The 71465-nt window shown below is 43.1% G+C and overlaps 6 protein-coding genes across 7 annotated transcripts; 1 reads left to right on the top strand and 5 right to left on the bottom strand.

Annotated features, from left to right (window-relative positions):
- Positions 1-5234: 5234 nt before the first annotated feature.
- On the top strand, positions 5235-10685 carry LOC310985639 (netrin-4; the record flags this gene model as incomplete). Its single annotated transcript, XM_083971258.1, has 11 exons — positions 5235-5313; positions 5952-6203; positions 6240-6499; positions 6944-7267; positions 7546-7672; positions 8359-8547; positions 8690-8906; positions 9669-9796; positions 9895-9963; positions 10087-10257; positions 10549-10685. 11 exons carry the CDS (start codon positions 5235-5237, stop codon positions 10683-10685), a joined length of 1953 nt encoding a protein of 650 aa, XP_083827384.1.
- Positions 10686-11593: 908 nt separating this feature from the next.
- On the bottom strand, positions 11594-14518 carry chchd4a (coiled-coil-helix-coiled-coil-helix domain containing 4a). 2 transcript variants are annotated; one of them, XM_083972556.1, is made up of 4 exons: positions 14348-14518; positions 13239-13337; positions 12663-12784; positions 11594-12617 (listed from the first exon to the last, which is right to left on the bottom strand). In XM_083972556.1, exons 1-4 carry the CDS (start codon positions 14367-14369, stop codon positions 12420-12422), a joined length of 441 nt encoding a protein of 146 aa, XP_083828682.1. In that variant the 5' UTR covers positions 14370-14518; the 3' UTR covers positions 11594-12419. The 2 variants fall into 2 exon arrangements, with proteins under 2 accessions (XP_083828682.1, XP_083828681.1); XM_083972555.1 differs by having other exon boundaries at positions 11594-12784.
- Positions 14519-16574: 2056 nt separating this feature from the next.
- On the bottom strand, positions 16575-20984 carry LOC310986590 (protein transport protein Sec61 subunit alpha-like 1). The gene is made up of 12 exons (XM_083972549.1): positions 20881-20984; positions 19899-19966; positions 19729-19794; positions 19541-19619; positions 19180-19311; positions 18882-18991; positions 18378-18531; positions 18117-18277; positions 17728-17925; positions 17414-17605; positions 17254-17330; positions 16575-17161 (listed from the first exon to the last, which is right to left on the bottom strand). The coding sequence occupies exons 1-12, from the start codon at positions 20885-20887 to the stop codon at positions 16975-16977; spliced, it is 1431 nt and encodes a 476-aa protein (XP_083828675.1). The 5' UTR covers positions 20888-20984; the 3' UTR covers positions 16575-16974.
- A 10262-nt stretch (positions 20985-31246) lies between these two features.
- On the bottom strand, positions 31247-36982 carry LOC310986586 (inositol hexakisphosphate kinase 2-like). The gene is made up of 5 exons (XM_083972545.1): positions 36258-36982; positions 34210-34444; positions 33555-33733; positions 33028-33203; positions 31247-32875 (listed from the first exon to the last, which is right to left on the bottom strand). The coding sequence occupies exons 1-5, from the start codon at positions 36529-36531 to the stop codon at positions 32108-32110; spliced, it is 1632 nt and encodes a 543-aa protein (XP_083828671.1). The 5' UTR covers positions 36532-36982; the 3' UTR covers positions 31247-32107.
- An 11535-nt stretch (positions 36983-48517) lies between these two features.
- Positions 48518-62004, bottom strand: LOC310985638 (uncharacterized protein; the record flags this gene model as incomplete). The annotated part of the gene is made up of 4 exons (XM_083971257.1): positions 48518-48684; positions 50539-50599; positions 59038-59106; positions 61894-62004. The coding sequence occupies 4 exons, from the start codon at positions 62002-62004 to the stop codon at positions 48518-48520; spliced, it is 408 nt and encodes a 135-aa protein (XP_083827383.1).
- Positions 62005-65417: 3413 nt separating this feature from the next.
- Positions 65418-66980, bottom strand: LOC310986587 (G-protein coupled receptor 22-like; the record flags this gene model as incomplete). Its single annotated transcript, XM_083972546.1, has 1 exon — positions 65418-66980. The coding sequence occupies one exon, from the start codon at positions 66978-66980 to the stop codon at positions 65418-65420; it is 1563 nt and encodes a 520-aa protein (XP_083828672.1).
- Positions 66981-71465: the final 4485 nt, after the last annotated feature.

The raw sequence follows: 71465 nt of genomic DNA, 5'->3' as shown, positions 1-71465 counted from the left end.
ACATGCGGGGACCAATTGCTGCACTGCTTTTGCTCTTTTAAACGCCATCTGATCCGAGTGCTACTGGTTTCAGTTCATAGATGAAACAGAGCCACCGTGAAGGCAGGATAAGTCATGTTGACATCACAGCGCCTTGTGGCCTTGTATTTTACAAGAGCAATGCAAAAAAAAAAAACAGCAATAAATGTACAAGGCAGCTGCCGCGTAGATTTGATTTTTGACTTTGCCCGGTCATGTGACGTAGGTAGTGCTGTTTAACTGTGACCCGAGTGTTTGGCCGTCATGGGTTGGGTGAATCACAGGTGGACTCTTGGCATGCCAGTAAAGGCGTGTTTAATGAGATGAGAAGGGCCTCAAAGCAACAAAGTAGCCAGACAGGAGAGACAGACTGAAAACCCCCCTCACCCCAACCTGTGGCCTGCGACTTCAAACAGCTGCATTTGATTTCTCCTCTCATTTGCTTCATTTCTCAATGTGACTTTTAGGAGACGAACCAAAGTAAGACAACACGGGTCATAAAAATATTCAACAAAGTCGGAGAACCACTGTGTCTCAGCATTATCTGTTTATCTGCTTGTATCTAACTTGTGCTTATCTTCCAGAAGTGTCCAGTATTCATCCGTCATCTTATGAGGCTGACCTCTGACCAACAGCATCCCTGGTGTTAGTTAGTGTTGTTACTGATGTTTAGCTTTTATGACATTTTAATAAAGTGCCAAATCATCGGCCCCTTTGAATTTGAATCTGTTGATGTTCTTGGAGACATTTAAAATAAATTGTTATGCAAAACATATCATTGCTTTGTCTATGTGGGTGTGCAAATATAAAGCTGGAAGAATAAGAAAGCATTGAGCTGAATCTGTAACACATGTCTGTGTGTATCTTTGTGGTACAAAGCCAGTGTGTGTGTGTGTGTGTGTGTGTGTGTGTGTGTGTGTGTGTGTGTGTGTGTGTGTGTGTGTGTGTGTGTGTGTGTGTGTGTGTGTGTGTGTGTTGGCATTCCACTTTGTTTATGTGGGTGGGCGATGGAAAACCAAAGAAAGAGTTATCAGGAAATTGTGTTTGTGTTTGTGTGTGTGCATTTACATGCATGTGAGTGAGCACAGACAACATGTCAAACATCATATAAACAAGTCAGACTGGGACACGGGATTGAGGGAGCCACAACCGGGAGAGAGTGCGTGTGTGTGTGTTTGTTTCTGGGTACTGAACAGGAGTTTCATCTATAAATAAGTCATCACCACTCAAATGAAGCCTCCTCAAGAGAGCTACTCTTAAACATTCCTGACATTCCTCCTCATTAAGAATTAATAAAAACATAAATTGAAACAGTTCCGCATAATTTCCCCCGTCACATACACACATGTGAGAGTTTATGACCATAACTCTTCGCTGGACAAACACCCACAAATCCACACATAAGCTCACAGATGCACACGTTATTGGTTTGGCAATGAGCCTGAGTGCTTATAACGGAGGCCTTGATTTGTCATCTTGCCTCATCTGGCCTTTATCAGGTCCGGGTCTGACAGCTTAATCAGTGTCATTCATTCTCTCACATCAAAGAGCAGCCGTGCAATCTAAACCGAACATGCTACAGCACAGACACACACACACACACACACACACACACACACACAGGATGGATCTGCATGAGCACATGTGAAAAGAACAACTTTAAAATGCCTCTTACTAAAAAGTCACAATAGGAAACATGAGCAGTGAACGTTGATGCTCAAAATAAATCCAAGAAACAAACTAATTCAAACAAACCTATAGACAAATACAATCATCTTGCTTTTTAGTTTGTTTATTTATTGGACTTGAACTCTGGACCTTTGCATTTGACCTGTAACCTTGACCTCTTAACCTCAAGCTATGTTAACTGTCAGCTTTAGTGAGGCTTACTTGTATGATCTTCAATCTAGATTTTCTTGGAAACACAACAGGACTGTGGGTTTTTTATATTGTAGCTACATGTATCAGCCTTTTTCCAAAAAAAAAAAAAAATCAACAGGATAATTACCTGTGACTTCACTGCTTAGCTCAACCACAACCCATTAACCACAGCATTTACTGTTTTGCTCTTGCGGCCGGTGGACAACGTCATATGAGGCCCTACTTGTGTGTCACTCTAGCCTGTGTAACAAAAAAGAGATGGAGACTTTTAATTTAGACTGACGTAGGCTTGATTGTTCCAAATCCTCATGCCATGCCCGAAGACGTAGTATTTAGAGAAACAAAATCAAGGTCTGGTCGCGATAGGCAATCAGGCCTTTGTGCAGTATAAGTCATGTAAGGAAGCAGCTTAATCCTCTTCATCCCTGAAGGAACATACGAGCTGACATGTGGAACTCAAAGAGACGAGAGGACACGAAGGGAAGGAGATGGAGAAGTGCAGAGTGACACCATGTGCTTGACACACGCATGTATGAGCAGCCTGGACAAACACAGAGGATTATAAGGGTTGGGAGGGGAGGGGAGGGGGGTCTCTGTTCGTCTGAGCCCGACTCTCTAACCCCCGGCCCCCATTAAGCCCTGAAAATGAGAGAAAGAGGAGCAATTAGAGAGGCAGTCATGGGGCAGGTAGGAGATCCCTGTGACCTTTCCTTGCTGGTATTTGACCTCTCACAGCTGGGGGCCATGATGAAGATATACCCAGAACATTGAGAGAATGGATTTGCTGAAAGGTACAACAGAGGATGGGGGTCGGAGGTTTTTTTTTTCTCCACTCAGTATTTTGAATGAAACATGTGTTACCCTGTGGATTCTGTTGTTTGTCCTCTTTGATAAACAAGCACGTTATTGGCTGCGGGCGGCTCTGCATTCCTCGTATCATGGAAAATTACCCTTCATTACAATTTAGCGAATTAAGAATCCAACGTGTGTTTGGCTTATTGGAGCTAAAATGAGAAACCAAAACGCAGTTAACTTGCACTTGAAGCGGCTGCTCGTAAAAATGTTTTATGGCCCTGCTCTGCAAACCTTGACCTCAAACCTCAGTGGCTTATACGTTTACTGAAACTTACAATTTTGCCGCCTTTATTTCTTTTGCAAAAATGTGTCACATACAGTATAAACTTCCTCCAGACCAAGCCTGCTTTTGTCAATGAAGCCAAAACCACAGTTGGGCCACACTGTCAGTGTGACTCTATGTTTTATCCATTACCCCTTCCTTCTCAAACACACAAATGCACACAGGAACTTGGATGTGGATCTCATTTCCATGTGTCGGAGTGAGCCAGAACTGAGTCTAAACCGGCCAGAAGCCGTCTGTACGCCACTAACATTAATAGATAACGGCAAGTCCCTCATAAGTGGCATTACCCTAATCTTCCATGAAGCTGTTGTTAGCATATACGGCACCGCTGGAGTGAAACGAAAGGAGAAACTGAGATGCGTGAAGATGAAGGAGAGCCTCTGGGGTTTTATTGTGTGGAGGCCTGCCAGGCTGTATAGCTGGTGTTAGAGTGGAAAGCAGGAGGACAGAGAGATGAAAGGAAAGATGAGGAGGGGTGAGCAAAGACAAAAGTACAACAGATAAAGATGGAGTGATATATGAGGTGGGAAGCCAATAAAAAATAAAATAAACCACAGCAAGATCTTTTTAAAAACCGTTACAGATGGACAGATTTCACATTAACGAGGACTGATATCTGGGACAAAATGATGCAAGTAATCCACTGTTGGCTGCTCCTAAAATGACATCATATTATATTTTCTGTCAGCGCAAACACAACACAGATTATAATCATCAATGGTCCATATGCCTTTCCTTTATAATTCTGTTTTTCCTCTCCACTCCGGGGAAAAGAAAGCAGAGCAGGCAGGTCTGTAAACAATTTGTAAGGCATTAAAGACATTTATGGAAACCAATCCAATTCTGTGCATCTATTCCAATTTTCTGAGCCCTCTGTAATTGAAGTTGAGCCATAAAACTGAAGCGACATGGTGTTTATTCATCAATGCAGTGTGTGTGTGCTGGAGAGGGAAAATACATCAACTTCAGCAAAGGATTGTACTTTTCTTGATGTGTGTGTGTGTGTGTGTGTGTGTGTGTGTGTGTGTGTGTGTGTGTGTGTGTGTGTGTGTGTGTGTAAAGATTTATAAAAGAAAGACTGTCATGTATCAGACCATGTGTTTATTATAATAAAGACTGGCAGAGTAATCTCTCCAGTCAGGCAGACAGATGGGAGAAAGGCTCTTTTCTTGTCCGGCTCATTTGCATGAAACTCCAAGCTGTCAGATTCTTTCGGTGGCACAATGCGCCATCAAGCTGCAAATAACTGCACCGAGGACTATTTCTGTCTCCCTGCTCGGGTTTCCTTCTGCCAGACTTCAAAGAGACCTGTAACTTGGAATTACTGCAGCTGAAAAACAGGAGTGCAGAGGCAGATAAACTAATTTCCTCGACCTGCTACGAGGCCCTGGTTAGTGGAGGGACCTGGTGGAGCTGGTATGCGCTGTGCGGCTGGTTCACATTAACTGCGTTGACGAGCCTGTGAAAGTCGCACGCCTGCTCTCCTCTGCGCAGGATCTTGGACTGAGCGCTCATGGATGGATGTTTGCCAGACTGAAGAAAATATACATCTCAGCCTGTCCTGGGTTGTTTGGGCTTTTGGTGTTGTTGCAGTACCTCGTCCTCACTGTGTGTGTGTGTGCGTGTGTGTGTATGTGTGGGCGGGGGTGGACGGATCGTGGATAAATAGGGCGCACACTGCTGTGCGTAAACGTGTACAGCACCAGACCTGGCCGGGGCACGGAGCTGGCGGGTTGGCTGTGATTTGAAGGAAGTTATTTACATGAATGAGTGATCACAGAAAATGGAAAATCAATTTATTCCCGTACACCACTAACGAGGAAAAAATATCAAATGGAAATTAGCAACATTTTGTTATTACGCCAAGGTGGAGTATTAATTCTTGGACTCACCAGTGATTTTTTTTTTCGCTGTACCTAAGACGCACGTGCCCTAGCTGTCCCGGAGGATGTTTTGAACTTCATTCAGATTTGTTTACAACACTCGCTCCTGAGGGAGGGGAGGAGGACGTCGAATAAATATTCCTGAATTCATCCGGACGCTTTGCGCATTGCGTAATTCGCAAAGAAATGCGCATGTTCTTTAGACAGGCTACGCATAATAATGTTGGGACTCATCTCTTCTGGAAGGCGTTTATCGCATCGTGTCCGTTGTAAACACAGAAGAAACGAGGATGATGAGAGTGTCTAGTAGTATGCTTTGGAAAGGTCAACGTCAGATGCTGGTGGCGATCTGTTGTTGGCTGTGTGCGGTTGTGGCGCGGAGCGGAGCAGGTGAGGAGCATCACTGACTCATCCCCTCTCGTTTCTACCGTTGTGCTTCGGCCGCATGCTACTGATTGAGCACAGTTGTGGTGATGACTATTAGTTAAATGTCCATGAAATTGGTGGATCAATGATCTCGTGCTGTTTTCTGCTGTGGTATAGGCTATTATCCTCAACTTAGGTTAGTTCAGGTCAATTCAAATCTGAAGGACAATAGGAACTTCATTTGTGATGATTGATAGTTTATATTCAAATAGAATAAATATAAATAAATGCAGATGTTATAAGAGAGAGGGACACACACATACATTTACAGCATAAAGATGTTAGATTAGGAAAAGTCATACCTGTTGCAGATAGACTTGATAGTGTGTCTGCCTGCAGTGCATGGCGTATTGGCTTTACATGTAACCTGAGAGTGTTAATGGTGCCCAGGGCAGGATTGTGTGTCACATCAGAGCAGCAGCACAATGATCAGGTTGATTAAATATTTATGGAAAACACAATGAAGCAGACTTTACTATTGTCCATGACATCTTTTGGATGGTGCTCGATCTTTTTTTTTTTACTTTTCTGTCACTGGATTTAAAAAAAAAAAAGTCTCTACTAACTACTTGTCACTTTTTCTCTCCATCACCCAGTGTCAGTTTCCAGATGTGTGGACCGTGCCTGCAGTCCCCCCATAGGGAACCTGGCCAGCGGCAGGAACCTCACCACCCTCTCGAGCTGCTGTGGGAACAGTTCCCTCCACCACTGCCCTTGCCACCGCCATCCTCCCGTGACCCCTGGCCTCCTCCACCCCGAGGACGTTCACCCACCTGCTCACATGACCGATGATCCTTTCCTGCATCCGGAGACCTGGTGGGCGTCAGGTGCTGGGACCATCCCCATGCAGGATGGTCAGCAGCAGCAGCAGCAGCAGCAGCAGCAGCAGCAGCAGCAGCAGCAGCAGGATGAGATCCGGTTGGACATGGAGACACAGTTCTGTCTGTCCCATGTGGTGCTGGTGTTCAGGTCACCCCGTCCGGCTGCCATGGCCATCGAACGCTCGTCTGACTTTGGGAAGAGCTGGGAGGTCCTGAAGCTCTTTGCAAACAACTGCAGCTCAGAGTTTGGTTTGTCCGATGACTTCAGTCAGCCTGGGTCGCTGTGCACGTCTCGGTACACCAGTGCTACACCCTGCAGTGGTGGTGAGGTGAGAGAATATGCATGGATTTATATATAACAGGTGCATCTCAATGAATTAGAATATCATGGAAAAGTCCATTTGAGTAGTTCAAGTCAAAGAGCCCCGACCAAGTTATGGTGTGCATATAAATGGACATACTTTTCATATTTCCATAACATTTCCATATTAAAAATGCTTTTTTTATGTGTCTTTGGTAATATTCAGATATTTTGAGACATTGAATAATATGTCTTCATTAAATGTAAGCCATAATCATTATAATTAAAAGAAATGTAATAAATAGAGACATGTAATGGGTCTATATCATGTATAAGTTTCACCTTTTGAACTGAATTACTGACATAAATAAACTTTTCCATGATACTCTAATTTATAGAGATGCACCTGTATCTTTGAGCAGATCCACAATGTGTGATTCTTTGCTGACTAGTAATGTTTTCTCTTCCCCAGGTAATATTACGCACACTAGATCCCAACAGTGCTAAAACCCTGGACCCTTACAGTCCAGAGGCCCTGGCCCGCCTCACGCTCACTAACCTCCGCATCAGACTGCTAAAATCTCAGACCTGCTCTGCACCTGTGAGCCCCCCAACAGGACGGATGAGCCCCACAGCCTCGGCTCCGACCTCTACATCCGCTACAGAAAACTCAGCCTCAGCAGCACCTTATGCTATTTATACTTTACTGGCCAGAGGGACCTGCCTGTGCCACGGACACGCTGAGCACTGCGCTCCATACAACAGCAGCCAAGACGCCAGACAGGAGAGCAACATGGTGAGTAGCTTTTTTCCATGTGTGAAGGTGATTTCCAAAGTAAAAGAACAGTCAGAGCCTGGAGGGAAATACTGTAAAAGCGTAGAGCACAGGTGTCCAGATGTCAGGTTTAAATGTAAAACGTGCTCAATGGTGGGAAAACTACCAGTTACAGGGCTTTGAATCGCTTAATTTACTCTTCACGCCACCTGCCTGGATCAATCTGTGAGCGGTCTCCAGAGAGCAGGTGTCTGTGAAGTGTGTAAGTGTAAGTGATCAGGCCCAGATGTGTCTTCCAGGTGCCGGGTAAGTGTCTGTGCGCTCACCACACGGCGGGGGATCACTGTGAGAAGTGCGGCCCGCTCTACAACGACCGTCCCTGGAGGCCTGCCAACGGGAGCAGCGGGGAGCCGAACCCATGCCAGAGTGAGTGACTGACCACCAACAGGATTGCATAACTATTAGGTCACTGTGTGTGTGCACAGTCAGTTTTGCTGGTGAAGAAAAGCTAGACAGGAAATAATTATGAAAGTGTGGAGGGAGAAAAAGTGAAATCCTGTGAATTAAATACTAATAGTAGGATTTAGTATGGCTTCATATAAGTGTTGGAAACAGTCAGGATGTTTTGGTTTTTCGCTGGACTAGACTATTTTAAGTTTTCTTAGGAATTAACGCCTTTATTTCAGTAGCAGAGTCAAGATCAATCACTTCACACTGCCCTTAAATCTGCACATTACTTATGCAATGTATTTTACTTTTTAAAACAGCTTTTTTTTTATCTTAACCTAAGTTGGTGGTTTTATATGGTTTTACAGTTTTTGTGTTTATCTCTCTATGTATTGTTGTTATTATCTTGCTACCTATGCAAAACAAATTTCCTTCTGTGGGATAATAAAGCTGAACTGAGCTGAACTGAACTAAAGAGAGAGAGGGGTCAGCGTGTAGCAAAGGTTCAAACCCATGGCTGCTGCATTTAGGACCAAGCCATGTTACACTCTCTTTCTACATGACAAACCACCTGAGACTAGAAAATCCAACACTTCTTCTATTTTGTCTCTGATCCTTGTCCACGTTGTGTCTCCTCCACCTCCTGATCTCCATCTCCTCCTCAGGGTGTGAGTGCCACGGTCACACAGACAGCTGTCACTTCTCTCAGCGGGCGTGGCTCTCGTCCGGTGGCACCAGTGGAGGGGTTTGCGACGACTGCCGACACAACACCGTCGGGCGTCGGTGCCAGCGCTGTCGCCATGGCTACCACCGCCACCCATCCATGCCCCTCAACTCCCCCAACGCCTGTGCACGTAAGAAACTGCCAAAATAAAGTGTTGAAGCGATGCTCGTGAAGGACATTAAAGAGAACCACCGGTGTCTTATAGCTCCATCTACTGGTGCAAAACTAAATGTTTCAGCAGCAGCAAACAGACTTGTGTCTCTGTCTCTCAGGCTGCCGTTGTGATCCACAGGGCTCTTTGCCTCTTCGACCCGGGGAGGGGGGACCCTGGTGCCACCCCCGGAGCGGGCAGTGCCACTGTAAACCCGGCGTAGGAGGCACAAGCTGCAGCCACTGCCTCCCCGGCTACTGGGGCTTTGGGGACGAGGGCTGTGAACCCTGTGCCTGCCCCCTCAGCTGCGATCCAGCCACTGGGCAGTGTCTAGACAGGTAGCTGGAGGCGTTACCCCAAAACACCTAAAGGGATAGTTAGTGGCAAATTGGCCCATTGCCATAATCCCTTTAGTGTTAGTAGTAGGTTTGTTACCTTGAATTGTGGGTGCAAACTATTTTTAGATCGGCGGGGCAGAGACGTGAGCTGCTCAGAGCTACGCTACGGAGGCTCATGGGATTTCTTGGTTTCCCTCATCAAACTCATCAAATACACAATCCAACAACTCCAAAACGCTCTCGTGGACAAGTTGTGACCTGCACATTCACCACGCTATGAGATAATAATGTAACGTTATGAGACAGAGTTGTTTTTGAGGTAAATGCAGAGACATCTTCCTGAAAAACTGCCCCTGACGGGAACGTGCATCAGCGGTTTTGCATGAATTTACCTAGAAAACAACTCTGTCTTGTGACGTTCCCTTATTATCTTATGGCTTGGTGAATGTGCAAGTCACAATTTGTCCACCAGAGCGTTTTGAAGTTGTTGGATTGTGTATTTGATGAGTTTGATGAGGGAAACCAAGAAATCCCATTAGCCTCTGTAGCGTAGCTGAGCAGCTCACGTCTCTGCCCCGCCGATCTAAAAAATAGTTTGCACCGACAATTAAAGGTAACGAACCTACTGCTATGACTATAGGGATTATGGCAATGGACCAATTTGCCAAAATGTTGAACTATCCCTTTAAGCAGCTGAATGTAACAGTAGCACAATAACGGCTAACAGAGAAGCTCTATTTGTGCTCTATTTTACTTCTGCAGCTACACAAACAATCAGGTGTTCAATGTGCCTGTTGGTGGAAAAATCCCTGATCTGGATCAGTTGTTCCCACTTGAAGAAGAGGTGCAGTGGTCAAAGGAGCTTGCAGTGTCTGCTCTGCATTACACAGGTGAGGTCATACGAGGTTAAAACTGTGGCACGGCTGCGTTTTTAAACTGTGTAATCAAATATAAAGAGATTACATCATACCCTGATGCCTGTACACAGGAAAGTGCAGCTGTAAGGAGAAGAAGCTGCGGAGTGTGTCTGACCTCTGCAAGACTAAACATGACTATGGTAAGAAATAAAACATACACTTCTCCCTGTTTTAAAAAACTAAACACTGGTCTATAAAGTTCTTATTGCTTTAAAATGGCATCTCAGTGTTTGCTAACTCCACCTGTGTGGGCCCCACGACAGTGATCAAGGCCAGTGTGCTGTCCGCTCATGACAAGGGTAGCCACGCAGAAGTTCAGGTCAAAATTCGCAAGGTCCTTCGATCAGGCCAGGTGACGCTGCACCCGGGGATCATCAGCATCTACCCGCTGTCCTGGACCAGCCGCGGCTGCACCTGCCCCATACTCAACCCAGGTAGCCCTCCTCAAAAACTGCCAAAGAAAAGAAATTAGTAGTACATGCACCGACGAAAGGAACACATGCCATCAGGGCGCTAAACATAACACACTGTAAGGATTACCAATAAAAAGTCATTTCTTTATACTTTTATTGACTGATCTGCTCGAATGTATCATGTGGTGTCTAAAGATCAGACTTTATAGGCCTGTATAGCTTTATAGGATGATTTTATTTAGGCTAAACAGTTACTAGAACAGAGAGGGAGAACTCTGAATTAATGTACTATATATTTCCTTTTTAAACCAGGGATGGAGTACCTGCTTGCAGGACCAGAAGAAGCTGGAACGGGCCGTTTGATGGTCACCATGCAAAGTGTAGTGGCGCCCTGGACGCCTCGTCTGGGTCTGCTCATATCAGAGGGCCTGATGAACGGATGTCCGTGAGCAATATGATCCAAAGCTGTGGGAAACACTTCAGACTATTTCACAAAGACATTCTCATCAGTCAGTGGAGAATTCAGAAAAGGGACTGAAAGCGGCTGGACAACATGTTGTCATCAAGGTCAAATCATCCAAGAGGTCGATGTAGAAGAGAGGCGCTCGCCATGTGTGGGTGTGTAACACAAAAAGACTCAAATGAAAGTCTGGGAGTCTGCAACAGTGAAAGTGTGATGTACCTAAAATTAAAGGCCTTGTCTAGATGCAACATTGGTTTCTCACTTTATATACAGCAAAGAGCCAGATCTACTGTATGTTGCAAGAAGTTGGTAAGATATTTGGATTTGTCAGGTTGACTCATTCATATATCTTTTTTTTTTTAACCAAACAAGAGCTATGTTCATAAATCATAGTCATTTTGCTTTACAGAAAATATGTAACAAGTAAAACTTGTTTGTTTTTTTGGCAAATTATGTTTCTTAAAAAGTATTATTTTGTTATAAATGGTAAATAGTGTATATTTAGAAAGCTACACCAAGAAGGATTTGATAAAATGCAACAGTATGTAATTATAACATTCAAGATAAGTGAAGGCTGTAAAATACAACAGTGTTGATGAAGGTCATTATGCACAATCACTCATTATAGGGACGCCTTGTTTTTTGCCAATACAACGTGATTGGCCGATTCACAACTGATACCGATCGTTTCTGGCATGCTTTGCAGATGTCACGTATGTTTAACAAAAAAAACAAAACAACGATAATGATCAGCGGTTGATGGAGGCGTCCCTAACTGATTAATATCTTCTAAACGATATTAGCTCACAAGACAAAGATCAAACATGTAACACAAAGAAAAGTAGAAGTTGAGATTGTTGGACTATCATTTTAATCTTTGATACATACCATCAAGTCCTTTAAGGCCTGAATGACACTGAACAGTGACCACAGCGTCCAAACTGGAGACTACAGACAGTGTTGAGACAACAAAAACATTAACGCAGCGACAATTAAACGTGACGTACCACTTTGGTCTAGGCCAGATACTGAGTCAATTATCGTTCATTAGACAACACACGTAGCTGGAGACCCTGGTGTTTCTGCAGGATGTCTACAAACTGTTAAAAAAAACAACATTTGTGTTAATATCACTGTGATGCCCACTGCACAGAAACTGTAGCAGATGCCTTGTTTTCTTACAGATTTCCTGTGTTTTGGTCTCTCAACTGATGGAAAGTGAATGGATTCAACTGTCGAACTGTAAACTGCTCAGATCTCTGAACAATTAGTGATGAATCAGTGCTATGTAACAATCCTGATTAATCTGCATTAACAGGACAACACACATAATGAACTCTTCTGATTGACATTACAACACACAGCAAATTAATTTACCTATTGCATATAAAGTGAGTCTTTGAGCTAATGTCCCTGCAGCAAATAGCTTCGCCCGCCATCAATAAATCATATCCTCCATTGATTTTTTTTTTTTGAGTGCTCAGCAAATGAAGCAGCCTATACTTTTGTACATATGCTACGTTGTTCTGCATTCACAAAGTCCACAAGTTCCTCCTCTGATGGCCTTTGAAAAGTACTGCCCGTGTGTGCCAGTCTAAGTCCGTTCTGTAGGCTGAAACAGGAGAAGAGACCAATCAGAGAGCTCCTCTTGGCGAGTCATTAACGCTGGGCCGTGTCTGCACACAGAGAACAAGAGCCTATTGACGATGAGTGATTGACCTTAGCTGGCAGCCTGACTGTCTGTAGATGACACAGTGTCAGATGAGAGACTCGAAGTGGACGGGGTGGGGTCAGTTTCGGGGGGTAAGGCAGCGCCCTCGGTCGAGGCGACGGGAGCAGAACCGGCGTCGGACTCCGCTTGGCTGGAGCTTTCTTTGTCTTCCTCCTGAGGGTAGAGCTCAGGGAACTTCTGCATGCACTCCTGCATGCCACGGAAGTAGTCGATGCACTCCGAGCCCTTCACCTCCTCCTTACTGTAGTGGAAGCAGGAAAAGGCGTCTTTGAACTGGGAGCCACAAGGTCCACTGGCCATGCCGCCCAGACACGGGCAGTTCCAGTTAATGTCTCCATTTGGCAAGATCAAGCCTGAGGAGGGTGAAAGAGATAATTTGTTTAAATTATATATTTTGATACTGTCAACAAATCCCACCCAAAGTCAAAGTTTTCACTCAGAGGATGTTAAATCTTCAAGGATCTGCCAGAAGTAAAAAGTTAATCTTTTAGAGGGTTCAACCATTTCTTCCAACAGCTGAGCACTAACTCAGTCAGGATTAAAATAGCATCTGTTGGGGACTTCTTTATTTGGTTCTCAAGCATTTCCAGGAACTGGCGAGTATGTGTATGATGATGTAAAAATAAACTACAATGTGTATTTTCATGACAAAGTGACGTGACATCGGTGTATCTCCCAAATGTTTGTGTGTCGAATTGCTCAGTTGTTGGGTTTGGTTTTTATGGTGACATTTACTGACATGTGTTTTATCTTTAAGGGACCTGTCTGGTCTGGTCTGGTCCAGCTTTGACACAATAAATGACAAACCTTGCTCCTCATATGGATCGTCGGGGTCATCTGCGATCAGCTCAGCATTACTGGGCGCCTCGTGGTCTTCCTTGGTCACAAAGATGATGCGATCTTTACCTTAAATAGGAGAAAACAGGGGTTACAACAAAATCTTGAGTGAAAATGAGGCCCTCCTCCTGGCATAATCCCATAATATAGGATTGATTAATCGTTGAAACAACACACACATAACACTTAGCCTACATGACAGTTGGAAAAAACCGAATTATTGCCTTAATCCGACTATAACTGGACAACTGAAGTGCATGTTAACACGTTAATAGTCTGACTAATACTGGACCCGAACCCGACAAAAAATGACTAAAACACCTGGGCTGATGCGTCAGCGCCGATTCAGTGCATTTCATACAGTGCAACCAGCGATACCATGGGTTTTATATTGAAATTAAAAATTAAAAAAAGGTAGCCCGAGGTGATGATGACCCGACATGACCCGAGTCATTTTTAGAGTATTTTCAGCCCGATCGGGAACTGTAGTTGAGAAGTCTAAGTTATTTATTTTCAATGATTTACTAGTTGACAGAAAAGTTAACATGAAAGGAAATGAGTCTGTATTAACCCGTTGAAGCGACGTAACGTTAGCCATATCGCCGCCTATGTTGAGGAAACAGACACCATGAATTATTCAATGTTCCCTGTTGCCTCTAAACTGGGACATGAGCCAAATGCAGACGAGACGCTCAGGCTTAGCTATGCATGTAAACGTACTGACTGCTGAGATGTCTGGTTGCTGCTGACCCCTATCTGTCGGTGGGTTTTTTCTTGAGTTAACCTGCCTCCGAGATCGCAGCTAACAGTCTCGATGCTCTCGCTAATTGTCACTTATCTTTTACACTAGGAGCTACAGCAGCAGCAGCGGCGAGTCTGTCTCACAGTTACAACACATAATAACAACAGGGTGGTCCCACAACATGTAAGATGAACTCGGAGCTGCAGGTTTAATAGCTTCCCCTCGCAGTTAACGGGTTATCTAACCACCGTTAGCTTAGCATGGTGGCTAACAACTCCGTGACATTGCTCCGCTGCGAGCTGAAGAAGAAAATGAATGAAAACAGCGCCGACTTTACCCTCTTGTCTGCAGTGCGACATGTTTGCGGATGTTGTTTTTGTCCGTCGAGCCTCGTCCTCCTCGCTAAAAGATCACCGGTGTGGAAGAAGAAATTGGTCAACAACTGCGAGGAGGATTTCATTTGACAAGCTCCCAACCGGCGTCCGGCAGCGTCTCCGTTACCCCTGTGACCTGTCCACATGTGGGCGCGCTGTGATGACGACACACGTCCTTTTTTTTCAAGGAAAAAAATAAATCGAAAAGTATGTATGTAGCTCTTTTTTTCCTTTCATTTCATTTATTTATTTAATTTTTTCATTGTTATTATTTTTCTATTATAATTTCTCCTGATTATGACCTTGTTTCGTATCTCTTTCTGTCTGAAAACATGATTGTTCCTTACTTGTCAATAAAGATGTAAAATAAAAAATAAAAAAATCGAGAAGTTTATATTTTTACAAAATTAAAGGTAATAACCACATGATTAATAAAATATTAAAAATAAGTACAACAATTATGTACACACAATTATAGACTATTCATATTTTTATAAAGATATTAAAGCAGAAGTAAGCGATCCGGTCGTTTTGGCTAACTTCCTGTCAGCCGATGGAGTTAGCAGTCCCCGCCCTCGTCCCTACGTCACCACATTCACGCGCATCCCTTGGCTGCACACACAGAGAGGACCGCCCCTTTATGCCGTTCTCTCTCCTCATTGGATAAAGGTTGTAGGATACAAGGAAAGTTTTCTCCTCGGCTTACAGCAGAGCAGAGTGACTGACAGATCCGTGTTTCGGACCAAACACTCTATATAAGTGATTGCTGTCGGAAGATATAACTATTTAAGACTTATATTAACACAAACATTCCGCTTACTTCTGCTTTAAGATAATTAACTTGTATAAAAAGTGCTTAATTTTGTTGCAAAGCTCCCCCTTTATTTTTTTTACTATTTAAATTAAGTTAATATGAGCTCTGGGGGCTTTTTACTAAATATAATTCACGTGTTCTTACAGGAAAAAATAATAGAGAAGTTTATCATTTTATGCTTTTCTGTTGCTTTTGTTTTTTATGAAGCAACAGATGAACCAGCCAATGAATCATTTTTTTTTCTTCATTATTATTAACTGAATAATAATTGAATATCCATCAATGCAGATCCTCATAATTCATATCTTAAACATTAATGAGTCAAATGAAACTGGACTTCTGATTGGTCTTGGAAGATATCATCTTAGTGTTTCCATTGTCAAATTAAGGCCATGTACAGTAAACATCATATCCCAAATTGAATCATTTTATTTAAAAACATACAGGACAAGAAGGTGATTATTCCTGTATGACTGGAGGATCTCTGCACTAGACTGATAATAACTCATCACCCACCAGCTGATGTTAGTGTCATCAGGAGTTTGGGCCTTTTAATCACAAGACATTCCTCTGCTGAAACAAACACACCACAGGCTAAAACAGGACCGGGCTTAAAAAGAAAATCATGATATGAATAAATAAGTTAACACACTATGTCAATGTTTGTTGCTCAAAATTGATTTTGTAACCGCCATCACCTTTACTAAACCGTTTTATTGCTATGCTACTATAATATTCATCTTCATCTTCATCTGTATCCTGTGGTGTTTTCAGAGGATAACATGACACAGAACAAGGACACAACATGAATCAAAACACAACTTCCACATGATTTGGAAAAAAAATCCTGTTTTTTTTAATAACACAATTATGTTTGTTACATAAAGTAAAAACCAAAATGAAACCCCTTTTTCATCCCTATCAAACCCACCCTCATCCCGACCACCTCGGCAGTATTGTGCAGCGATTCAGTCTGGGAATAAAAGAGCATGACAACACACACACACACACACACACAAACAAACACTTTCCTCCGAGGAACCAGAGACAGAGGACAAACACTGTGCCCTACATAAGACCAGAGTGAATATAAACATAGTCCATCATTTAAAATATCAAAATAAAGATAAATGAAAAACCACCAACAGTTTGTCTGATCTGAGTTCACCAGAAATCTTACTAGGAGTGTAAGCACACTTTATTTATACTTTTCACATCCTATAGTAGGGCCCTAGAAACCTCAAAGCACGGCTGTTACGTGATGTACATGATGACATGGCTTTCTTTCAACTCCCCCTGAAAAGTCCAGGCACAGTGCCTTCAGTGCCCAGCGTGAAATAAGCACTAACATGTTGTCGCTGTCTGAAGTGTCTAGTGTTCCTTTGTACATGCTGCAATGAACAATGCCTGAGGTAAGTCAGAGACAGCACCTCACACTTGTGTGTATTTTAGGCGATTCTTCTGCTGAGGAGACAGTCAGTGGGGGATTTAGGCAGCCTGCAGAGAGGTGGGTAGAAGCTCTGGAATAAAAAGGACTGAAGAGACACGTACTATGCTCAACCCTGGCAGTAACCCAAACGGTGTTCTCAGCATTGACATGCTAGAGACGTTATGGTGGGAACAAAGGTGGCAGAGTAAAGTTACCTATCCCAGCTGCAAAATGTACTGATTGTGCGATCTGCAAAAAGATGCATTATAAAAAAAAAAAACAATGAGAGGGGTGGATGAACAGTGTCTGGTTGCTGTCAGACTGTTGGTATTTTGTTTTTGTTTTTTTTAGAAGAGCAGTGCTCCCATGCTGCCCACTTCGCTCTGCTCCTTCACAAAGATCTCAAAGTACTGGTAGATGATGGTCACAGCCAATAGGATTCCCGTACCCGAACCAATGGCACCCAAGAAGTCGGCCATGACAGACAGCCCTCCTATGCACAGACCACCGAATGCAGCAGCTGTGGGGATGTACCTGCAGATAAAAACATATATATATATATTATTAACACAAACACTCTGGAAATGTGAGATCTTGGAGTGCTACTTTCTCAGGTTGTATTGTACCTGTTCAGCTCGTGCACCATAGATGTCTCTCTGTGTCCTCTCATCACCATCTGCTGCTCCTTCAGCTGCTTTGCAACCTAAGACACACCAAAAGATATTAGGGGACAGTTTGATATGACACCTTTTAACAACATCAAATGTTACTCACACACACACTCACATCTTTGGCGGAGGATCCCGAGACCTCAATCCAGGTCTTGGAGAAGAAGGCACAGGAGCCGAGCATGAAGACGATGTAGATGCAAGCATGAACTGGGTCATCTAAAACAGAACCAAACGACTCTGGAGGCGAAAGGTAATAGCAGAGACCGCCCACTGGGTAGGCACGCGCTGGTCCTCCACTTGTGGTGTCCTAAAGAAAAAGATACGGTTTATATCTGAGACTGAGACTTCCTCATACAATCTCTTGGTCTTTACACATGTTACAACGACAGAGTTTAAGTCCTGGAGACTGGGCACTCATTATATACTTACAGACCAGGTTCCTAGGAGGTTCACCAGGAAGTTCCCACTGAAACGTGTCGACAACATCTGGGATATGACGTAGAGATTGGAGACGAGGGCAGACTGCAGGATGATGGGGATGTTGGAGGTGTAGAACAGTTTGATGGGGTAGGTGTTGTACTGGCCACGATAACGTGCCGACTTGATGGGCAGGTCGACTCTGAAGCCCTGATGAGGAAGCAAAGCACATGTGTTTATATGACAACAGAGCATCAGCAGCAAAACATTCCTCAGTGTGTCTGCCTTTCTACATTTAATTAGTGTAGGAAATTCCCGGTACTCAAAATATGAGATTCCTTTAATGCAATAAAAGCAAATAAGACACTGCGCTGCATTTATTTGGTGTTTCCCCAACTCACCTGGAAGTATATGACCACTGCAAACACGAAGACGGTGGCGATGAGGTTCATGAGGTTGGGCAGGTTCTGTCTGTAGAAGGCTTCTCTCAGGGCACGCACCTTGTCTGTGCGAGTGGCCAGGAGATGGAAGAGAGCAATGATGGCTCCCTCAAACTCAGTACCTGGATAAAACCAAAAACAATCACAGGGTTGGTCAGTACAACACAAGTTAATATGTTTATCTTATTTTTGACTATTCAGCTATATAAAAGCTGCCATTACCTCTGCCGGTGTTGACGGTGGTGGGGCTGAAAGCCTTCCACACGATTGTCTCGCAGATGTTTGTTGCAATAAAGAGAGAGATTCCTGAGCCCAGACCGTAGCCCTTCTGGAGGAGCTCATCCAGCAGCAACACAATCAGACCGGCAACAAAGAGCTGTAGAAACAGGCGCAACGTTAGTACCAAGCAGCTGTAATGTACACCCAAACAATAATCCTAGAAATGGTGTTTTCCCCATTTAAACTTCACTTCATTACGTCTCGATTTGTCTGATTGGTGCAGAAAAGTAAGCATAAACAAACTACATAGCCTGGATTTTACTAAATATAATTGACACAAGTGTTTTTACAGGAAATACAAATGAATTGATCAATAGAAGTTAATCACTTTATGCTTTTCTGTTGCTTTTTCCTTTTCCTAAGCAACCGATGAACCAGCCAATGCTGCCATTTACAGGTACAGCAAATATCTCAAATCGGGAGTTAAAAATATATTATTATATTAACCTGGATGATGATGAGCAAGCATATCCCAGCACCCATCTCTGAAGGATCTCCATACATGCCAGTCATAACATATACAATGGCCTGTCCAATGGTGATGATCATTCCAAACACTGCAAAAGGACAGAGAAAAAACATATTTGCAAGTGGAAACATAACAAGCAGAGATGCTGCAAAACAGACGCTTCCTATGAACAGTACAGAGTGAACAAGCTTCAAAGCACAAAACACATTCAGGGCTTCAAAGGTACGTGACAAGATCTAATAAAATAGAGCAGCTGCAGCGAGTACTAAGACCTACATTTCTGAGCTCCATTGAAGAGGGCTCTGTCCTTGGGTGTGTCTCCAACCTCAATGATCTTGGCACCAGCCAGCAGCTGCATGATGAGACCTGAGGTGACGATGGGTGAGATACCCAGCTCCATCAGAGTACCTAGAAGACAAAGTGGGCAGCATTTAGAGACAATCAGGCTCAGCTACTGCAAGAACAGCAGCAGCACTAGAAAACAATGCAAGAAGAAGGCAAACAACTGTTGAACTTTGGCTTGTCACCTGTGATAAAGAGATTATCTCAGGTCTGATAACAATACTGGAATTCAGTTATTTCTCCTTTCTGGATAAGTTTAGAGTGACAGCCCATTTAACATATACGATTCAAGTACCTCTGTTGGAAGCCAGGATTACTCTCATCCAGTAGAAGGGATCTGCTGAGTCTGACGACATGATGCCAAAGAGTGGAATCTGAATTGACAAGAAAAATAAAATATTAAGCTTACAGCAAACCACTGTCACCAATAACAGAAGCAGTAGGATTGGTTGTCAGTAAGGTTTTTCATCAACAGATACCGACCTGGCAGCACACCAGAAAGATGAATAGCGTGATGGCAGTCCATAGTACTTTTTCTCTAAACTGAATCTGTAAGGATTAAAAAAAGGATGTAAATGTCAATCATATCCAGTCAGACTTGAAGTGCATGAATAATACAATTAAAATAAAAAAGACAACAACTGTGTACGTACCTTTCTTTCTGGTTTCTGAATTTCTGGCAGGACTGCACAGAAAGGCTTGATGACTTCCAAAAATTTAACTGCACAAAGGGAACAGCAGATTACAAAACATTAGTAACATTGCATATTATGCAGTTTACTTCAAGGTTGGTCAATTTCCTTGCAGTTGTATCAACATTTGTGAAGCTCTAGGTTTGTTGTGCACTTAAAACTTGGTTAGCTTTGACGCAACGTCATCACTAACCAGCAGCTAAAACAGCTGGCAGCAAACCTGAACATGTCAGAGTGGACACCTGGACAATTCACTGCTAGCTCTGTATTTCACAGCAACAACGAAATATGCACAAACACACTTTGGCATGGTTGAGATTAGCTGGTATCCAGTGCGTAATAATAATAATAATAATAATAATAATGTGTGTGTGCGATTTGCGGCTGCGCTGTTGAATGTTTAGTGTCGGCGTTGATCAGCTGTGTCAATCACTGCAAACTGACTATGACAGCAAATGATTTATCAACGCCCATAATGTTCGTTCGTTGTTACAGATTTGTCACAGCACTGATTTAAACAGGAAAAAACGAGATTAGACCATAATCTATTTTGCTCTTTCCGTGAAGTTATCCTACATGAACAAATCACACAGCTAACCAACGTTAGCATTGCGCTAACTAGCCTTCAATCACAAAAAACGACTGAGCGACCTCTCAAAATCAGGACACTTGTTTAAAAAAAACACACATAAGACGGTAGGAATCACCTCTGACTGTAAAACAAACCTATCTAACGTGATTTAAAGCCCGTAAAAATGAAGTGTGGCTGCGATAGAAACTACAAATTAGCTCCCGTTATAACCTAACGTTAGCTCAAGGTTAGCCAATTAGCTTCCTCACAAGCGCTTCATGTCTCCCGTTACTTTACGAGATAAAAAATTAAAAAAATAAAATACAAAAAAAGACAGCAGGTGTTTTATATCAACAGAAGAATGTCACGTACTCCCCATGGTTGTCCTGTAAGGCCGAGTCCCGGTGTGTTTGTGGCTCCAGTGAGAGTTGCTGCTCCGCGGGTCAGTGTGGCTCCATCCAGCCTCCGTCAGAAAGAGCGAGGCAGAGCAGCAGAGACACGTCACCAGACCGGGCGCTAACACACGTCACTGCTCCGCTACACAACTACACTCACACTCACCGCTTTAACACACTGCACTGCACCACAGACAAGTCTTCTCACACATTTTAACCAAAATTGTGAATATATCGCATCAGTTTAGCAAAATGCATGATTTAAATTTTGCATCCTTTGTAATTTAATCGATTTTTTTCCCCAAGTCCACAGTGCTCCCATCCACCAGAGCGCGCTCTAGCCTAGACTCATCCGGTAGAGTTGACCACACACTCCTCCGGTGTGTGTGACACCTCCCCTTGAACTGATGAGGTATCGATATAATGAATGAATGTTTTGATCAGCACAGTTTAACAGTATACATAACCTTCATCAAATTTACAAGCAACCAGAAAGCGATTAAGACTGTCAATATATGAAAACTTGAACATTTTTTTTGTAAACTTGTAAATTCCCCCTGGCGTATACCCTTGCACATTGTTTTGTAATGTGAAACAAAGTTTTGAATAAAAAAAAGAAAGAAAGAAAAGAAAACAAATCAGCACAGTTTTCAAACTAATCATGGAGGCGTAAGTAGTGATAGGCTACGTGATTGATAATAGATAGAAAAGTGTAGGATAGACTGATATGTATGCAGGATATCTATAATTTTCTCTTTTCTTATGCTCTTGTGTCTCTGGATTGGTTTTCACCACACCACCTCTATAGACCATAGATAGACACGTGTCTTTCCATACTACAGACTATCATACGTGGCCTTTAACAAACTGTCCATACTTTATCCTCGGTCCTTTTAAAAGCATCCTGCCTTCTGCCGAAACCCGGGATCGAACCAGGGACCTTTAGATCTTCAGTCTAACGCTCTCCCAACTGAGCTATTTCGGCGCCTGACACATTGTAACGTGCTATTTTTCCCAGTGTCCACCAGAGGGCCGTCTAGCCCTTATCTGATGTTATTGACATGTCTGTATTCTTTTCTCTTTTTTTTAATCTCCTGTCTTTAAGCTGTTTATTTTGTTGGAGGGAGCAAATACCTTTACATTTTTAAAATCTATATTCCTACACTAAACATGGCAACATGTTTATAATGCAGGCAAACAGAGCAATGGCTTTAAACTGCTCTTCACATGTAATATCAATTAAATTCACAATCATTTGGAAAAAGCATTTCCCTCTGTAATTATACAGATTAGGAATTAAGTTGTGATGGTGAAGGTATTCCCAACACGTGTCCTCAGATAGAGGTACAAGTGTACTGTACAGAGGAGAACAAAACATTAAACTGAGATGATGTAGATGTATTGAAGAGGCTCTAATTCAAAGTGTTTGTGGATAATGTCTGTATCGCTGTCAGATTCTGGGTCAGTGATCGCAGTGATGAATGGTGGCGAGCACCTTTGGCTGCGCAGTGCTGGTGGCACACTTAGCCACTGAATCATAATAATGAAACACAAGCAATGATGACAATGACTGGAGCATTCAGCCATCTGCTCATGCATGTGATCAGTCTAAACACTTTGGACCTACTGTCATCTCGTCCACCAGTTGATTTGTTGTGGGGCAGAAAACACGCACAGAAGTAACGGTTCTGGAGGACGGTTGAGAGATTGCTCATCTCCCCCCAGTTCCCAGATAAAGAGATATTTGTTCATGTGGTTATATAATGACCACAGAGCTGTGAGCTAACACAGAGGTGAGGACAAGCAAATACCACACAGCCCCCCCTCCAGTCTCTGCTTTTCACAGCACTTTGAATAGCCTCTTATATCCTAGATCTGATGTGGAGATTTCACTGTCAGTCATGAGGGAAACACAGTTGATGTCAGCTTTATGTTGACGTTAAACAGAAGTAATAATGGTGAGTTTATTTGACTTAGAATTAGATTCATGTTCCTGGACGACGACACACAATTGTTAAATCTGCAGCACTTTAATGATTTGAAAAAAGACAATAGTGTGATACACCACATGCAAAATGCACAATGCAAAATAACAGCGGCAATGCACAAACAAATATTCACTCCCTTTGTATGAAAAAGAAAATACTTGCAAATAAAACATTGAATTCTGATCACATTTTCTGATAACGTTTGCCCTGCAGCGACGGTTTACCTGCGTGTGTCCCTGTGGAGAACATTGTGTCTGTAACCTTCAATTATGTAAACGCTCCACCAGTGTCTCAGCATGTGTCTGAAACATGGAACCCCAGGACATAGAAACAAACCTGTGCTCCACCATTTACACCTTAAATTAGCATAGAGACTAACAGTAAGAGGACATGTGCTTCAGGCTCACACCCCCTTATCTGTACCCGGGAATCAGCATGAATCAGCTGGGTTAGATAACGCTTTATAAACCCTTTGGGTACACGAACACAATAACATAATGTGATCAATGACCTGGTGGTTGATCTCATGTGTGACAATTTGTAAGCGAATAATCATAATATGTGGGGTTATTGTAGCAATGTCAGTATACAGATAATGGATATTAAGACATCCCAGTGTTATTAAACTATAACGGTGACCTTCTATAAGTGAAACAAGCAGGATCCCCCCAGTCGACGCCCAAGTTGCTGATAATTATGTGTAATTAATCCAAGGAAATTTTTCATGGCATATTAATGGCAAGAGGGAAAAGTAAAGTTTGTTCTGTTTCACACATCAGTCTGAATAGAAGAGCAGTTTAAAATCATCCTCATTTTATAAATACCAAGCAATAAAATTAACTTCTCATAAAAGAAATAAATGCAAGTTTATTGTGTATTGGATTTTTGACTCATAATTAGACCCTGTATTAACAGCATAAGTGCCTGTTACATCGTTTTAGAGCTGCAAGAAGCTTGACACAATAATCGTTTTGATTAAAAAAAAAAAGAAAGAAACATCCTTCACCCAACCCAAACTGAAGTCTCTGCATGTTTTGTTTGACCAGCAAATCTATTATGCCGCTTGCTATCACTATGAATGAATCACAGAAACATTTTTCTGTTAACAAGGTGGAGTCAGCAGCACACCTTAGCTATTACTCAAACGGTGAAAGAGTTTCCAATTATTTTTCTGCTGAATGGAATAACTGACTAATCGTCCTTGTAGCAGAGCTCACTATTATTAGATTTTAGCTTCTTTCTTAATCGCGTCAGCAAAAGAAACAAAGCAAAGGTGTGGTAATTTCAACAACTAAATCCTCTCACTTTCTAAAGAAGAAGCTGAAGCAGACTCTCTCTCGCTCACTCTTGTGTTAATTGACCCGCTCTTAACACACAGACACATAATGCTGCTTGCTGTCGTCATAAAACACATCACATATCATTATATCCAACCAAATGTCCTCTGCTCTGACGACAGGCAACAAACGCCACACATATGCCTCCACAGAGGTGTCGTGTCGTGCTCAGTGACACGGACATGAAGCAGTCTGCCGCCCGAGGTGTGGGAAGCTGAATACTGAACACACACACACACACACTAATCATGTCTGTACACGGCTAGTTTGGTAATTTGCGCTCTTCCAGATGAGTCAGAGTTTGTGTTCCTTATTCACAGAAGATGAGTGTATGTAAACAATGAAGTGGAGGCGTGCAAGTCTGAGTTCTGGTTAGTCAGAGCCAGAGGACAGTTTTGTCTGCAGATAATGGACGACCATGACACCAGGCTATACTCATGTCACGGCACTCATAAATCTATAGGCTTCATCCACACACACACACACAAACACAATGTTTTCGTCTCCTCTCTTCACCCTGATCAGTTTTCAGTGCTGAAACTGTCAGATAATCGTGTGTGTGCCATCAGAGGGTCAGAGGGTTACATCAGTCCTGAGCTTATAGCATTAGCACACATCATACATATGTTAGAATAAACACGCAAATACTATTTATATACTGTATATGAGGGGCTTACATAAACCCACATATGAGCACAGAGACTTGTCCATAAGAAAAGACAGGGGACATGTAGGTAAAGACAAGCCCAGGATGGTTTAAAAGAATAGAAAGAGCTGAGTTGTCTTCTTTGGTTGCAGTGTTTGATTTTCATTTCGTAATAATTTTGCCTTCATAACATGACGGAGCAGAGAGGTGGTGTTTGGCAGAGTACAGCTACTTATGTGAAGTGTTTCACAATGGTTTTATATATTCCCATTATTTATATATTTTTCCAACCAAAAGCCCCAAACTGCTGTAATCCCTGACTAATCCAATCGAGGCCTGGCACTGTAACGCGAGCCACTGTAACACCCAGAGACTGATTTGAGGGGGCAGAAAGTCTCCCTTCGTTTGACCTTCATGGGTGAGCTTGAATAAAGAGTGTGTTTGGTGTTAATGTGAGCTTCAGATGGTTCATTATGGTAATTAAGAGGTCAGTGTAAACGAGTTTGACAGAGTGGACCGTCGAGGGTACGGCAGGAGCCTCGGGCCAGCTCGGGGCCCCGGACGGCTGGCAGACAGCGTCACGGCCACCGTTACGCAACACTCTAATTACATCTTGGCTCGATTTGGCCTTGACTCTTCTTCTCTTGCTGCTCTTTCTTTTTTTTTCTTTTTTTTTTTTTTTGCTTTCCTCTGGTTCTGTGACTGTGTGGCCATTTGTCGTCGGTTTGAAACTATTTTATGGTTAAAACCTGCTTGGCGTGGCTCATGGTGGTATTAGCAGGGTTTAACTGCAGGGGCTGCAGCCTGTAGCTACGTACGTGAGTGCAGGATCAAGTGAGAGTTGAATTGAATGATTTAGATGAGAAATGGGTTAGTGCACGGTTTATCTTCTTGTGATAAATAACCATTGGTTGCTGTTACATCATGTTGTGATATTTGTTCTGATTATTTCAAATCATTCCTGGTAGCATCATAATTTCATCATGATTGTTTTTTTTAAAATTGTTGATTTTTTGAATTTTTTATAATTCATGCCAGAGCTTGTTAAATTCAACCATTTTCAACTTTTTCTTCCAGTCTAGATGTTGACTGTTTCCTTCCAGAGCTCTCAACCCTGACCTCATGGTCTTCATAAATAAAACCGGCTGTCTCAGCTGTTATAGTAACAATTCAGATCAGGGGATGGTCCTGCATAAAAACATGCAGGACCATCCACACTAGTGACTCGAGGATGCCAGTGTCAGATGGTCAGACCATCACAGCAGCTCAGACTGAAAATATCCCAATCATTTCTGGATGGATTGCAGAGACATTCAGTACAGACACTACACACATCTCTCCCAAGATGAGTGCTTTCATTGTCCCCTGATCTTTCATCTGATGCAACTGTCTGGTCAAAATTCAAATGTGTCCAAACTTTTGCTTTGTTAGGAAATCGCCTCTTCAATTCAAAAGCCTTTGCATCATCACCACCCCTGTTTTTCCCTCACAGAAAACTGATGACGCACTCCCAACAAGCTGTACTTTGTGTTCACGACTTATTTGCCAATATTAACATATTAACACACTAAAATAAGGCGATCTGTATGGTAAACATTAGCTGCAAAACGTCAGGAAGTTAACAAAGTCACTGTAAGCATATTGAGCATGCTGACGTTAGCACTGAGCTGAGTTAACCTCACGGAGACGCTGTGACTGCAAACACATCGTTTCATCACACAAACTGGTAAAATTAGAGAAATTTCAGTGTGTTGATCATTTAATCAGGAGAGTAAAGTGAAAACAAGAAAAGATCCTTTTTGAAAAAAAAGAGAGGATATATACATTGTCCTTATTTAACGTTTTTGAACACACGAACAGGGAAGAAAACCTAATTTCCTACAATTGAGCTGAGGAAGTATCTGCTGGCAGAGGATGAAGTAACAAAACTGAGTTGCACAATTGAATTCAAATCCCTTTATTTTCTATGAGGAAATTCATTTGTGCAAGAGACAAACAAGCAAGTTGAATAAATTACAGGGGAACCACAGTCCTACAGCGCCTGTACAGTAAATAAGTACAGCACAGTAGGTATTTACAGCCTTTGAAGGTTTTTTTTTTTCTATAAGACACATCTAGTGCAGCCAGTTGGTTTTAGAAGTTACATCATGAGATGAGTTAAATGGAGATCATCTGTGAATGATGTCCACTTTGACAGTTACAGCTGAGTGTCAAAAGGTCACATTTACTCTAAATCTGATTGGACATTGTGAAGCAATAAAACCTGAAAACCTCAAAGAAGCATGAGTATGTATGTGGATCAAGCTGTGACAGGGACGGATCAAACTGGTATTCACACGTCAGCTGTCACTGACTGCATGAAGGGAGTGCATTGGATTTATTTGCAGCATACGTTGCTTCTGTCCCGCTGTCTCCTCGTTTGCATCATCCTGCGTGTCTTTAAAGCACGACTGCCTAATCTCTCCAAAATGACCTGAAAACTAACTTCACAGAATCTGGACGAGCAGGTGTAGTCATCCACACACACATTTCAGCAGTGCCTCAGTTCTTATCACATCATATACAGATTTAAGCAGGTCAGCAGATTAATCCCACACAGCCATCATCATCATCTTAATCACAACAGTTTTCTTTTTTCATGCATAATCTTCAGGAATGTAGCAGAGGGTAGAAACTACACTCGATCTGTCTTTCTGCTTTTCATCTCCCCCTCATTACGTTATTGACCCATTTATGTAACGGCCTGTGTGTAGCTTGTCACCATCATGTAAGCTCAATTTAGCACCTGTCAAAACAGCCTTGGCCACGTTCCTGATTCATGCAGCTCTTGCTTTCAGTCTTTATGTCGGCGCAAATCTGCCACGTTTTCATAGTTTTCTACCTCATAATTCGATACAAATATCTTTTACAACATTGTCTCTGTAACTGCTCATCCTTGGATTCATGCATCACCCAATAAGCACTTAGTATTTATCTAAAAACCTGGAGGTAGCCTATACGTGGTGGGTTGTGGTGTAATGAAGCCAGACTAAAACCTTACAAACATTATTTAAAGGTAGAATTTATCACAAGTGTGGCACACAGCTGGATTTTCACTATTTAAGGTTGTAATGATGTTTGTGTTTACATGGAAATACTGCATGCATGCAGAGATGTTGCTGCTATGACTGATTGGTTTTTCCTATAAATAGAGAAAACTGGATAGCACCAGTGTACCTTGCCGGCTGCTTTCAACCCCCTACTCTGCTTTCACAGCCCGAGGCAGCAGCAGCAGCAGCAGCATCCACTACATGCTTGTACGTTAAACTGTGTGACGGACAATGGAGCATTTCTCATATGTGGTGGGGGCACATTGGAAGATTCTGCCGGGATCACATGAAGGATTCATTGGACAGTTCCTCTTCAAGTCATGCAGATTAGCTGACCAATTTCACCTTTGAATCACCCCAACACCACCACCACCACCAAAAAATAGATGCCCTGATATCCGTGTGTTGCTGTGCAAGACAGGATATGCACAAGTTTATGCCAGAGGGAATTAGGCTTAAATTATGTGTCATCCATCAGGATTTCATGCAAATATTCACTGGTTGAGAACATTTTTAAAAGGGTTTACACGGGGTATGGAATACACAATTACACACAAACACACACACACACATAAACAAAAATGCAAACCACCTAATATAAAAATAGAGAGGTCTGCGGTGTTATTTTTTCCCCCATGATGTTTGCGTGTCCTGTCAGATGTCTCTGTTTGAGAGACAGTCAAGGACGAGTCTCATAAACATCAAACGGCCAAGAGGGAAACTAGAGCTGTAATGAAATACAAACTTGGCCCGGCCTGTTCTGTCCTCCGCATGACAGAAACACTTTGAAATAGTTAAATGCATTGTGATGTGATGTGTGTGAGCCAGGGCTTCACACTTATTAGATAATGACTTGATGGTAGAGAACCACAGTGAGCGTGGGAGGGGATGATTGTTGTGTTTGAGGTGACACTCATTCAGCGACTGTTGGTCCTTAATTATCATCATCATCATCATCATCATGTCAGTGCGTGTAGTTCACCTTGACTGACATAACGTTGGATGTTGGAGCAGCTTTGTGATGAATGAACTCAGTAGTGATAGAGTATTAACGTCTCGATGATGGGCGGAGGGTTGTGGTGTGGTGTGTGGTGTGTGGATCAAGTGGCCCAAAAAACTATGACACTATTTCATTCCCGGGAAAAAAAGGCTGCAGTTGCCATAGCGATTTTAACTGCTGTTATGCAACTGCTCTACTTGCAGTGGCAACCTTCAACAAAAGCAACGGGCCACGGACACACGTGTTTAAGAGCAGTAGAGCCTGGGTTTAAGATAGAGCTTAACAGTGAATCTATAGCATGAATGCATCGTAATGTACATATATATGCACATAGAACGGTATGATGACAGAATGGGATCACTATGATGGTTAAAAGCAGCCCACTGACCCTGAAAATGTTACGCAATATTGACTACCATCCCCACCCGCCCCCCACTGCCACCTCTTCCCAGTAGAGTGGAGATGGAGGAGCTTATTTTCTCCATCTTTCCATCCTCTCATCTATCAATCTCTCTATCCTTGTGCACAGAAACATCACATGAATGTCCTGCGTGCTCGAGGACTGACTGCTGATCTCTGACAGTCTATTAAACATGGTAAATACTGGGGGTCTAAAGACAGTACTATGTGCTCATAAACCCCCCCTCCTCTTACCCGACCCTGACCTAGACTCTTAAAGATTAGTGTCTGTCTGCTTGGTCAAGCCTTTTACTGGGTTACAGTAAATAGTTTGACCTTTCATTGTACTGTCTTAAACCACCATGGGATTACACAGAATGAGCCAGGACCTAAATAACATGCAGTAGCTATATAAACAATAAGGACACGTACCACCACACAGTAAACTAATGACACACTTGAGATAATCGCTACTGTGTTATTGTATTTTACTCAATTGTTCTCAACACATAAGCCACAGAAAACGCCCAGTTTCCAATACATTGTCTGATTTCTCATACTAGCTCATTATAGGGGAGTGTGTCTGTGTCTGTGTGTGTGTATACTGTATGTGAGACCTCATCATCAGACAACCTATTCATGTCCAAAACCCTGCGAGCATGTGACAGATGGTGAAACGCAGGAGGTCACTATTTTCAGCATTAACTGAAACAAGCACACGGTCTTCACAGTGTGATGTACTCTCTAACCAATATCTGCTGCGACAAGGACCCAGAATAAAACAGCCTCCGTGTGCGTTCAGATATACACTGTAAGTGATATTTAGATCTCACTGTAACAGAGTAATGTGAGTGTGTGGTTGTGTGTGAGAGTGTACACAGCACACATTAAAAACAAAATGTCAAAACCAGGTCTGAACATATATAAATTGTTCGTGTGTTTTACATCAGAGCATCACTTGTGTGTCACAGTGATGTCCGTGCCCGTGGTGGTACAGTCAGTACATTCCTCAGACGGGACACACTCCAGTGGTAATGGCCCGTGTGCTCTGTTGACATAAGCCTGTGTCGGCCTAATAGCTTCTCTTCTCCAAGAAACCCATTGCTGCTGCTGCTCTCAGACTCTCAGAGCACATGCCTCTGCCTGCTCCGTCTGCCTCAGACTGGTTGGAGATGACCAGGACTGGCTGAGGCCGCCAAAAAGGGTGCCGTCATCCCTCTCTCACAGCCGGACAACAACCTCCCCCCCCCCAACACACACACTTTCCTCTCCCTCTCCTCCGATGTCTCTCTATTTTAACATCACTGCGTCCTGATACATTTTTTTTTGCACATGTAGGGAAAGAAATCTAAAGATACAGTGTTGGTTTGGGGACTCGTGTGTCTTTGGCTGCACTCCACAACATTACGGGATGGATGCATCTACATCTACGACCTCAGGCCTCGGGCTCGGCATGCGCTCCGGTTATTTTTCTGCACAGCAGGTGGTGGGAGTGGGAAACGTATTGAATTGCAATCCTATCATACTTTCCAGCATTATTTATTAATCTTTCATCATGTGCTTATACCGACTGGGTCGTAGAAAGAGGACATTTGCCTCATCATCACACACATGTACACACCCAGGAGCTGAGCTCTCGTCCTGGGTATTTACATGACATTTTATTACTATTAAATTATCATTTACATTTTATGTAAACAGGAAATCTGTGGTTCCTTTCTTTGAAGCTCCTGAGCTTTATTCTGCACACTTGGTTCATCATTTATTTACACACTTTCTCGTTTGATGATGTCTCCGTGTGTATTTGTTTCGTTGTTTTATACAATGACAATAAAGAGTCTATTCTTTTCTACAAGCAAATATAAAACCAGACACAGACGTTAGCACAAACCAAAGTCTTTAATTTTCTCCTCCGACAAACTGTGGACAACACAGATATACAAGATAGAGGTATCCAAACATGTCAAATAACAATATTTATTAATATCATTATTGTAACATTAATAACATGGAATGTAGTACTCTCCATTCACATTCTTTTTTTTAACTTTTAGTTTATTTTATGAAACATGTCAAATAAATAAATAACTATATCATCTGTCTCTGATACCTATATGAATATATTCTCTGAGTGAAGATGAGCAAAAAGGATGGCAGAATGAACAGGCTAAAGAGAAGAATGGAGGGTGTGAGCTTTCTACCTTCCTTCCCATCGACTCTGTCCTCGTACGCATTCAGCTCCCGCTCTCTCTAGCCCTGTCTCAGTCGAAAAACACACACTCGTTCAGCAGAATGTGTTCAAGTGCATGTTTGTGCGTGCAAAATGCTGACACTTTCTTTGGAATCGGACACAAGCAAAAAAAAAAAACAAAAAAAAACATTTCTACCGTCTCTGACTTGAAACTGCTTTAATTTGCTGCCTACCCTTTCTCCTACGAGTGAAGTGGGTTAAAACAGAATGATGACAACAGGTAAATCACTGCATCAGTCACACAGATGGCTCTTTTTGTTATTTGCAGGTCGGTTTCATGTCTCGATGACAAGACACACACACAAAACAGGAACATCAAGAAGCACCAACGGCAGGAAAAGGAGAAGGGGGTCCGCTGAAGGCCAGCTACTCCGAGGAGAGGAGAAACCTCCCTCCTCTTCTGTAGTCCTCCTCTTTTCCTCCACAGTTCATTGAAAGTGTTATTTTGTGCCACTGTGTCTGGATGTGTGTGTGTGCGTCGCGTTGTTTAGTCTTTAGGCTGTGCTGTGGTTCTCCAGCTCGGAGATGATGGTGATCAGGTTCTGGAGACCGAAGATGTAGCCGCTGTCCTGGCCCTCGTGCACCACGCTGTCCTCGCGGTAATGTCTGCAGGTGGTGTGGGCAAAGTCTATCATCCTCACATCCACCACGGGGCTGCGGGGGTCCGAGCGCGACATACGAGTCTGACCGACACCTGAGCCCCCGCCGCTGCTGCTGCTGCTGCTGCTGCTGCTGCTGCTGCTGCTGGAGCTGCTGGAGCAACTGCTGCTGACGTCACTCGACGTGGAGGAGCTGTGATGGAAACTGAACGCACCTGCTACTTCACCCTCTCCCTCCTCCTCCTCCTCCTCCTCCTCCTCTTCTTCTTCTTCCTCCTCTTCTTCCTCCTCCATTTCTGGTTCAACCTCTACCGCCTCCTCCTCCTCCTCCCCCTCCTCTTCCTCGTCTTCTTCCTCCTCCTCCTCCTCCTCCTCTTCTTCTTCAGACAGTCCGTCCTCAGTGCGTCGGCGTGTGTGTTTGCGGTGCGGCGCGCCGTCGTAGATGATGAGCAGCGAACTGGAGTAGAAGCGGTACGACTCGCAGGCTTCCAGGGCGGCCTGCATGTCTCTGAGCCTGCGCAGCACCGGGGAGAGGAGTTCGCGTCGCAGGCGCTGTCCGCTGTGGAAGAACTGGTACAAAGCGTCCTTTAAGTCTTGCAGGGTCAGCTTACGCCCGTGGTACTTGTTCATGAACATCAGCTGGCCCGTGTCGGATTGATACACCTGGGGAGACGGAGAAACACAAAGAAGTTAGAACAATTGATTTTTGTGTCTTACTTTAGTTTTGAGTTCAACAACATGGCAGTGAAGGAAAAAGAAAAAAAAAAAGTACAGACCCCCGCCACCAAATAATCAAACTGCTACTAGCGACCCACCTGCATGCCACAGAGACGGACTCCTATCGAAGCTGACGTGCTCTGCTGGCACTTGCGGATCTGCACAGCCTTCTTCTCCTCCGTGGCGTCATCTCCGTGCTGCCGTGTGCCCATCTTCAGGTCCAACACACATGGCACCGTGTGCCGCCATGTCAGGTTCTCAAGCAGGATGAATTCTGGGAAGTTCAGTCAAGGAAGAGAGTCGAAAAACCACGGCCTCCTCACACACTCATTACAGAATCTAAGCTTTTCTGTGCACTCACTTCTATCCTATGTCTATGCCGATGTACAGGCATGTCAATGTCATAACAAGTAAGTGCTGTAGAAAAGCGACAGGACAAAGACGCTCCTTTCTCATTAATGTCTTAGTGTTGAGGTGTCCTGGTGGCAACTGGAACTGTGTCTAGCCTAAAACTTCTCAACAATAAATCCTCTCTCTGTTTACTGTGACTCTGAACGTAGGCAAATCAAATAATCTTCAAAAAGAAAAACAGCAACGGGGCATTTGTCCGTCAGTGAAAGGATACTGTACTGGTTGCGGTGTTTAGCGTTCTCCTTCATCCTCTGCAGTTGTTGCTGGTGACATTTGAGACTCCAGGGGTTGTGTTTGAGCTGCGGGACGGCGTTACTGTGACTGCGCTCCAGTCTGCAGTAGAGCACCTCAGCCTGCTGCAGCCACTCCAGCTCCACGTCCTCCTTGTGAACGCTGCAGACAGCAGAGAGGGAGAGATCCAGTTAGTTATGTTTGTGAGTTAAAGTTGAGTATCTGTGTAGTCGCTATTAAACTGTTACATAGGATGTGAAGTGGAGCCTGCACACGGACTTGCATCCTTTTGTTATGTAAACCTGAGACTGTGACCCTCCCTCTGACTGCCTAGGACAGGGTTCACTCGCTCGCTGTATTTAGAGACTGTTTTTCCCTCAGGCTGTATGTGTAAGACAACGTGTGCGTCATCAGTCGATTAATGTCTTCAGACAGCAGCTTTTACAATTCATGGAAAACTTGACATTGCTTTAAATATACCGTGGTTGTGTAATACTTCTGCATTGATCCACACATCATCTTCAGTTCAATAACGGTATGGAAGTGACTCACTTTGCCCCCCCACCATCTACTTTATAATGGTAACAAGTCCCTGAGTGTTGCTGTTGTCTGCGCTGGGACATGTCCCTGCATCTCACCTCTTGTCCTTGTCTTTGCGGGAGTGGCGGCTTCGGCCGTCTTTGCTGTAATTTTCGGTTTCCACGAGCAGCGACGAGGTCACCACTTTGCCCCATTTGAGCATCTTGCTCTTGGGCTCGCAGTCGACCGAGGGGTCTTTGTTCTCCAGATCTGCTGCCGGGTCCCTGTGGAGCGGGTAGGCGATGAGGCACAGGTTCCCTTCTTCATCTTCCTCGAAGCTAACGGACACCACACCTGAGACAGGACACAGAGGAGGGCAGAGAGACATCTGTTAGACATCGGTGTCATGGAGCAGTGAGGAGAATGTGTTAATCAAAACAAGCACATCAGGCCTTATTCCTATTCCTCCTTAACAGTTATATTTAGAGAACGGCTTTTGTGTACGTCCCACATCTCTTCTGAGACATTCGCCCCCCCAAAAAAAATACTTGAACAAAGTGACGAGAGAGAATGGGACTGAGCTCTCGAAGGCAACACAGAAATAGATAGAATGAAAGACCAAAAAAAGGAGAACAGAGGAGGAGCTTGTCTGATGGAAATACACAGAAACAAATCAATCTCTCTTGAGCAGGTCTAATTCTAACAAGCACACAATAAGGTTGGATGAATAATAGGCCAAACACAAATAGTGTGAGGATTCAAAACTTCAGCCAGAATTCTGTTTATTTATCACAGTTTTACCACACAAAAAAAAAATATGTTTTACATTGCAGAGTAGAGTACATATCATACAGACAAAATGAAGCATCACCCACATGTGCAGTGAAAAACGAATGTATGATGTAGGCAAGGTGCTCACTTCAGCTCCAGACAAAGAACATGACAAACAAGAGCCAGAATAACAGCAAAAATTCAGCCAGCTTACATTACAAAATTGTATTAACTCAAGCTAATTTTCAGTTTCCTCCTTCAGTATCATTAAGCCACACCCTTCCCTCCTCAGTTTGTCATAATTTGGCTGAAGGAGAAGCCACGATTAAGTGGAGGAGAAAAGGACAGAGAAAGCACAAGACAATCAAGATGAAGAGGTCGAAAAGCGGCCATGAAATAAATATCCTGGCACAGTGTAGAAAAGAGAGGATGATAATCTATTTTAATATCACCCCATGATCACATGATTTTTTTTTTTTTTTTTTTGTATCTCGGTGTTTCTGAGGTGAACTGAAGCAGGGCTTTTAGAACAATCAGAGGAAAGTGGCGGCCGTCTGTATCACCTTTCACTCCTCTGCTGGGGACACAAAGGAAACAGCTGAACCGGCCCGTGATAACATTAAAAGGGGACGTGCTGTGGTCGGAGGAGATGGAGAGCGATAAAGACACATTGCTAAGCTTCCTGGGACCCTGCAGATTCTTGTCTGTCCTCTATACGTCGGCCTTAACGATGCTACTCACCTCACTGCGGCCTTGAACCCTCACAAAACCTGCAGAGCTTGTTGAAATATGTTTGACATGTATATGTGACATGAAAAACTAGTCTGTGTTTGCTAAAGTCACTGTGTGCGTTTCATTTTTGAAGAGGGTGTGGTGGCTTCAGTCAGGTTCGAGGACCAATCCACAGAGATCTGAGGACATTGCAGAGCAGACCTGTGCCGATGATGACGTTTACAGCTGCGGCTCTGAATTTCTGGATGGCAGCGACGGAGAATCTGACAATGTATAATTTTCAACCAGAAAACCAAAACGTCCTTACACCTGCTCGCCTCGACTTACCTGTGTTGGTGCAGCCCCTGCAAACAGGACACACAGTTACCGTGGCCTGTTTGCAGAGGCCCACCTGCAGTCTCAGCAGCAGCACCCTCCTGTGGAGCAGTTTGGTACAGGCTGCTGGAGGGAACCAGTAAACAACACTGGAGCAGGTGTGGGGACCTCTGTTCCCTAACAATCCTATATTTACACTTTACGTAGAACCCGCAAAAATGCTAAGCGCGTTTGCAACACCTGTTTTCACTGACTTGTACCAATGGTAATAAACAAGTAGAGAGATGCATAACAACACAACACGACACAACAGCCACGACACTGGTTAGAAAATGCAGGTTTTCTTTACCTCTGTACTGGGGGGTGAACTTCCTCATCGCAGCCGGCAGACTCTTGTAGAACTGATGCTCGCGGGGAATCAGGGGCTTGCAGATTGTCTGCTCCCCGAAGCGCAGGACGCAGGAATGTCCCCCCACCTGGTGCACAAAGGGCTCAAGCATCACCCCTTTCTCCATGTAGCACTGCTGGTGCTGCAGCTGATGCTGTAGCTGGTTCTGCTGCTGCTTTTGCTTTTGCTCTGCATTCATGGCCTCCTGGGCCTGAGCCTCCACGGCCGGACTCATCCTCCTCTGGCCCTGACCACACTACCGCGGGCATTAGCCTCCTAACGCACGCACACACAATGCGGTGGGGGCCCTATCTGGCAGGGACACGCTCACTCACGCACAACAGATCCGCAGAGGACTAGTCCTGGCGCCTTGCATGAATGCCGCAGGATTTTTGCAAGTTGTTCCCACAATGCCTTCACGGGTCTTTGTTGTTACGAAGATCTGCTTCGTCTGTGCTGTCAGGGATTCTGCTGATCGAAAACAAAGAACAGGAAGGAGGAAGCAGGGGAAAAACAGAACAAAAAACTGAGAGTTAGTGGGTGTTTATTCCTTTTCAACTCCTTGTCTGGCAGTTCTTGTAGCTGAGTAAAAAACAGAAAGTCCTTTTATGTCCTTAAAACGTTGAGGTTTGCACTAGTGCTGCAGCGGTGGATAAAGCAAACAGAGACAGATCCTGCTCGTGCCTCCGCTGCAGCCTGAATGCTCTCTAACAGCTGAGAGCTGGCTCATGACTGGTAAAGCTCTCACAAGCCTGACACTGGGCCCGCCCCGTCACAAGCAACCCACCAATCAGGAGCTTCCAAAGCAGGTTGTTGGGTGGTAACCCCTCGAGGGAGAGAAGCAAGCAAACAAAGATAGTGGTGGGAGGGGGGAGTCTGAGGGAAGGGGGAGAGGAAAGAAGAATAAAAACAAGGAGGGAGGGTGAAGCTGAACTCAGCTGTTTTTCTGTCTGTGTGACAACAGCGTTTAACAACCTGAAAGAACAGGCAGCAGAATTTCCTCTTGTGAAACGTGATGTGGAAGGAAAGGAATAGAAAAGGGGGAGGAAAGGAACACAGAGACTGTCATGCAATCCAAAGCACACTAACACACAGCTCACAACGGACTTGCTAACTATATAAAACCTAAGGCCTATGATACAAAGCAAGCTCAAAATACCCTGAATATATTTTCATCTGGCTTCATTAAGCATAAAAACTGCAACCACACTGAGCTGTCACTCAGAAGAGGTCATCACCTCGATAAGTCAAATCAGGTTTTCCCGAGTGTCTTCACAAAAAACGGCGCAGTGATTGCAGGATATGACATCGCAAATATGGACAAAGTTACTGGTAATAGAGTGGTAAATTGAAAAAAAAAATGCAACAACAACAAAAAAAGAAATGCATTCAAAAAATGCAAAAACAAACAAACAGATAAACAGATCAGGATAAAAATAACAGAGCTGTAGCTGCCAAATGTAGGAAGGACAGACTGCATAAGTTAATAGGCTTATAATATCACTGCCCCATAATTAGGGCACAAGCAGCAGTTTTGACTATAATTAAATTTATGTTTTCCATTAAATCAATGTGTTATTTCCATGTCCTCTTGTAGCATTTTGGACAATTTTAGCCTCATTCTTTCAGCTAGAACCCGGGTGATGTAAAATAGACGAGGGAGCAAACTGAAAATAAATATAAAAGCATTCAATGATTTAATGCTTCAATCAGTCTCTGTTAGACAGCACACAAATAGCAGCCAACAGGATTTTATTATATATAGCCGATAAATAATTACTCGATTTATGTTCAAAACTGTAAATCAACACAATATCCAGGGAACCAGGCAATATGCTTGACTTACTATTCATTAAAGTCTATAAATATACATATTGATAAACCAATGCATGGCTATAAACGTTGAGGATTTATAAATGTTGCATTGATCTTTTAAATTTTAAACTGTGGGATAAAATGTTTTGTTATAATATTGTTTGTTTTGACATTGTCTGTCTGTGTCTTGTTTTGTAATTGTCTATTGTATACGTTGCAGTTGTGAGGTTTTAAAGTCTTACTGCACTGTGTCTGTGTTGTGTAGGTACCTGCCTTGGGAATATGGATGAAGTAGAAGATGAAGGTGTAAATAGGAACAGAGAGGTGTTATGAAGATGAAGCGGGGAGAGACGGGCTGACGTGAGAAGGATTGCTGAGAGCTCGTGCTGTGGCCAGACTGGAAACTATAATCCTCATCTTGCACCCTCCCGGCCCTTTTTGACACAGATTATCATAGCAGGCAGAATAACATCTGATTAAACCAGTCACTCGCTGCCGTCTACATTCATGTGAGTCCAACTTTAAACCACTAGTGGGGAAACTACAACTCTGACGAGTTTATGGTGTAAATTTATTATCACTAAAACACTAAAACATATTATCCTCCTGAGTTTTTTTTTGTTTATATATGAGTGTGTGTGCACGACACGTACAAATGCGCATGTGTGCATGTGTACTGTACATTAAGTTGGTTATGCAGGGAACAGAGTCAGAAAGCCCAGCACTAATCTCTCTAATCCTGCCTCTTGGAACACAAGGGGAAAATAGGCCATGATGAGGAAGAAAGAAATAGCCACAGTTATACTTAAATACACATATGTTTTGTGTACATAAACATAAACAAAAACATAACCACAGCTTTGTTTTTTCATGGACAGAGAAGTGGGGTTGGGCTTTACAACTCCTCCGGGGCATCTCTAAACATGATGTCCCTGCTCTGAAATCTTTTTCAGTGAGCGTCTTCATTAATAGACCACTCTAACAAGAAAACAAGGGCTCAGCAGTGAAAGCTCCATCCTGTCACCTTTCATTCCCTGTGATCACTTATTTTTACTTCAGTCCAGGTGAACACAACAAACAACAGAGGTCTTGTCCCTAAAATATGCAATCACAGAGAGCTGTACAAGACAAATAGTTTGCAATGTAAAGAGACCAATTTTAAAAGTCAGGATAACATTTAAAACACTATAATGATACAGAGTTCGAGTGACGTGAGGGAGGAAAAACACAAATGAACTGCTCAGAACAGAACATGCAGAGAGGACTGTAATAATTTGCATCCACCTTGAAAAACAACACACGCTATTTGAAGCCGTAAGAGTTCAAGCGCTCATTACATCTCATCGACATCCACAAGCTCACAGTCCAGCTGGCACAGACAATAGGAATCATCATGAATGTAATAACTCAAACAAACAATAGATGATTTATGGTACGAGCACTGAGCAGTAAACCTTTGAATGACTGCGGAGGAATTTAACAGGCGCATGATGAACCGCTGTAGCTCACACTAGAGAAAGAGTCCAAAGGAAATGACATTGAGAAACAGAAAAAAGAACAGGGAGAGGGATGTGAAAGCCATGACCTTGAAAGAAATGGGCCACGTACGGCATGGGGCAGTTAGCATGGGGCTTTTCACAATGCCACTCTGGCGCATGCCAGTCGCAATCTCATGTGCGGCCAACAGAAAGTTGGAATCCAGCACAAGAGACGTGCAGAGAGGAACGCGGCTCCTGACAGGATCAGAGCTTTTCTAGCCTTGACAAAAGCAAGAGGACAGAATTTAATTAGTCTATCAAGACACATCAATGAAGCAACTTTGCCGATGAAACCAGTGAGAGTTTAGTCTCCTCTATGACAACAAGAAAGATTCAGGTCCAATTAGGAAACTAACACTGAGCTGGCTCCAGAAATGTCCACATTAAAAATTAATTTGAATTTCCACAAAACAACAACAAGTAACAGAGGGTCACAAGGACTGTTACCTTGACCGTTATGGCAGGAGAAAAAAACCTAGAGATGCTCACAGTTGAGGTCACTGATCCAATAATAGTTAATACATTTACAGAGCTGAGGACTGCTGCATTCTTACATACCAGCATCTCAGCTACCATTATTCAATGCTCATCTGCAGCTGTTGCCATGCAAATGTTATGAACAATAGTAAATGGACTGCATTTACATAACCCTTTTCTGGTCTTATTGACCTCTAAAGGCACTTGACAATGTCACATTTATGCCAAATATTCATAAACTGAAGGAACAGCCATCAGGACTAAATAGGGCTCAAGAACATTTCAACAGGAGGAACAGAGGATGAGACACAGCCACCAATTACAGAGGAACTATGCAGTAATTCTGATGGTTTAATAAATGACATGTAACTTGTTAGGAGGGAGAATACGGCGTCTCTTGGTTGAAAAACAACCTTGCGAGATTAGCGCCGCCCAGCACCGTGACACAAGCGTGCCCTGTAACCCGTGATCTCTTGTTTATGACAGATAAGACTACACACATCGTAACACAGTATATGAAATATAACGTTGTGTACCGCTCTATTGATTGTTTTCTCGCTGGCTTCGTTGTAAACAAATGCACATGGCCGGGAGGAGGGTTGGCAAAACAGCGGAAAAGCATAGTTCCCCTTTAAGGAAACAGCAGTTATCGCTAGATGAGCTAATTATCAGCAATTTATCGCCAATAAAATTGCTAATAAAGTCTTGCAGCGTCTATTTTTATAATAACACTTGGATCCATCTTTATCCTTGTAAACATGACTGGGTGCTAAACACTAAGCCTGCACATCACCTGCATTACAATAATACTCTACCTTAAATACCTTCCAACTGTGCAATATGATCTGCAATATATTTAGAGATTTATTCTGACTCACAAGTTATACAGACAACTGTCTCAACACCCTCGCCGTGATCAACACCTTCACTGACATCAAAGGGGTCACTTAGCAGATTTAATCTGTAAACTTTAATCTGTCAACAACAACAGTTCGGCAAAGGGGCCGGAGTGAGAGCAGGTAAGTCACCGAGGTTATCAAGTGGGTCGATGTTATATTGAATGAGGGCCGCAGCAGCTCCAGAGGGCTTTGCAGCACGTTCAGGCGTCCTAGAAATGTAATTGGCAGCTAAATCTGTATTAAGACGACCTGCAAAGAGGGAGATGTTTGTTGGACGTGAGGGGAGTGCAGGAAGGAAGGGTGGGTACAATTTGTCTTTTGCCCTTGTGTGGCCATGGACATTGGAGGAGGAGACTAATATGGAGGTGTTGAGTGAATTTAGATGTAAAACGGAGTGGAGATATGGAGGCATTAGAGAGGTATGTGAAGGGCAAAGTAACAAAGAGCATGAGGGTGCACCTCCAGTAAACACCACAGAAACTTAAAAATAGCTTCTCTTCAAGTTCATACATTCAGTAAATGTCTCCAACAGACATTGTGCATCTCCTCAATATTTTCCCTGGTTGTTTTGTTGTTGTTTTTGTGCTGTTGACCTTTTCTCCTGTGAGAGCCTTAGAAGATTTAGGGATGAGATGAATAATCTGAATGAGGTGGCACGAGTCTGGATTTACCTGTCTGATTTAGGCAGTGGCCAAGGAGATAGGTGTGTCAACTCCACACGTCGACTCATATTCATGTGCATATTCATGTGACCACTCACAACTCATGAGCATCACACACGCAGAAACAGAGCAACACATACGCAACAACAGCCACATACAAACACACACAAACACCACCACCAGCAGACATCAAAACAGCATCCTCACACAAAAACAAATTACTACGGTCACACACTAACACAGAAACACACCCCGCCCCCTGTTGGACCGGACACCTGGCGCGGGGTAAGTGGAAAAAGGCTGATCTTACCTGTGCGGTGATTTACAGGGTCATTTTCCAGACGGATCACCTCACATCACATCATGCCAGATAAACCCACTAAACAAATCCTCATGGGTCACCAAACACCTAAGCCCCCACTAAAAATACCACACGCTGTCTGCAATTCGGGCTGTGGAGTGGCTATTAATAAGCGCCGTGTGCCCCATGCCAAGTGAAAGAGACAAATAAACACAGGGGGGAAACAATTCGGTGGCTGCCACCATGTAAGTCACCGCTGAAGTCACATAGCTGCTGTCCAAACCCTGTTGACAGTTCCTGTCTATACCCTCAGCATTACAACAGCACAGATGTGATAATTCTGTCTCCATTGCGCACGTAAACACATCTAGAAACTTGTATGGCAGAGATTTGATCAAATGCTGGCAATGATGATAATAATATGAATTGAAGTAGCAAAAAAGACACCTAAATCTGGTCAGACTACTTATTTGATTGCATTAAAGCCTATAGATTCATGCCATACATGGTATAACTTTGACCACTCAAGAAGGGGCAAGACTGCCTCATGGTGTGACAACTGTGCATGCCTGCGTAATGGATGGGGGTTTCTGTATGAGGTCATCATCCCACCGGTATACACACACACACACACACACACACACACACACACACACACACACACACACACACACACACACACACACACACACACACACACACACACACACACACACACACACACACACACACACACACACACACACACACACACACACACACACACACACACACACACACACACACACACACACCTATCCTGGACCAGTTTCCTGTCTGACATCTCTAGTCAGTTCCTGCAGTGGGAGCATAAGATGTCAAAAGGACAAAGGAAAAGGAAATGGAAAACGGTGGGGAGATAAGGAGAGACAGAGTGGATAATGATGAAGGGAGTACACCAGGTTTTTGGCCCAATCGCTGGCCTAATTAACTGGTAAATGAAGCGCACCTCTAAAAATATCTTGATGTCCTGAATAAATCAGTCTTTTACATGATTTAGTGAGCTATCCCTGTTACCAATATTGTTAAAAACCTGTCAATTAAACTTGATAACAATACGGAACATTTTCTATCTATCTATCTATCTATCTATCTATCTATCTATCTATCTATCTATCTATCTATCTATCTATCTATCTATCTATCTATCTATCCTACAGTCCTCACATATAACAAATCCAGATTGTTCTGAAGAAAAAGGGAAAGTGCAAAAGGAAACTGGAATCTAAGATACTGGAAGTTCGTCATACAGAAGAAGGTGGAGTCTGTCTGAAACAAACTTTGGCAGGACACCAAAGATGAAGATAGATGATAAGGAAGATGGGTTGCAATTTGAGAGTAATGTGATTTGGAGCAGGCTCGAAAATCGGGGGGAGGGTAGGATTGGAGCTGCGAGTGCTAAGAGGAAAGGGGACAGAGAGGACTTAATTAGCCAGTCATTTAGAGCAGACTGCCAAGAGCAAGGGACGCTCTCCCACATGGTCTTTATATTCATGCTAAGGAGTTAGCTGGAGAAACCCTGTCTGTATTTCAAACACTTTGGATCTTTATGAATTTAAAAAACAATACCGGCTTCGGCTTGACAAAAAAATAGGATCAACTATGCCTCTCAGACTATATAAGGACGTCTTCCTTGCATCCCCTAATCCAGCCCTGCGCCAAAGTTTGTGACTGGATAGTGAGTCATTGAATTAAAGGAGTACTTATAAAGCTGTAAGACTCAGCGACACTGTACAGGAAACAGGGATGTGGACGTCACACACTTCCTGGATTTTAAGCTTTGTCACATACTTGAACTGTCCACACTTCTAAGAATCATTAGACAGAGACTCAGCTGACTTCGGTGACGGTCCATTGATACAATGCAGCTCTCGTCTGAAGCAAAACAGCTAAACCGGCTCTTACACTGCTGATGGAGTACAACACACCGTGGTTTAAATGCAGAAAGGAAATGTTCTCCATGGACTGACAGCAATGTGAGGCAGAAGAAGTACTGGATTGAATAAAATGAGGCCCCTGTAGTGTGATTTTTTTTCTGTTTTGACACGTATCAAATCAGAAAAGTGTACTATACAGTCACGTTAAACCTTTAATTCTTATGTTGTTTTGGCTCTGTCGCTCTCCTTTTCCATGGCCATTTGGCTGTGTTCCCTCTCTGCAGCTGAGGAAGGTCAAAGAGCATTGGCTCACCCCTACTCTTTAGTTCAGTTTCTTGGAAGTTACATAGATAGCACATGCAGAGCAGTCTCCTCTCCACCCTGACAGCACTATGGCATGGTTGCAGAAAAACCTCTGGCTGACTGCCTCACACACACATACAGACCGTGCTCAAAATCACATCTGCAACTCTACTCTGAGGAAAACAACAAGTTATTCTCATCACAAAATGTGGCCAACAGTTGTGCAGTGTATGGGAAGAGAGGAGTGAGTGGGTCTTTCCACGAAATCGCAGAGAACAAGAGGAGTGTCAGAAACAGAAACAATGTGATGTAATTGTTTCTGTTCTAAAATTGCTATTGCTGATATCGCCAAACATCAGCCCATAAAACATGCGGTCAGTTTAGCGAGATAGTACACAGTATGCACATGGATTCCTTCATGTCAGACTAGCCTGGACGAGGCAACGCTGCGGGCAGGTAAAGGTTAGGTCAACCCAGATGCCTTTTAAAGTGTCCCTGTGACTGGCAGGGACTTGGGTTACATTGTGGGAGCAAGTGATACCTGTCAACATATCAGTATCACAAGCCCAGAGTCAGGCTCCTAACTCTGCTGTATTGGGGCCGAAGCCTGCGTTCTGTTAGCCCTGACCATAGGGCCCTTGACAAAGTTGCATGTCAACAATATTCAACACCTTGTCCACGGTTTAACATGTGACAGCGAGGAGGACACTTGAAAGCGTGCCAGCCCAGAGGAAAACACAACATGTTGCAGTGGCAAAGACCAAGGCCAGCGGTGGATGTGTTTGTTTTGAATACTGTGCCTTGTGGTATATTTATCCAGCAGTAACTGATTTTATGAATGGATATTCCATAGCTTTCTCCCTACATTTTACATCGCTAAAGATTACACAGCCAGCACTTTGCCATTATTAAATCAAATCCAATCACACTTCAAGCATAAAAAGTATTATACTATTATTTTATTATCATAAAAAAATGGATATACATAAAATGTGAGTGCAATATGGGATCGCGCAATTCAGCGGATTGAATGTACGGTTGGGTGTTTGTTTTTTACTCTGTTTTGTTAACATTATTTATTAGCTAGCTAGCTATTTTTTAATGTTCTTTTACAGTCCCTTTTGTATTTATCTTGATGGTTGCACCGTCTTGTTTGGCATTTTTGAAATGTCGTTGTATATGCGACAATGACAATAAAGGATATTCTATTCTAAAGATGTGTTTAATAATTGGTCAAACCTCCTTTGGCAGCAGTAACTTCAAACCATCTGTTCTGGTGGCTGCTGCTCAGATCTGCACAATGTTTACGAGGACGTTTGGCCTGTTCTTCCTCCAGAGCTGCTTCAGCTCAGACAGTTTCTTAGGATGTTCGATGTGAGCGACTCTCTTCAAGTCATTCCACAGCTTATCTATTGGATTAAGGTCTGAACTGTGACTAGGTCATTCCAGCAGGTGGATTTTCTTTGTCTGGTCATTCTCACTACACTTTAGAGGTGTCCCACTAACCGTTATTCGCTGTTATACAACTGGTTGTTATTAAAGGAACAAACTATGCAAAGATTCATATATTTCCAGAAATAACAATTGATTTAAATGATGCGTGGTTGTCAGAAGAGGATGAAGGGGTGGAGAGAGGCCTGGATACTTCAATGTACACCTGAAGTAATGTCTGGACAAAGTAACGAATTAGTGTGCAGACCAGGTATATGTTTGTCTGTTGCTAAGCGACAGTTCCTTATTGGCTCCTGAAAACTTAGAGCTACCTGTTTGTGCATCCTGTCAGCCTTCAGTCAGGGGAGGATACTCCCATATCTTTGTTTACTAGACTGGATTGTTCTCATCTCAAGACTGTCACTTCGTGGGGACCAGTGATCTCTGTGTATTTGCTGAGAGACTATTTGCAAATGCTGCTGAATGAAAACCACAAAGATAGGCCTGAGTCTTTGTCTTTTTAAGATTTCTACAGCACCATGATCTGAAGAGAAAAGCAAATCAAGTCTCAAACAAGCACAGGAGGCTTTGTTACTTACTACACTGGTCTGACCTCCATGTGGATGAGGAGAAACTGCTCTTAAAGAAGAAAATAATAACATTGTGTTGTGGAGGAACTGTTGCGGAACTGTTAGAAGCAGAGTAATCAAAACAGGGGGCTCTCTAGTCTACTTGACACCTCGAGCTGTCACGTTACAGGGTCTCATGCTCAAGTTGGTTAGTATGTGTGTGTTTGCACACCTGTTTGTGGGGGTTTGGTCATATGTGCACGTGGATCCTTTACATTTCTGTAACTCTAAAGTGTGTCAGCTTCCGTCATCCTGTCACCTCAGGTGAGGTGACCGATGGAGGGCTGCACATATCCTTTAGCACGTTGACACATCTCTCACACCAAATATAACTACACACACCTCTGTCGCCATAAATAACAGCACTCATACACCTTATCACATACTATAAAAAGCTGGGCAATGACTGACTAAACACAATGGCATGCCCGGCTCCTCAGTGTAACTCTCCAAACCAAAGCTCTTTCCAGACACTCACATTGTTGTGCCTCGCCAAAACAGAATTTGGATGCAGTTATTTCTTACCCAAAAAGGACAGGCCACTGATAGCACTACACTGTCAAGGCCTGTGCATCTCTGTCTGTCTTTATAAGGATGGGACAAAGCCGTTCTCATAAAAGAGCCAGGCGTTTCAGATAGCAAGCAAATATAAAGACAAAATGGTGTTTGAGAGGAAAACTGCATGGGCTAAGATGATGAAAGGAACAAGGAAGAACGGGACCCACGTGGGACAGACCGGGAGAAATATGAACCCATGGGTTGAAACCTGACTTCATCATATTAAAAGAAATGTGATCATCATGGTGAGAAGACGAGCAACTACTTCGTCCAGGACACCTAATACTGTAAATCAACTCAGCATGCATGCAGAAGGCATACAGTCACAGCCTCAGTTGACTGCTACCCAGATAAATATTAATCCTTGGAAAAAGCTGGCGCACGTGCAAAAACATAATACGGTAATATAAGGCCCTAAGACAGCGTACAGTTACTGCAACTCAAGAGGTTTGGTAGTACTGACTGACCTCAAGTCCATGGACTCTTTGACACACACACACACACACACTGTGCCACACACATGGATATGCACCTGAAAGTTAGAAAGTCTATTCATTGTGACAGGAAGAGGAGAAGCTCGGGGCTAGCAGGCACGAGTCGTGTGCTACTGTGGCACTCTGCTGACTGACTTGACTCTGCTGTTCACTCTGCTTGCAGGGCAGGCTGCATCTGAACTCAGCATCTCAGTGTAAGGAACGTAAACATAAATATAAACACATTGGAAATAAGTCTTTCTCTGGGCTTGTGTTGGATCAACATGTGTTAATTTGTGTTGATTTATCCCTTATTGAACCCGCTTTATATGGTAACTTTATAAAACTGAGGCACTAAAAATATATAATTTATCTTTATTTAGAGCAAATACACAAAGAACCATTTCAATGATTAATGTATTGGAAGACAAATATAGCCCAATTACTGCAAAAAACTATAAGCAGATCATCAATGATTTGTGTAGTTAATGCAGCCACCCACTACTATCATAATGCAGGATGACTCACCTCTAGTGTGATGAAGTTTTTTGTGGCATTTCAGTGGGGCAGCAAAAGATGACTGGGATGACACATAAAGCTTCACTATAGCCCCCAGGTAGGAAAAGAGTGAGGTGATTTATAGTGCGGTCTGTGATGAAATGCATGGTGTGTTTACTGTGTGTGTGTGGGCAGAGATGTTGGCAGCCGATACGGAGCCGAGTGGGCTGTGTTCGCAGCAGTGCAGCGTGTTTCTGTGCCACAGACAGCTCTGCACTGCAGTGCTTGTGTGTGCACGTGAGGAAGAGCGCACATGTCAGAGGATTACAGAGGAACCCATCCATATCCCCCTCTGAAGACCCCCCCCCACCCCCATCCCCCATCCCCCCTCCCTCAGACAAAATCTACACCCCTTGCTGCACTAATGCAGACCTCATTTCTATCCCTTTGTCAAGTGAACATCCAGACCTCAATCTTCCCCTAAATGGCAGCATTTATCCCCCATAATAACACTTCATCCTCTCAAACCAGTGGCATACACAGTAGTCAGATGTGATGTAGACAACATTCAGTCAACTACAGCTGATACGTAAAGAAGGAAACTTTGCTGGACACAATTTGATCTCGTCATGTAGCCTACTTTTTCCTCCCAGTGTTTCTCCACTGCTGTACCTCAACTGACCCCAGTTCAGTTAAAATTTAAATACCCTCGCTCTGTCTCTCATTCTCCTAAACTAGAGCCCTGTACCTGGATAGTGATCAGTGCAGGTGATAGATGAGCAGGGTGGTGGAGAGGTTGCAGAGACTGCTGGGGTTTGAGGTGGTAGTGCCTGGGGAGGGTTTTCTGAGTGGGTGCTGATGGGTAAGCCTGGCCTGACTGAAGGGCACCTGAGGTGAGAAAAAGGAGAAAGCTAAATGGTGAAGCCTGCAAGAGTGCTGAAGCTTCTTGAACTTAACACTGCCATAAAAAAGTGCACACTTGCATGTAGAATATATAGACACACAGTCCCCCCCCCCCCCCCCCGTTTGTCATTATGATTCATGGGCTAGACAAATAACAAGTGTTTTGGGAAAGCACAAGAATAAACTGCAACCAGATTACAACTTGGCCACTTCTGTTACAAGATTTACAGGAAAATTTGTTATCACAGAAAGAAAAATAAGTAACAACCAAGGTTCTTCAAGGCCCTTGTGGTTACATCTAAATCAAACACCAAGCAAGGGCCGACCTACATTGTGACATTGAACTGGTAGGCTATGTGCACAAATGGGGGTGGTATGTCACCTGAATTTTAAAAAGGGATACTTCACCCAAAATAGATAATTCAACAATTTTCCTCTCACCGTCATGCCAACGAAGGGTTCAAAACGCTTTTGGAGTTCCAGGGGTGGGGTGGGGAGTGGGTCCAGCTGGCAACGGATTTTCATATAATGGCGCAATATCAAAAAGTTGTTTGGAAAAAATGTATTTGATCTCTGTTTTTAGCCTTGTTGTAGCAGTAGCTCCCAGTGGCTACGTGAGATGTTCTTCCATGTTTACATCATACATCCAATGGTTTACAGCGACAAACGAACATCTCGCAGCAAATCTCGTGGATCTCGTGTAGCCACTGGGAGATACTACTTTTACAACAAGGCTAAAAACAGAGATAATACATTTTTTACGAACAACTTTTTCATGTCGCGACCTCAGGACACTTGGGTCAGTACTGACAAGCGGTATGGAGGTATTTGGATGTTTCATAGTGTGTGTTTTGGACGATTCAAAATTGAGCACTATCGGCGGCCATTATATGGAAATCTGTTGCCAGCCAGACCCCCCCGAAACTCCAAAAGCGTTTTGCTCTCCGAAACTCCGAAAGTTCTCCAAACCCTTCCTTGGCATGACGGTGAGGAGAAATTTGGTGAATTACTGATTTTGGGTGAAGTATCCCTTTAATATAACAATATAAGAAGCTTGCACTCTTTATTGAGGCCACACAAACCTCTTCTTTTAGTTCCTCTCTGACTAGCCCTCTACCACTGTAAACACCAAAACATTTTAAGTTTCTGCACTTATTATCAATTCATTACTCAATATCATTAGTATTGAATAATAGTGCTAAGTAAGGCATATGGCATCACAGGCTACAGAAATAACTCACTCAAATTGGCTCCACATGATATAGGCTATTACATGTACATTATTAGACTTGGACACACAGGTGAAACTCAAACAGAGGGTTATATGCATGTGATTCAGAATCAGACCCACAGTCTTTCCCCCTATTGACGTCTTTGTGAGGCGTTTATCTCAGCCATAAAACAGGGCATCCCGACTTTCTCTCGAATCCATCTGCAATGTCCCACTCACAGAGCCAGGATGATATCTGGCATCCAGATGCTTTCCTCACTGGCTGCCGGTGTTTAGTTACAACATAATAGAACAGCGGCTCACTTTAACACCCTAGTAGGGACGTTTGCAGAACAGCTACACATAGGATACAGTAGCAGGCCGCTATATCTGATCTGGGATGCTGGCTGAACACTGCAGTCCACACTGGATTTACGTAACTCTAATTTGACCTGGCCTAGTGACACCACACCTGAGACAGGGACAGAGACAGAGTGAGACGGTGGTATGGGTAGAGAATAAAACCCAGAGGGAAGACACCGGAAAGACTGATGGCAGAAAATAAAACACCAGAACATTCGCTGAGCGAGAAGACAGCCAAGTGAGGATTAAGTGGGGTCTTGTCCTACCCGAAGATGAACACTTCCGGCTTAGTGTGTTGAAGGACGACTCCCTGTGGGCTCCGTCCACCTGCAAAACATGCAGAATCACATGAAGACCATGAGAGTTATGACTGTCATATGTTGCTAAACAAAGGTCAACAGGATTAAACACATACTCAGGCACAAACAAAAACCAAAACCCCAAAATAGAAATGGCTGTTTCTATGCCACTGACCTCTTCCACCCTGACAGACAGCGTTTCACCATAAAGGAGTTGCTAAAGTGCTCTTCTCCAGAGGCCAAACCCCAAAACTGCACTCTCAATGAGTCAGTAACAGATTAGAAATTCACTCTGCCAAACTCTCACATGCCCAGTGGGAAGGGAACAGTATGTTCCCCAAACACAGCAGCACACATAAATGAATAAATGTGTCAAACAAGGCATAAAAGGTGCCCGTGTGTGCATGATGTACACACACACACACACACACACACACTGAGTGCAGTCACGCACAAGAATTTCAGAAAAATGTGATAACTACTAACAAGATGCAGCACATTAATGGGAACCCCCTGAAGTGGTAATTCTCTGTTCAGGATGTGCACGTGAAAATGCAGCTGGAGACTCCACAGAGAGAAAATAGGTCCTACGAGGGCAGAAATAGATAATAGAAGACCAGAGTGGACAAAGCAGCACCCCAATTCTATTACAGAGCAGGAAAATAAATCCTCATAATACAGAGATGTGAGAGAGAGAGGTTAAAAGTGTGCAGAGACACCGGAGGGATCAGACGCCAGATGGACACAGATATGGATTGTGAGTGAACTGGCAGCGCCAACAAGTGCTTCGACAGTCCACTGACAGAGGTTAAATATAAACTCAGTAATCCCTCAACAAAGGGGGCACTTAATGAGTCGGCCTGGATGGTAGGATGTGAGGTAGAGGGAGGAATGTAGCTGGAAACAGGCCAGGGTTGTGCCACGGCAACTCATCAAGTGGAACGACTTCATACTTATCGTCCTCTCAATGACAAATACCACACTCTCGTTCTCTACGCCCAACTGGTTTCCCTGGCACAGGCCGACCTATGGAGGCCGAGGAAACCATGCCTCTCCTCCCAAACTGGGCCCAGAGCTTCTACAAAGGCAAATTAAGATGGCGAGGAGATTATCATATGAAGTCTCAGGATTAAAACTCGTCACACTTTCCACGGCTGGGAGATGGTGACTAACTGGCAAGGTCCAGTCACGTAGCAGAGCGCTCGCTCGCCCCGACAGTCACCCTGCTGGATCAGGGTAAGTACCTGAATTATTCAGTAAGGTCAAAGAAGTGCAGCTGGCTCCAGGCCTACGCCACGCTTTGATACTTAGGCCTCAAATGAGGCGCCAGTGGGGTGTTACTTTCTCTCCACACCACATCCCTGATATGGTTTCATCTTATGCATATCCATGTCAAGTGTCTCTTTCTCCAGTGCTCATTGGGCCAACTACTCGTCGTCTCAGTGTGACCTCATACACTTGGAAGTCAAGGATGTGTCCATGTGTCTGTGATAATAAAAAGTAGGCTACATCCTACACAGTACACAAAATCACAAATCAGCCTGGATACATTAAAACCATGTCATTAAAAAAGCACCCTGTTTGGTTTTTTCAAGCTAAAGCCCCTAAATCCCAGTTAGCACAATGCCAGAAAAAATGGCAGTGTGTATGAGCATGTGTAATAAGAGCTCTCACATCAGACCTCCGGGAGATTAACAGGGGCTGAATGACTGAGTGCAAGAATCTGCATGCCATTAAAGCAAGCAGACAGAGGGACATGCAAGCCGAAGCCCTACTGCAGCTCCAGTAAGGCAACAGAATAAGACGAGACACCACAAAGAAGACAAGAACTGCTGCGATGCCGCCTGACATTATGTGAAACTGGCAATAAGAAAGGTCAAATTTTGTTATGCAAAAATACAAATGACTGTGCCATCTCTTTAAATATTTAAAAGTGCATACAAGTCAATGCCTAACCTGCCAAGCACGCTCACGCTGTGTGCTTTGTTACCAAGCACAAATTCATCTTCCCAAAACAGAAACCCTGCAATAGCATAGGTATCATTTTAATGGGAACAGCATTTACTGCCTCTTTTCTCAGGTAAAAGTACCATCCCTTCTCTTCTATTTTAATCGCCATTTTATGTTTTAGAGTGTGTTTCTAATTGGTCTGTTAACCAGGACTAACTGCCAACAGCCTGACAGGTTGTTTGCCTTTGTTTTTCATAGTCGGTTTCAGCCAGAGGCTAAACAGAGCCCTACTGATACAAATAAACAACACACACACCACCACTGCTTTTAAAGAGTTAACTTTGTTTACCTTTTACTCTCCACCTCGGCATATGACCTCACCGGGGGTTATGCCAAAGAGGAAAAGAGCCACAGCAGGTTGGTAATCATTTTTAAATAAGCTTCATTTGCTCACTTATGATGTTGATTATTAAAGACTTGTTCAATAGAAAACAAAATGTTGTGATCTTAAAAAGCCATTGATTATTTATATTTCTCTTTTTTGACATTGACTCTGTATGTCTCTCTGTATTCAATCATTATCACGTATAGGCTACATACGATTAAACATTTTACAGTGAAGAAAGAAATTGTGCAACAGAAAATGAGAAGTGCCTGTGAAATATGTATTCCTAAAAATTTATTTTCAGTCAGAAGACAGCTTGTCATCGTTCATGCAACCACCTGGCTTAAGTTTCCAGTGACAGAGCACTATCACAGCAAGGGGGGAGGTCAGCCCAGCCCGTCAGAAGCCACTTGCGTGAGGGGGAATCCTCTCCATATCCAGTGTTATGTAAGTGCTAAAGAATAGTCCTAGCCATAAGAGGAGATCCCGGGGCTTTCAAAGGTCTCATGTGATGGGAGTATGTTCTCTAGCTGAGGTGAATTTTCATTTTTTTTTTTAACTCCAGGATCCAAATTCAGCCTCTGTAAAAGCCACATGTAGCTAGTTTGTCATTTGAAACCCATTTAGTAGTAGTTACCCAACTTTTTAAAAACAATATCTGTAGTAAGAATATGCCGGTATGCAATAAAAGCTTGTCTAGTGCTGATGAAACAGTTTGTCAATGAGTTGATTTAAAAAATAAAAAACAAAAACTGCTAGCTTGGGTTTAACTGTTTAAAAGTAATTTTGTGAGCAAACTTTACAAACATTTAGTTTTCAGTCCCTGCGTGCAATGTGAAAACTTGCTGCTTTACTCGGTTTTGTGTGATTGTAATCTAATTTGTTTACATTTAGGGCTTTTCTTCTGACAAAAAGGTGTTTTGCCTTTGTTGTGTTAGGCACTGGGAAATTGTAATGGATGAACAGGTACCATAGTAGTAAAATTCAGATTGTGATACAGACACTGATGATCCTCTGACAACAAAATAGAGTCTCATGTGAGTCCAGTAAAGACGTTATGTTTTAAAGACAAAGCCAAAGGTTCAAACAACAAATAGCTCTCGCTCACACGTAAACAGTCTCTCCTCAATAAACAGTGTTTGACTTTGTATAACCACGCTCTGCCTGTTTGATAACCGTATTAATGTGTCTGTCTCTTCACGCAGCCCCTAGCACTAATTTAGACGGCAGCAGACTGCTCTTTAAAAAGCACCGAGCCGTTGATGCTAACGTTATTCACAGCACCGTTAACACTGGGTGACTGTGGTCGATTCTGTTTCTCTTTCAACGACATCGCATTTCAACCGAGCCACCTGTCACCCTATCTCAAAGGATAGTCGTGGTAAAGTACAGTTTAATTCTCTAAAAAATAAAAATGTGGTTGCAATATAAAAGTGTAATTTTCTTTAATTACCTCTTCTTCCACCTCCGCTTTTCGGCTTTTCAGTTGCCCACTTCGTTTTCAAGTGTGCATCTTCCGGTGTCGGTCGAGGACGCTGATTGGTCCGCTGTTGCGGAAGTAGCTGTTTGGATGTCATAGCAACAGCGGGGTGGTGTTGAGGGAGGGGGCTCATAATACATCCATGAGGGGGGCTGCTCAATACATCCATGGGGCTGCTGAACATGGATCTCTAGACTTCTACTGACTGACACGAGTGGATTTGGCAGTGTTGTACTTTTATAGTGATTTAGACAAAATAAGACGTAAATATGTTTTCAGTAATATACACTTTGGTATTTTCCTTTGTTTTCTGACATTTCACACATAAAATTAAAGTATAAATAAGGGGCTTAACAACAGCTTTTCAAATGAGGTCTTTCCTCAAGACCAAAAGATGGAGAGTGGAAGCTAATTATGGAGGCCCATAATTCCAATAAATTGAATTATGTACCTAAATGTGTAGTCAAGTTGCAGCTTTTGAGCGACAGGGAGGCCTGGGGCCTCTGGGAGTTATCTCTTCAGCTTTGATGTGGAACTTAATGAAGTAAATTTGCAACAAGCAAACTGCTCTTTAGTACAACCTGAAGGCCTATTTACCTTATTTAGTACTGCATCCTGTAGCCTACCTCTTACAAACAATAAAATAACGCATTGTTAATTTAATGATTCTTCTCTATTAAATTTGTAATTCAAAATGTATGATGTACCTAACAGCCCCCAACATTGTGATAAGGTCACTAGCTCTACCTGGACCATTTTTTTTTACTTTTACTACTTTACATTTTTGTTATAAATAAAGTTTAAAGCTTTTAAATATAGCTATATATGTTATTCATCACAGCATGACATCTGTGCAAAGCAATGGGAAAAATAACTTTCTTTTTGCAGTACAAAATGGTTGATTGGGTGTGATTACATGTTTTGTGAGAAAACGAAAAAGAAAATGCAATCATGCCCACAATAGGTGAAGAGCAGGGTTATATAACAGGTCATGAACCTGAGTCTGCAGGGAGAGAGTGGGACGCACAAGCAGCCGGGCTCCAGACAGATATCAATAGACAAATGTTTCAGAGGGACACTCAATCCTGCCAGTAGGTTTTTCAGAATGTGTGTGTGTGTGTGTGTGTGTGTGTGTGTGTGTGTGTGTGTGTGTGTGTGTGTGTGTGTGTGTGTGTGTGTGTGTGTGTGTGTGTGTGTGTGTGTGTGTGTGTGTGTGTGTGTGTGTGTGTGTGTGTGTGTGTGTCTAGGGGTGGGGGGGTCCTGAAGAACTGGCTCTTAGCTGACCCAGCCGTACAGTATTTCTCTCTTCGACGTATTACTCAGCTTCTATTTTCAATTTCCTCATTTATTAGGCCTTTGACAGATGGTGGGAAAGCCACAGATGCACCACCCTTGTGAGGAAAAACATACACATGCCCAAATACACACTGACAATGATTCTCATTCACACCCCAGAAGCAGGATGGCAAACACAACAATACTGTCATTGGAAAGTGTGACTGCTTGGCTGACACATGTCGGCATGGAACATTTTGTAACCTAAATAATTAACCTCTGTGACCTCTGTGACTCAAGGGGGAAAGTATATGAAATTGCAGAAGCGTTAGACCTGGTGAATGTGATGCGTGTGAGTTTTCAGACTTCGGAGGTTCACAAAGAGACAGCGCGTAAACTGTGGACTGGTCTGGTGCACCTGTGAGTGTCAGTCTCCAGTGGATCTCCAGTGATGTCAGTGATCTTCATCTGGTTTGGAGCATGCAGTGCAGGGGGTCAGTAAACTGTATGTACCCTCTCTGAACTACTTCCCGTATGTGAGAGGCAGTGAAAACAAGAATTAAGCTGTTGGAAAAGAACCAGCATGCACAGTCTACTTAGATTACTACATTTTTCAAGTTGCTTATCCTATAATTTACAGGCAGGATGAGTTTAATAGGTAAAACATTGTGATGATATCTGAAGCTAAAGTCTCAATTTCATTCCAAAAGGACTCAAAGTGCAGTAACACTGTGCAGTGGAGAGAACAAAAGAGCAATGATTGCAGTCTTTACTCAGTTGCAGCTTCGATTTAATGACGGAGTTCATCGCCCAGGCATTTGTAAAGGTCAGCGCAGTGCAGAGGACGAACAACGGCAATCTGAACGACAACATCTACACTGATTAACACAGAGAAGTGAGCCTCCCCAGTCCCCACTGTCCTTGGAGCTTGTTCAAGGAACAGTGAGTGGGTTTTCTAGTTTCTACTCAGTCTGAGAAGACAATGCCTCCTTTTTGTCTCAAAGGACAAAAGCGAGGTCATACTCCGTTCCCTTAGACAACCTTTCCTTGTCACATTTGGACTGTATGCATCATGGTGGGTTATGTCACAAGAGCTCCACAACAAAACCATCTTAGAAAAATGCTGGCATGCTTCTCCTCTGTGGGCCAGATCTCTCCAGTTTAGAGACAAGCGTCTTTGAGTTACTCAACAGCCAATGAATATCATTTGCCGTGTTCTCTATGATGACAGAAACGCGTCGAGCCACATTCATTTGCATGTTACATGAGACGTGCAATTTGTATTCTTGTGTCAACAACTGAGCTCGTTCATCATCATGTTTGGCGACCCGGTGACGATGACAGTGGCTGGAGGCGTCCAAAAGCAGAGGATGCCAGGAGACCTCTGATGAATTTCTGAACATGCTGTGCATAGTAAAAAAGTGTCAACAGGGTTAGGGTTAGGGTTAGGGTTAGGTGGGGTTAGGTATTTAAGTGCATATGAAACACTGTTTATGGAGCATTTTCACAGCAGACCCTTTGATCAGTCGAAGTGAAAAAGGCAGAGGTGTAAATAAAAAGTGCAAACATTGATTAAGGGATAGTGTTAGGGTCATTTAAGTGTTCATAGTCTGTCATGGCATTGACGTACAATAGGGCCCTGGGACCAGTTCATATCATAGACTGTAAAAAACAAGTGCAGTTACTATTGTTATTAATATCAACTGTGCTTTCCTGCTCTGACAAGTCAAAATGTCTGCCGTGAAAATAGTTCTTTATAACAGATGCATGATAAAATAGTCAAATAATCTGATTCAACCGATAATGTTACATACGGTAAACAGAGGGTGACATTAATATCTTTAATATAGAAGGTGTTGATCGCAACAATAACGCCACCAACAATTACCATCTACTTTGTCATTTCACCGACTAACTAAACAGATTCTTTGTTTAGTGATATGGTCGTCAACTTTACTCTCATTCTCAAAATTGTTTCGGGCTGCAGCAGTCTGCTGTTGCTGACTGCAATGTATGGCTCTAAAGCAGCTGACCAAACCAGTACTGGGCTAACCAGTATTGATCCATCAGCCTGTGGCATTGCGATTATAACTACCTCACAATATTGTTAATCTTTCTACTCTATAAAAGGTATTAATATAGGTTGGGAAAAGTCTCCATATGGTCTGGTAGTATTACATCAACCACTCTACTACTTGGAGCTCAGGCTGTTATGCAAATAGGGCAGAAACAGGGGTAAAGTTTGCTGGGTAGAAGTCACCACTGCTCCAGTTATGCAAGCCTTTAAGCAGTGCCAAATTGACTAGGACGTCTATGGGAGCTGCTTGGAAGTGGAACTAGACTGAATAGAGTTTTGATTAATTAGAGCAAAAACATCCTCTTCCCGCGTCCCCATCCATCCAGCCCGTTCTCTCGACTTCTCTCCACCTGTGGGCTCCATTCAACCACCAAACTGAATTGGTTCAGAGCTTGACTGGCATCTTCATGCATTCTTTGTGGCTCTCCAAGAGCAGCAGGAACAAAGGTACCAAGAAACCAAACTACCGCAGTGGAAACACAAAGTGCAAGCCACAATGAAAGGGAAAGCAATGGAGAGGTCTTACATAATTAGCGTCACAGGATATTACCAGACAATAAATAAAAAGCAGAATGTTCATCAGATCGGATGTTTTTTAAGCCACTGGGGTGAGTTAAAGTTCACAAATGATGAGGGCTATATTATAGCCTGAACCCTAACCCCCTTAAACACATACACATTCGGTTTTACAAGCAGCAGACATACAATAAGACTTAATATAAGATTAATTTAAAATATAAGATACCTTGAAATAAAATGATCAACAAACTCATAGCTCATCCCCCATAACTGCATGTGCAAGCATCTGTTGAGACAAACTTTATTTTGCATTGTGTCAAATGAACATGGCTTTGGACACATTCAATGATAAATAAACATTACCATTACAAAACAGCACCATTACAAAACAGCACCACTGTGTTGTTTCTACACAAACAAGGTGAACTAGTCATCTAATGTGTCAGGAAGTTCTATTATTACTGCAGATTTCTATCAGGCCGGTGTCCAAATTAGTCCCATTACAATTTCTTAGTTCCCTTGTTTTCTCTTCCTATCATTGTGGGCTTTTCTTGGCAACTGTCAGTCTGTGGACACTGAACACACTCTTACACACAGTTACCCTGCAGCGCTAGAACATATTGCACCTTTTCCGTCCCCTGCTCTCCATCTCCTGTGTTGTTAGTTCTCTGAACCACTTTCTGTCTGTTCATTATCAATGCCCTACTGATTAGCACATCACTACAGAGAGCCGGTCGGCCATTCATTCAGGTTTGAATGAGAATGACGCAAATCCCTGACCTGTTTGGTGCCCCGTGGCCTGGACCTGCTCTCTTGGACCGTGGCTCTCCTGCCTCTACACGCCGTGGGCTGGCATTCAGACAGGTTAGAACAGCTGAGAGAGGGCCAGAACCCCCAAATGTACCGTAGGAGGTCCCATAAACATCCCGCAGCCCCGCTGAGGCTCTCCTGGCACGAACTGGTGTCTGATGTGACCTAAATATGCAACACAAGTGGTGTTTGTTGCATAATTACTTATTTTGTGCCAAGGTTTTTTTCAGCTAGACCTGACTGGAAACCACTGAACCAAACTCTACTCTTCAGGGCTTGTTGTCGTCATCTCATGCTGCAGTTTTCTTCATCTCTCTGTGGCTGCAGATCTTTAGGAGTTTTGTTGGCATTATATTAAACTCCCATAGCCTACATCTATTACATGGGATGTTGTTATGATGCTGTGTAAAGCCAAACTGTTTGTAAAAATGTTCTATTGCCTACTTGCTTTGCCTTGCCTATCATCACTTCAATGTAAGTGAAGTAAACAGAACATTTATAACATATAGCCTATAGTTCAAAGACATTGGCATTCAATATCATTAAATATAAATATCATGCATGGCTATGTTTGCTTTGTTTTATAAATATGAATAGAGGAGTAAATTTAAAACAAACACTTTTGTTTAAAACAATTTATTCATGCGAGGAAAGCAGCTGCGTTGTGTAGTTAATATTACACCACAACGTCTCTGATTATACGCAGTTCTTCGTTCACCCTTGTAAATAGCGGTCAGTACGGCAGCTGAACCTCCGCATGCATATAAAAGCGTAACCTTCGTCTGCCGAAACCCGGGATCGAACCAGGGACCTTTAGATCTTCAGTCTAACGCTCTCCCAACTGAGCTATTTCGGCACGATACATATCACTATGGCAACGGACACTAAGTTAGTGATTCCGGTGTTCTGAGTGTGGTTTCCGTTCCTCGCTTGAGCTTCTGCCCTGCCACCTACTGCCCGGTAAGTGTAACCACATGTTATCTATCCATCTATCTATCTATCTATCGCCCGTTCGTTCTTTCTTCGCTCCTGAAGTCACAGTAGTGACTGTAAATAATGACATTTTTAGCGAGCAACTTGCATCAAAATTGAATAAATTTATAATAGCCTAAAATACTAATACCCATGAAATTAATCCTTATATTTGAAAATCTGGAAATAAATGTAGGTTAGCCTATTTATTTATTTACAGTATTATATTTTTTATTTTCTATTCCATAGTTATTTATTTCAACAGACTTTGGTATTTGTGTATGTGTGCGTGAGATTTAGGTTACATGATGCCATAACTTGTCATTTATAACCTCGTGTGTTTTTAAAAGTATCCACTTTTCTGCCGAAACCCGGGATCGAACCAGGGACCTTTAGATCTTCAGTCTAACGCTCTCCCAACTGAGCTATTTCGGCTTGTGAAAATAATATTATGCTATTTCTGAATCTACCACCAGAGGGACCCCTGTGTGGTCCTATGGGTCTATGTGGTATTGTGTCTCTGTATATTCTACTTAAAATACTATAAATGAATAAAGGGTAACCCAGATTAAAATAAATTGAGGTAACTAAAGGTACAATAAATAAAGTCCAATATAATACATTGTGCATACAAAATATGACAACACCTTAAATTAACACCATAAACAGTAATGCAAACATATTCAGAGCTTCACCTCTGAGGGATCAATAATGAACCAGAAACGCACAGAAATCACAAACAAATACCCTACAATGTCATTTTTATATTCTTCATTATTAGCAACAAATGTTTGAGCCATTTTAAACTTGTTTCTTTTGTAGGAGGTGGGAAATTAAGATCTCTTTATGTGTGAGTAATATTCACAGACACAGCAGCACTGGATGTGAACTGCTCGTCACATGTAACATCAATATCTATAGTTGTTTGGAACAGAAAATTACAGTGAACTAGATTTTTCATGAGCTGAAATATATCTCATGAACACCAAATGCTGCCATAAATACAGGCAGCAGGGAGTCCACAATGAAAGAGGTCATCATCAGGGATGCTGAGGCCTTTACAGATGCACTTGTTGCAGATGTTGAATGGAGAAGAAGCGACATACACCTCTAATGCACTTCAAGATGTTTACTTCACAGCAGGGCTTCCTGCTTCCTCTCAGTACTACATGTTCCATTTTCCCATTCAGCTTGTGCAATACACAAGAAAGCCATGCATGCAAAAAAAAAAAAAAAAAACATGCACCAGAACATTTGGTCCTCACAGCAACAACACACTGAGTGATCTGCAGCTATTGTACATTTATGCAAAAGAACATTTTGAATTAAATTGTAAAAATGTAAGTTACTACTCTAGTAATGCAACCATTATCTCTGACATATCAAAATGTGATATTTTGTCAACTTTATTAAATCTTTAAGCTGACACTGAGATGTGTGGCACCAGAACGACCCCATGTTGAGCTCCAGTCTCAGAGCATTTTGCTTAGTACATCAGTTCTTTAAATTCCTTGGAGTAAGCAATTTATGTCAGCAAACACCTTACATGAACTCTTCCAGCACACTGTGTGCATATCTGATAATGTTGGCGACAGGATGCTGGTCTGACAGCTCTGCTGCACGTGTGTCCTTAGTGCTTATCACCCTGTTCTCCTGCTATCACTGTGATGAGATTGTGTTTTTTTTGTAGCCTACATCAAAATGCATAAATGTTTTTTCAGTTTGCACAGACAGTATGTGGTTATTCGCTGTGTTGTCACTGATGAGTCATATGTGGAAAGCATAATTACTGTGTTCACCAAGAGTGTACAAGTCAAGTACATGATGTCTCAATAGCCTACCTTAAAAGCTGACCCCATGTCTGCCGAAACCCGGGATCGAACCAGGGACCTTTAGATCTATTTCGGCGTTGCATGCACCTCGTCCTCTGTCAACATCAGAGGGCGCCGTTGAGTCGTGGTCCATCGTCAATACTGTAATGCATCTACATAAACATCTTCTTGACACCCAAACATGTTTGGGATTTAAATATTGTTGTATTTCTATCAATATTTATATCAAAATGCAAAAACAAACAAAAAAAAACATCATGTTCTCATGTTCTAGGTTTAAGTGCTGCTGAATTTCTTTGGCCTGCAGGCTTCATCCCACATACATGACCTTCTTTTTCCTATACTGCAGAGGTCTGGGGCGCCTCACACCCACGCAACACGAGGCCCACGCAAAGTTTTTAAACAGCATGCTGGCAGCTTTTGAACCAGCAGCATGCACAGTGTAACTCACTGGGAGGAGCATGACATGAACCAGTGCCAGGTAAGGGGTCAGTGCCTGCCCACTGAGGGCACCCATACTGAAAACACGGACCATCCCACTGAAATAACAAAAGAACATGGATGATCAGAGCAGATACAGCTAGTTCAGTGGTTAAGTTAGATTTTTTTTTTTACCACACAAACAGTGACAGAACAATGCTAAAATTAACACATACCAATAGCCAACACCAACCGCCTACTCACTATATAATTGGCTGCATTCTGATTGTTTTAAGTGAGCACATGCACAGTCGACTGTATCCTGCAAAAAAAAACACTCTTCAACACATACCACAGAATACTGTTCTTATTCAGGAAGATGCTATTTGCACCCAGTTATCTGTAGCCACCAATACTAATTGAATAGCTAGCCTACTGTGGCTATACACTCAGGTGCAAGCAGAAACTCCTTTTATTTATTGCAATAATTTATGGTTGAACTCTGGAGGATGTGATGTTCTCAAGCTCAGTCATATATCTATATGGACAGAGTTATATATACTTGTACTTTTATTTGTTTATTTTCACAGGGGCAGTGCACATTAATTAACATAACTGTAAATGTGTCAGTATTAGCTAAGTTGCTAGTTTTAAACTGTGGTCCACTATGGTTTTTGTGTTTATCTCTCTATGTATTGTTGTTAATGTCTAGTGCTTTTCGCTACCTCTGCAAAACAAATTTCCCTCTGTGGGATAATAACGCTGATCTGGAATGAACTGAACTGAGGTGTTAACTGCCGGCCTGTAGAAAAACAACACAACAAAATATCATTACATGCATTAGCTACATATTGTATACAAATTACATGTTATATGACTAAAATACTCTCTAAATCTTTGTCATCCTGTTTTTACTACAACACGTTTCCTACAAAGTCAAATTCCTTGTGAGAAAAAATGTAATTATAGCAGCTTCACCCAAGGTTAGGGATTACCACACTTTTTAGCACAGACAAACCCAGGGAATTAACGCTGGCCCCGGGCTCCTCTGTACCTTTCTGTAATTGATACAAGCCTCAGAGCAAACGAGTGTGTATGAATTCTTAAGTTGTGTGCAGAGAGTAAAAGGAGAACATTTTAGACCTTGATATTTCATATTTATTGATATAATTCAACTTTGCATGGTGGTACATTCACATAAAACAACACCATGAAGAAACCCTAGAAAGATAGCATATTCTTGGTGTACATACAGTAAAATATATAGGCTATTTATTTATTTTCATGTGTTTACATTCAGGAACACATCAAGTGTGTGCATGTGTGAAAGAAATCACATGGTCTTAACTGAGCCTCGGTGTGAGAACGGCTTTAGAGAAGTGAACACACAAGCAGGTACAACAAAGTCAACAGCAAACACTAGTCCTATTAATAATCCCACCGACCTGTCAGGGCTCGGCTGTAGAGACAGTCACTTGTGTGTGTTGGCTGGATACTAAGGTTGAGTTGACCCATGGGACCTGATGTCTTTGTGCTGACAGAGACGAGCCAGCTGCAACTGAAACACCTCTCTAATCTAGAAAAGTCAGTTTATTACCACATACAGACCAACTGACTGGTACTGTGGACTTCACATAGCTTATAGTACATTCAGATCTCATCAATATTTACACGTCATTTACATGAGCGATATTTCAAAAGAGGACTGCATGAGTTAAGCATGTAAAACCGAGCCACAGGGACACCTCCAATATAATGCAATCCTGAAAAATACGATCAATACTATTGATTGTAACCAGTTTCTTTTATTCAGAGTGTGTCCGAGAGGTGTTTACTGAGAAGTTATTTGTCAAATTATAGTTTTTGGTTTTGCATTGGACTGCATTATATCAAAAAATGTGCCTGTTATTGTCATCCCAACTAGCTACTTCAGCCAGTTGATTACCCATGGATCTTTTAACACTTGATAAATCATGAGATAAAATGTCAAAGTCAGTTAGACATCTTGGAAAATACATTTAATCACTTTCTTTCCAATAGTCAGAGAAGGAGATTGAAACCACGCCCATGTCGCCCATAAAAATATGAAACTATAACCAGCAGCAGGTTAGCTTAGCTTAGTTTAGACTGTGCACGGGGGGAAACAGATAAAAATCCATCTATTAATACCTGTGAAATCTTCCCCCTCTATCTAATTTGTTCATCATATTCAAAGTGTAAAACTATTCTTTTTTTTCCTATTACTAATTTTGTTTAGGCAAGCTAGCTGTTCCCTCTGTTTCCAATGTTCGTGCTAAGTAAAGCTAATAAGCAAATGTTCATATTTCCTCTGCCTGCAGTAAATGCAAAACACCAACAAGATATTACGCCGTTTTATATAAACCGGGGGCGTAAAAGAGTTGCATTTATATCACAGAGCTTTGCAAGATTTTATTTAAACACTGAACATTTGAATATATAATATCTAAAGCTAAATCAAAACTGAATTTCATATTTCACACTTTAATTGTCTTTAGATGTTTGCCTCATCTGCTCTCTGTAGAAAACTCCCTCACCTTTTCATGGTGGGCCTTCACTGTCTTGCTTTTTGTGCATGTTCCCTTTTTTTTTGATCAGACTACACAAGATACCATCGAGCCAAACTTCCAGAGCAGAATTAAGGCAGAGACAATATTAAGTACATTCAAAACAGTGTGTTTGAAGTATATCAACATTTTTCAAAACTGCCTTGGAGCCTTCGAGGAGCAGGAGGCAGGTCAGATCGTCCGCAGGCCGAACACATTCTTTGGACATCAGCACCACTGTGATAATGATCTATCATACAACTCCATATGTAAACAGATTTCAGCATCGAACAGAGTGCAAATTATATACACATGTGTTTGTTGTTGTATGATCTCATTCACCTGCAATGGCTGTTTCCACTACAGTGATGACTGCATCTTAACTTCTCCTTCTGCCTGAGGTGAAAGTTAGCTGTGTTTAGCATGGGCTTGCTGCTGCTGCTGGTGGTTACATTTAAACATCTCCCAGAGGTGGAAATGTGTTTTTCACATTTCTTACACCGGCTTCACACACCACTGAGTTTCCTAATGAAACAACTCATGATTGCAAGTAATGTAAGTCTCACAGGGCCTCTGCCAGGCAACGGTCAGTACCTTCACTTGCTTCCAGCCGCACCTGCCGGCTGGTTTTTCTGTTTTCCACCCAGGAGTTGTGTATGACAGTGCCCCCTGGCGAAGGGTCCACCTGCAGCAGGGACACCACCCTCTTTTTAACCTTAGCACGGAGGGCGCGGCGCAGCTTCTGACGGGTGAAAGCGTAAAGCAGAGGGTGGGAGACGGTGGTGCCGTAGGCCAGGGCGAGGAACCAGAGGCGCAGGCTGACGAGGGCGTCGGTGGGACCAATGCCGAGGATCAGCACGTTGGTCACAGAGAGCGGCGCCCAGCAGCCGAGGAAGGTGGTGATGATGATGAGGGACATCCTGAACACCCGCCTCTGGCGCTCTCGCCTGTCCCTGTGTCGTCGCACCGCTCTCCGCAGGGCGATGATGGCCGACACGGAGGCCTGAACGCCCATGGTGGCGGGCACAGGGGTGGCCGCCGCGCCCGTGTCGGAGATGACCAGCGGGGCGGATGAAGACAAGGCAGGGGGGGAGGTCGCTGTAGGGGTTGGGGAAGGGGAAGGAATGAGGGGCGGGTGGCTGAGTTGTTTGGTACCATCTGTGGTGCACTGCTCCCCTCCTGCCTCCCCGCCGTCGACCGTCCTCGGCGCTGATTTCTTCTTTTTCTGTCTCTTGTGCTGCCCGCTGCTGCAGGAGGGCCCCCTGAACCGCTGGTTCTTCTTCATGTGGGAGCCGATGCGGATGTTTAAAGCCCTCAGTATTCTGGAGTAGGTGAACAGCATGACTGCCACGGTGGTGAAGAAGATCGGTATCTGCAGGATCAGATGGTAGTACATCCCCCGCCCTGTGTGAAAGCCCTGCCCGCCAACGCACAGCAGTGTCCGGTTACGCCACGCTGGCACCACTGTGGCACCGCCGCCGCCGTATGAGGACAAAGGCCGGGGCGACACCTGACCTTTCTCATTTGATCTTTCCTCACCGGACCACTGCTCCTCCAAGAAGGGAATAAAAAACACAGCCACCGAGGTGACCCAAACAGCGACCAGAAGCAGCGCCGCTCTCCGCGTGGTGAGCAGCCTGTTGGCCGGCCGCACTGAAATGTCATATCTGTCCAGGCTGATGACCAGGATGTTGATGGCCGTGGCGATGCTGGCGAAGGTGACGCAGGCTTCGTGGAAGCAGCAGATCAGGGCCAGGTTCGGTCCGGGAGGCAGCAGCACGACCACGAGAGTGAGGGGCAGACACAGCACGCACACGGCCACATCCAGCACGTGCAGGTTGACGGTCACCATATTGCTCACCGAGTCCACTAAATTGGATTGAGAACAGTAGAGCACGAGCACGGTCAGGTTGCTGCTGAAACCCAACACCAGCTCCAGCATGAGGAAGGCCGTGAGCGACACCTGGAAGCCCAGCGAGTACGGCACGTACGAGGACGCAGGGCCGCTGGACAAGCCCCCTCCTCCTCCTCCCTGCTCCTGGGGGACGCCCATCCCCTCCAGGCCGGCCGCCGTCCCCGCCCAGTCTGCCGAGGCCGGGCCGAAGGTGTAGCTGTCAGTCTCCATGACGACTTCTCAGTCCTCTTCATATATTTTATCTGTCACGCCGTTGATGAGCTCCCATGATGCACCAGGCTGAGCCTCCATGATACAAATATGAATAACAGCTTGATGACAGCACTGGGGAGACAGGAACACAATGCAGACAAATGAGAAATGGACTCAGGAGGAGAGAATCAAAACACATTATTCTCTCTCATAGCAGTCAGACATCTGTGAAACAGAGATCTATCTATCTATCTATCTATCTATCTATCTATCTATCTATCTATCTATCTATCTATCTATCTATCTATCTATCTATCTATCTATCTATCTATCTATATCTATCTATCTATCTATCTATCTATCATAGATATATCTATCCATCTTTAAACAGTCTAAAAATGCTTTTATCTATTACAGCAGTTTTAAAGGGATAGTTCAACATTTTGGCAAATTGGCCCATTGCCATAATCCCTATAGTTTTAGGAATAGGTTTGTTACCTTTAATTGTCGGTGCAAGCTATTTTTAGAACGGTGGAGCAGACGCTACAGAGGCTAATGGGATTTCTTGGTTTCCCTCATCAAACTTATCAAATACACAATCCAACAACTCCAAAACGCTCTTGTGGACAAGTTGTGACCTGCACATTCACCACGCTATGAGATGATAACAGAACGTTACCAGACAGAGTTGTTTTAGAGGCAAATGCAGAGACTGCTTGCCGAAAAACTGCCCCCGACGGGAACGTGCATCAGCGGTTTTGCATGAATTTTCCTCGAAAACAACTCTGTCTCGTAACGTTCCATTATTATTTCATAGTGTGGTGAATGTGCAGGTCACAACTTGTCCATAAGAGCGTTTTGGAGTTGTTGGATTGTGTAGGTATGATGAGGGAAACCAAGAAATCCCATTAGCCTCCGTAGCGTAGCTCTGAGCAGCTCGTGGCTCTGTTCCGCCGTTCTAAAAACAGCTTGCACCGACAATTAAAGGTAATAAACCTACTGCTAAAACTACAGGGGCTACGGCAATGGGCCAATTTGCCAAAATGTTGAACTATCCCTTTACAGTAACAGGTGTTGCATTATGCATCATTCCAGCCTTCAATCTGTCTCCTATCAGTATCTCTGATTACCTGAGACCTGCAGCACACATGCTGTCAGAACCACAGGCCGCCACAATATCCCTAAAGTGTGCTGCTGGGGCTCAGGGGAATGGGCAAATTGAATGAACCTAAGTAATCAGACCCGTAGGCAATCAACTGCATGCCCTCTCAGTGGATCAGTAAAAAAAAAAAAAAAACTCAAGTCAGCATCTTACAAAAAACTGGTCGTGATCTCTGACACATGATTTATTTAAACTACGTCCACTGTTTACGACCATTTTTCTCAGTGGCTTTCTCACTTCTGTCACATCAGAAACATCATTCTCACAACTTTCAGAGCCGATCTCAGAACAGTTAATCTTCCTTTCACACATATTTCCGACTTCCATCATGTCCCCTTGTTATACATTTCTCGTTGTGTTGATGCATTACTCATCAGCTCACTTTGATATAGTTCTGCATTACATCAGTGTTTTCAACTAAAGCGCTTTAAACTTTCTTCGTATTTGTTTAAAAGAGCACACAACAAGCAACCGGCAAACCCACTGACAAACAGCTGGAGGGAGGAAAGATGCAGAAAATGTTTGAGGAATAAACAGACAGTCGGACTTTATGATACTTTCTAAAACGAGTGCTCGTCCTGCTAGTTTACAAATCTGAATTAATTGGGTTCATGGTAAATTAAAATTGAGTCTTTTAAATCATGCACTCTCAATCCAAGCTAAAAAGGCGGAGCATGTCAATATTGACAAACGTTTCAGTATTTATATCTTTGCTATGCTGCTTCTTGCTCATGTGATCAGGTTACTGGCAACACGGCAGTTAAACATGACAGATCCACAGTAATACTGCAGAGTGACGGGCTGTGAGGGCTGAGTCCCCCATTTGGCCACATTAAGTGTGAATTACAGAAATAACCATAGTGAAAATCAAGTGTCTAATTGTGCATGGTTTCTGAGGCAGTTCTCCGCAAAGTGCCAAGCTCACACTTTAATGTTCGGAGCAATGGAGGGAAGTAGAGTCTTCCAGGAAACTGAAAATATGGCGTCTTCTCACCTAAAGAAAACTCTTATTATAAGTTGTTTTGTGCTGTTTTGTGCTGTTTTATGCGGGTGGTGCTTGGTTTGTAGGTGGGCAGCACCAGGGTTTTTCATTGACATCAATAACTTCATAAAACGAAACAAAAAAAACACTCTGTCATCTGTTAATCTATATCGTAAAAGCTCAGTTTGGACTTGACAGATGATGATGATGAGGGGAAAAAAGAGCCACTCTGTCCAATTATAAAGTCCTGACTTCACTTTGATATCTGAATCAGTGGGTGAAGGTGTTATCCAGAGCTGCACCACTCACTGATGACTTGTATCATGTTTTTTTCTTTTTTGTTCTAGCTGTTTGACACAGCTTGTTGGGACTGGTTACACACACACACACACACACACACACACACACACACACACACACACACACACACACACACACACACACACAGCATTTCCCTGTTGCAGTGACAACCACATGATTAAAGGCAGTGTGTAAAACACAAGTCCCTCGTCATTGATTAGAAGGCAGCTACTGATTTTTTTGCACCAGCGGCAAATCGAGTGAATGATTAAATCTGCAGCTTCCTTTTCCCGCTGAATTCACCGGGAGGAGGAGGAAATCTTCATCACCAGGTGTTTAAAACCCTCGGCGGTGAACTTACGCGTCAAGAGTGCAAGAAACGCAACTAATGAACTCTCAACTATGATCCTCTGCACAACTCCTATACTCCGGCAACGAGACGTTCGGTTGAGTGATGGGCTCATTTTCTCCCTGCTACTGTTTCCACGGCAACCGCACTATAAGGGCCCAGATTAATGAGGGCACAGGTGCTGTAGTATCGAAGTGTGTGATACCGAGCTCTTTGGTGACAACCACGCTGGCGACAGTGAGACGGCGGAGTAGCAGGGTTACAAAATACCTCCAGATTACAACACAGACTGAGAGATTGCTACATGTTTCAGTCCTGTGGAAACAAAAAAAAAGAAAAGATAAAGAAGACAAAAGAAAGTCAACAGACTGGTGCGCTATTGTTGGTCTGCTGAGTTGTGAGGCAAAGTGTAAACAGAAAAGTGCAATGGTAAAACCTTCAGTTTCTGATATATTGCCCCCCTAGTTATCCATAATAAAATACAGCTAGTTGTCTTGTTGCCTTTTATGTGTTGCTGTTCTCCCTGGGCATTGTAAACAGCAGTAGCTATGTGGGAAGAAATGGAAGTCCCCTAATAACAATATCACCCGTAAACTATTTTCAGTAATATAAGCAACTTCGTGGAAACAAGAGGAAAGGTTTTCTGCAACACTGTCAAATATAGTGAGAGGGGCAGTTAGCAGATACAGATATGTGGCTTTCTTGTTTAAGACAGTAAGGACAGAGATGTCTCTTGGGACGTCAGGGGAAATGAAAGAAAAGGACACTGGGGAAAGTAGAGTGAAAAAAAAAAAAAAAACAGGGTCAGAGAAAACAGCAAGTGAAGAATTGATGGTGTGCATGAGCAGTGTGCATGTTGACGGTTTCCAGCTGCTCTGAGCGTGAGCAGACTGTCTGACTGGCACCAGAGGCTGGGATCGGGGGGAAAGATAAGAGGAGGTTTGCGTGGAAGCTGGAGAGAAACGGAAATGTAGATTTTATTTTGGAGAAATATTGGATTCTTGTTTACGAGCAGTGTCCGCGTCACCTGTAAGTAGGACATGTGATGGTTGGAGAGCTGAGACAGATCACAGAAAATGGCAGAGTGAGGGAAGGAAGTACAAAGGACGAGCGAGCCAGCAGTACTGGTAAACAAGATGTCCCAGGGAGCAGAGGTGGCAGCTTTTTTTTCCACTCTAAAGTCTTACATCAGCCTTCCCCCTAACTGCTGCTGGTTTCCTGGTTGCCTCGATCCGGTCCCCAGCAGACCGCTTCAGTCCCAAAAGACTTTAGTCGTGATTACCTGAGTGAAAAGCTGCATGATGGCTGCACAGGTTAGACGTTTAGCTCGGGAAAAGGTGGATAGATATTGCCAATCTGGAAGTTGCAGCAGAAAAAAAACAGCTCAGAGAAGCTGAGCTCTGTATGATACACTAGTTATAGTTTTAGGTGTAATTTTCACACCGTGCTTTTTCATTGTAGTTAGTTTCCTCCTTGAAACTAATCGGCTACACAGGTTTTCTACACGTACTGCTGTTTAATCTCTGCATATTAAAAGCTCAAGTCAAAACGGGCATTCACATGAAGCAAAAAGGGAGAAAAATCAATCAATACGACCCTGCGTTGACCCTCAGTGCCTCTTGTCTGACCCTGGAGAGCAGTGCACTGTTTCCCACTGTCTGTTTTTTGTTTTCATCTATAAGCCTGTTATTGAAAATTTTATCCTTCATG

Source organism: Trachurus trachurus (genome assembly GCF_905171665.1).
Source record: "Trachurus trachurus genome assembly, chromosome: 5".
Taxonomy (NCBI): domain Eukaryota; kingdom Metazoa; phylum Chordata; class Actinopteri; order Carangiformes; family Carangidae; genus Trachurus; species Trachurus trachurus.
This window is presented reverse-complemented; position numbering and strand designations above follow the sequence as displayed.

Coding starts and splice junctions, on each gene's coding strand:
- chchd4a (XM_083972555.1), bottom strand. CDS start 14,369: ATGTCGCACTGCAGACAAGAGG. Junction 13,338..14,347: donor GTCGCACTGCAGACAAGAGG/GTAAAGTCGGCG, acceptor CTCCTATTTAAG/GTAAAGATCGCATCATCTTT. Junction 12,785..13,238: donor CGATCCATATGAGGAGCAAG/GTTTGTCATTTA, acceptor CACCCTCCTCAG/GCTTGATCTTGCCAAATGGA.
- LOC310986590 (XM_083972549.1), bottom strand. Junction 18,992..19,179: donor CTTCAATGGAGCTCAGAAAT/GTAGGTCTTAGT, acceptor GTCCTTTTGCAG/TGTTTGGAATGATCATCACC. Junction 17,926..18,116: donor CAGTGGTCATATACTTCCAG/GTGAGTTGGGGA, acceptor CTTCCTCATCAG/GGCTTCAGAGTCGACCTGCC.
- LOC310986586 (XM_083972545.1), bottom strand. CDS start 36,531: ATGAGTCCGGCCGTGGAGGCTCAGGCCCAGGAGGCCATGAATGCAGAG. Junction 33,204..33,554: donor TAAACACCGCAACCAGTACA/GTATCCTTTCAC, acceptor TGAACTTCCCAG/AATTCATCCTGCTTGAGAAC. Junction 32,876..33,027: donor TCCGTCTCTGTGGCATGCAG/GTGGGTCGCTAG, acceptor CCGTCTCCCCAG/GTGTATCAATCCGACACGGG.